Source organism: Lactuca serriola, chromosome 6, assembly GCF_051521515.1.
Source record: "Lactuca serriola cultivar US96UC23 chromosome 6, Lser_US96UC23_V15, whole genome shotgun sequence".
Lineage (NCBI taxonomy): Eukaryota > Viridiplantae > Streptophyta > Magnoliopsida > Asterales > Asteraceae > Lactuca > Lactuca serriola.
Window position 1 is genome coordinate 136,075,190 of NC_136413.1, and position 72,089 is coordinate 136,147,278.

Here is a 72,089-nt window from a genome sequence, read left to right on the forward strand (position 1 = left end):
TGAAACACAAACATGAAGCATTCGATGTCTTTAAAGTATTCCACAATGAAGTACAAAATCATTTTGGTAAAAAGATTAAAAGCATATGATCAGATTGTAGGGGTGAATATCTAAGTTATGAGTTTGATGAACATCTTAAGAATTGTGGCATAGTGTCACAAATCGCTCCTTCGGGAACACCACAATATAATGGTGTTTCGGAAAGGAGAAATCCTACTCTACTTGAGATGGTATGATCGATGATGATCCATACTTCCCTTTCTCATTTGTTCGGGGTTATGACCTTGATACTGCAACTCGAATTATAAATGTGACATCCCCATTTTCACGGCCATAAAAGACCAATTTGTTGATGCTTTATTTTCAAATCAGAGTATCTTTTTAAAAGAAAAGTGTTGCGGAATTTGTCCCTAGAAAAACATGATAAATATGTTATCAAGGCATTTTCCGAAGAAAGGTATTTTATTCATTTTAAAACTTTGGGATGTCATCGTTAATAAAGAAACATAAGCATAAACAGAACTTATATCGACACCTGTGATACAAATAAACTGAGTGGGTCAGGTTGGGAAACCTGGTCAGTGCATAGGATTTTCAACCCAGAAAAATAAAGTTATTATGTTTTATCATCAAACAATTAACCCAATTACCCATCCACATTATCTTCTTTATTTCTTAAGGATCTACCCTAAGAATAATCTATCACTCATTCCTAAGGATTCTTCCTAAGGAATAGGCACAAAGTCCATCGTCGCCAGGGTTTATACAACAGGCTCTAAATCTATAGTTTCCAGGGTTCATCCAACGGGTGCTAAGTCCATAGCTCTCATTTATCAACGGTATTATTTGCGGGAGTCCACCTGCAATACATGTCAATGGGTTTTTAGAGTACACCAGGTGAACATATCGTCCACAACATTTACAGGTTGCGATCCTGCTAGTATTCCACGGACCGTCTAGAATAGTCCATGGTTGTCATCCATATTCTGCTAGATGACGGGGCCAATGCTTGGGTAAGGGCTTCTCTCATTTTCACCCCTCACCCTCATCTCATGTTCTATATCACCTTTCATCTCATCCTCCAACTCATCTTTCTTCACACACCAGCTATTTCATCTACCCAACATATTTGTAGATATAAAATACATATACAATTCAGATCTGAAGAAAAAGTTTAGATCTAAAAAGAAAATACATATACGGTTTAGATCTGAAGAAAAAAGGTCTAGATCTGAAGAACAAAGTTTAAATCTTTCATCCAGTATAGATCTCAAGTTATAAAATATATATACAATTTTAGATCTGAAAAGCAAAGTTTAAATCTTTCATCCAACACATATCTCAATTAAGCAGATAGTATGCACACATAGGACGTAAATTATATAAAATACTTCATATATATATATATATATATATATATATATATATATATATATATATATATATGTGTGTGTGTGTGTGTGTGTGTAAGATGAAAGTAACTATGCACTCACATGATAAGGTGGTGATTCAGACATCACGTCACTTCTTAAAATAATCTTCTTTGATGAAACCGGGAGGTTTGCTTGAAAACCGGGTTCTGTGCGGGCAGAGTTCCGAACTGAAAAACTCTTTTTCTTGGAGCCTTCGGGCGCTCTGGGGCTTTCTTCTAGTGCTAGGGAGGTTCCCTAGGCTTCGGGGTGGTTTACGGTGACTAGAGGGAGAGTAAAGAGAGAAAGAAAGATGTAAGGAATGAAATGATCGAATTTGCTATTTATAGGCTGATTTTGGCTCTCTCACGTCGTGAGCCTCACATGCTCACGTTGTGAGCTTCCATGAGTCATCTCGTCGCCTTCCCAGGTGTTTTCTAGCCTCGATTAGTGTCCCTTTGACTCCTCACGTCGTGAGAAATCATGCTCACGTCGTGAGCCTTAAACGTAGACTTTCCATCTGAATTCTAGCCTTGAAAAGTGGCATTTTGAATCCTCACGTCATGAGAAATCATGCTCACTTCATGATTCCAGTCAGATTAGGGTTTCTGACACGTGTCATGCTCTCAGACAGCTACATCTTCGGAAGGCCATGATTTTTGCATACGAGCTCCGTTTCTAACGTTCTTTATATCCACGCGTAGGTGGGGACATAATATACAACTTTCATTTAGACCCCTAAGGCTAAAAAGTACTGTATCATAAACTCACTTTTTACGATTCCCGGTGTCGTGTCGGTTTTGCCGCGAAACTTCGACATGTCATAACTTCTTCGTTATAACTCGGATTTCGGCGTTCTTTATATGTACGAAAACCTTATCACATATACTAAAACTTAGTTAAGATTATTTATTCTAAATAATCATCTATAAAAGAAGTAATTTTCGACGCTTATCGTCTCTAAATTGACTAGCCCGAATCTGCAGGCGTTACAGTAAACATGGTCCTAACTAAACAGGTTAGTAAGACTCCCTACGAGGTTTGGCCTGGAAAATTTCCATCAATGTCTTACATAAAGATATGTGGTTGTGAAGCATATGTTAAAAGAGAGACTTCTAACAAGCTTGGCCCTAGATCTCAAAAGTGATTCTTTATGGGACACCCAAAAGAAACCATGGGTTACTACTTCTTCCAAAAAGAAGAGAAGCAAGTGTTCATAGCCCTAAAAGTAGTGTTTCCTGAAAATGACTCTATCTTGTATAAAGCAAGTGGGAGCCCCATTGATCTTGAAGAAATTCGAGAAACACAACCTTTAGTTAAGAATGATAATTAACAAAGCATTGTTGAACTTGAGATTATCTTTCAGATGTCGGAAACCAACCAATTTTACGACACTCCAGTAGACCTCGTTAGGAACCTAACATATTTGGATTTTTCAATCCTGAAGAGGAAGTCTTCTTGATGGATCAATGTGAGCCCATCAATTTCAAGGTAGCTACTGCACATCCAAAATCTGAAAAATGGCTTGACGCCATGAGAGCTGAAATTCAGTCCATGAATAAAAATCAAGTATGGGACGTGGTTGATTTCCCTCCTAATAGCAGGGCTATTGGAAGCAAGTGGATCTTCAAGAATAAGATCAACATGGATAGAAATGTATGAACATTCAAAGTATAAATTGTCGCCAAAGGGTATACTCAAATTCAAGGTGTTGACTATGAAGATACTTTCTCAATAGTCGTTAAGATTAAATCTATTAGGATTATCATGGATATAACTGCATATTACGACCATGAGATATGAAAAATGGATGTCAAAACTTCTTTTCTTAATAAATATCTTGAGGAAGATGTCTATATAGAAAAAAACTTAAGGTTTTGTCAACCCAGATAACATAAAGAAGGTGTGTAAACTGAAGAAGTCCATTTATGGATTAAAACAAGCATCTAGGGATTGGCATCATCGTTTTGGTGAGAATATAAAAAAGTTTGGTTTTTTCAGAAATTCTCGATGAACCATGTGTATACATCAAAGCAAGTTGGAGCCAAATGATTTTTCTAATTCTATATGTTGATGACATATTACTGATTGGGAAAGATATCCCAACATTGAAAGAGACTAAGGCTTACCTTAGTAATTCCTTTCAAATGAAAGATCTAGGGGATGTTCCATACATACTTGGTATTAGGACCTATAGATATAGTTCCCAATGAGTTATCGGATTGAGTCATAGCACACACATTGACAAAGTCTTACAATGCTTTTCAATGGATAACTCAAAATGAGGAATTGTACCATACTACCTGACACCATTCTTTCTAAGGCTGACGACCCAAGTACTGAAGATAAGATCAAAAGAATGAGTTGTATAATGTATGCTTCATCAATAGGATCAATTATGTATGTTGTGACTTGTACATAGCTGGAAGTAGCTTATGTTATTAGTGTAACTAGTAGGTATCCTAATCCTAGCGAAAAACATTGGATGTCGATAAAGAACATACTTAAGTACTTAAGAAGGACTAAAGACATGCTCCTAGTTTTTGGAGGAGTTAAGGAGGAGCTTACTCTAAGATGTTACATTGATGCTAGCTTAAAAACTAATCGAGATAAATCATAGTTACAGTTGGAATACGTGTTCACACTTAATGCAGGAGCCATTTCCTAGAAAAGTTTAAAGCAAGAAGTGGTTGCATTTTCTGCAACAAAATCTGAGTGTATAGCAATGTCTGAGGCATCTCAAGAAGTTGATTGGATGAAGAAATTCATTATTGATCTAAATTTGTTCCAAAAATACTAGATACATTCAATGGAAATTCATTTTCATTCATCAAGAATTAGAATTAGAAAATATATGCATTGAGAACGTTCATACAAATAGTTAAATGTGACTCGAGCATATGGATCATGCTCATGGAGAATTTGGGGCACTTAGATCGCATTAGAGGACTTTGAGCTCATGAGCATGTAACAAAGGAACAGATCCTCCGAGAAAGGAATGGATCAAGTAAAAAAGGAACGAATCTTACAAAAGGTGATTTGGAGCAACTTGCAGTGGCTTGGAGCAACTTAGAGTGGTTTGGAGCAACTTGGACGAACTTGGAGTACTTGGACCAACTTGGAGCAACATGTTGTGCCATGATGACTGATGTTTCACCATCCTTTGGGATGTTGCACCAAATAGAAGCATCTTACGCCATCTATGAAGATGTTGGGCCAAAGGCGAAGATGTGAAACCAAAGGAATGGATGTTAAGCAACACAAAATAGATGTTGCACCACAAGGAAGACAATAAGGAGATGTTGCTCTATGAACGTATGAATTTGCGCTAAAGGAAAGAAGTTGTGCCATCTTTAGGAGATCTTGCACCATGGAGAAGATGTTGCGCCATCATGGACTATCTTGGTACATGATGTGCCATATCGATTCCTTTGTTGTTCAATGTTGATCCACGTTTTCCTAGAAGATGATCATGATTAAGAAATACACCATGTTGTGCCACCATGATGAATGTTGGGCCATTAATGTTCATGATGCGCCACTATGGTTAAGGTGGTCCATCATGTGTGTTGCTAATACTCATTAGTTTTATGGCATGGAAGAATATTCTAGAAGATGTTCCATGGTGGATTGTGGTTGGTTGATACCTTTCATGTGTATCCAAATCAAGTCCTTGTCACCAAAGGGAGTGGTGATAATGTTGCTCCTGAAATGAATAAGTTGGTGAACTAAGACAATGAAAGTGTGACGAATGAATGATTTTATTTAAATCAAAACACAGTCGAAAATGGTTCGAACGAAAATTCGAAAGTTTTACAACGTCAAAATAAAACAAAACATGTTTGGGCGGTGAAAACATAAAAATCTTTTGTGAAAATAAAAATAAAGAAAAATGTGTTGATTCTTTGCCTAATGATCCAAAACATCAAAAAGCAAAAACAAAAATTTTCAAAAAAGAAGTAGAAAATTTGGCTTCTGAAAAGGGAATTTCAAATACAAAAGCACAAAATAAAGCATATTGGAAAAATGAAAAAGCTTTTCACAAACAAAAGCTTTTCAAACAATAATCTCCTGAAACTGAAAAGAAGTTTCACAAATTGTAAAGAATTTTCAAAATAAATCTTTCGAAAAGCAAAATGATTTTCAACAAGGTCAAAACCATGTCCATAATAACTTTCGGCAAGGTCACAAAAATTTTCAGCAATAAAATGGTTTTCAAGGAAATTTCCAAAATCGTAGACAAAGGAGTTTTAATCAAAACTAAAAAAAATCAACAAAATTCACGTGTTGGGTATCAAAACCGTATTCAATATCATTTACAAAAGTCATCTCCAAAAAGACATTTTGAGAAATTGGAAATTGAAGGAAGGAAGAGTGTGCCTTTTAAACCTAAAAATCCAAATTTTGCAAATCCTGATTCGAAACAAAAGATGAAAGCTTCATTCACCAAAGGCAGAAATGATATCAAGAATATCAATCACTCACTTGAAGGAAAGGGAAAATAATACCAATCGTGAAAGTAGTCTCAAGAGAAAATTCAAAATGCTTACGAGAAGTACTTAAATGGGTCAATGAGTGGAAGTACTTCATCAAGGAAGTCTACACCAACAGTGCAAAAATGGAAAGAAATTCAAAAGAAGAAAATTGATGTTTCTAAGAAACAGGTTGAAAAAGAGAAAATCAAAGTTGAACCTTCGCCATTGCATGATTATATTTCGATGCCTAAAGTTGATGAAGTTGACTCAACTGACAATCTAAAATTGAAAGTTCATAATTGGGTTTTAGGTTCCTCATTGCACAATATGTTTCAAACTAATGTCCAAGGACCCAAATGGTCTTGGGAACCTATATTTTTCTAACTAATTACAGGTACTATGTGACGAGAAATATGATAAAAATTGGTATATCGATAGTGGATGATCACGTCACATGACTAAGAGGAAAGAAAATATGAGAGAGTAACAAAAGTTGGAAAATGCAGGTGTGGTCAAGTTTGGAAATAACCAAAAATGTAAAATCAAAAGATATGGAAAAGTGATGAATATGAAATTCACGGTGAATCGCGTTGCTTACGTTGAAGGATTGAAGCATAATTTGATTAGTCTTTCGCAACTAGTTGCTGGAAAAGGAAATCAGGTTCTTTTTTATGAGGAAGGTAGCACAATCTCCAACAAGGAAACAAAAGAGGTTCTACTAAATTCAAAACAAAAGGGAGACATGTTCACTCTCAACATGAAACCAATTGTGGGCATTCCCTTTGTGTGTTTGCTATTGAAAACATCTTCGGATCTTAGTTGGTTATGGCATAGACGTCTTTCTCATCTCAATTTCAAAAACTTAAAAAACTTGTTCTTAATGATCTTGTTTATGGTTTACTTGTTTTGAAATTTGAAAATGATCATTATGTATAGCATGTGAACAAGGAAAACAACATCGTTAGGTTCATCCGATTGTAATTGATTCAAAAATCATTGATAGTTTGGAACATCTTCACACTGAATTGTATGGACCTTCGACTGTTGAGTCACTCAATGAGAAGAAGTACATACTAGTTGTTGTTGATGATTTGTCATGGTTTACTTAGGTTTTCTTTCTTCAATAGAAGTCTGAAACTGCTTAAGTGATGATTGATTTTCTCAAGAATATTGAAGTAAGATTGAAAAGAAAAGTTTGAAAGATAAATAGTGATAATGGAACAGAGTTCAAAAATCAAGTTTTAGATTCATTTTTGACTGAACTAGGAATATCACACAACTTTTTGTCTCCATACACACCGCAACAAAGTGGTGTTGTTGAAAGGATAAATCGTTCCTTTTGCGAAGCGGCGATAATGATGCTCACATATGCAAACTTGCCACAATATTTCTGGGCAGAAGCGGTTTCGACAGCTTGCTTTACGCATAATCGTTCTTTCATTCATCCTCATTTCAATATTACACCTTATGAGATAATAAACAAAAGGAAACATAATGTTAAATTTTTCCATGTTTTTGGGTGCGTATGTTTCATAATGAATCTCAAGGATAATCTCTCCAAATTTTGGACGAAAGCTTATGAGGGAATTTTCTTGGGTTATTTTCACAATTTTGTTGCCTATAGGGTGTTGAACAAGCAAACAATGAAGCTCGAAAAAACTTTAATCTCACATTTAACGATCATTATGTCAGGAGAGTTGAACAAACATTTATCCAGGAACCAATTATTGCTTAATCAAATGTTGAATCTAAGCAAATGCTTACCTTTAACGTTGATCTTCATTTGATTTTTGGTATTCCTGACAGGGCAATCAACGCTGAGGTCAATGTTGAAGATTTTCTAGAAGCATCGAAACATTATGCAGATTCAAAAAATCAAAAATTAAGAAAATGAAGCATGTTCTTCATAAACCTCAAGAGTCAATGTCGAACGAATGCAAGCTTCAACTGATAATCAAGTGAAAGGGGTGCACTTGGTTGCTTCGTCTCAAAACAAAATACATGATTCGCATGTTGAAGATGAGCATATTCCTAACCAAGCTAATGTCGAGGGGGAGCATCACACCACAAATCCTTTGTTGAAGGGGAGCCAAGTAGATCAAATCATGATGAGGGTAATGATAGAGACAATGATTTTCATGATGTTACTGATAATATCTCAATTACAGGAGAAGTATCGGATGCTAAAAAAATCTATGAAGACGCACATTTGGAATTTGATCCTATATATCCACCAACGGACAAATGGACAAGAGACCATCCAAAGGAATAGATTCTTGGTGATCCAAATTTTGGTGTCTTGACACGAGCCCATATTCGATCCTAAAATAAGGTGTTGAATGTTCATCAAGAATTTTTTATGTTCAATGTTTTCATTTCAAAAATAGAACCAAAAATAGTCAAGACTGCAGAACATCCCGATTGGGTTGTTGCAATGCAATCTAAGCTGGCTAAATTTGAACGAAACAAGGTTTGGAGATTAGTTCCTAAACCTGATGTCATTTTGCTAATAGGTATAAAATGGGTTTTTAAGAATAAAAATGACAAAGAAGGAAATATTGTTAGAGACAAAGATAGGCTAGTCATAAAGGGTTATTCTCAAAAAGAGTGTATTGATTATGAGGAAACCTTTTCCACTGTTGCAAGACTCGAGGAAGTATAGATTTTTCTAGCCTATATAGCTCACAAGGATTTTGACATCTACCAGATGGATGTAAAGTGTGCATTCCTCAATGGTGTTATGGAAGAAAGGGTATATGTCGAATTGTAACAACCCTAAAATAAGGACATAAAAAATTTTGTTTTTAGATTAATAAATCGTTAATACATATCTTTCCCATAAAGCCAGAGTAACTAAATTTTAGAAAAACATCAACAAATCAGTGTAATTCACAGAAGGCGGAAACATGCGGTGTGTGCTCTACAATCATCTCGAGCCCTTCCGATTGAAAACCGAAGTACCTGAAACGTAAACTGAAAACCGTAAGCACAAAGCTTAGTGAGTTCCCTAAAATACGATACAACATACAACCTCAGATTTTCATGCACATACATATATTAGCCATGGGCTCCCTCCATGTTCTTTATCTAGTATGATATGAGCTCCCCATGGTCTTTACCTGGAATGCCACGGGCTTCCCCAATGGTCTGACATGCAACTGCCACGGGCTCCCCCCGGGGGGTCTTCCATGGAAGTATCACAGAGACAACTGGCATACCACATAACACGTAATGGGCTGGCATTGGTGCCTTTGACCCATGGATATAATGAGAAGACTCACCTCGCACTACTGAATCATACAGAAACACCCTTGGCTGCTGGCTGGCAGATCCCTTACTACCAATAACAAAACAACACCCAATTCAATTGAGTTCCAATCCATAACCACAACTCCATACCTGGGGAAAAAAGACCATTTTACCCCTAACCTAGCCTTGTCCAAACCAATGACCCAAACTACAATTTGAAAGGCCCAAAGGCCAAATAATCAACCAATGGCCCAATTTTCCAAATTGGGTCCAAACCCCTTACATGGTCTTTACCTTAAGGCCCAATCATTCTTTCTAGTCCAAAACACTTATATTCCGATGGCCCATTAATAACTCAAACACTCAAGCCCAAAATACCAAAAATACTCGCGGCCCAAACCATGGTCCAATTTTCCAAATTGGGCCCAAAACCCTTCGTGGGCCTTCTCAAAATCTATAACATCCCCAATTTCACGGCCAGTAAGACCGATTTTTTAATGCTTTGTTTTATAAAATCAGAGTAAATCCTTTTGATTAAAAGAGTTGCAGAATTTGTTCCCAAAACAAAATATGATAAAATTTATCAAAACGTTTCTCAAAGAGAATGTATTTTCATTAAATAATAAAACCTCGGGATGTCATGTTCTGATACAGACCAAAAGCATAAACAATATAAAATAGACCTTACAACAGTTATTTGTAACTATTAATCTATAATCCAAAATCTATCATCAAGTCCACCAATTTATACTCTTGTGCCATTACCTGTAATGCAAAGAAAACTGAGCGGGTCAGGCTTGGGAGCCTGGTGAGCATATAGGGTTTTCAACCCACAATAATACATTTATTATATTTAATTATCAAACAATCAACCCAAATACTCATTCCCATTATCTCCTTTATTTCTTAAGGATTTACCCTAAGAATCAACTATCATTTATCCATTTATTCCTAAGGATTGACCTAAGGAATTGACACAAAGTCCACCACTGCCAAGGTCCACAAATTATGACTGGTAAACACTTAGTTCAACATACTTAACAAACACCTAGTTCTAACACTCCTAGTGAACAATTAATTCAAAACATCTGGTGAATACTTAGTTCTAAAACACTTAGTGAACACACTCAGTTCAACAATGCCAAGTGAACACATCTAGTTCAAAAATACTTAATGAACACATTGAGTCCAAAAATACCAAGTGAACACATAGAGTTCAGAAATACCTAATGAACACATTGAGTTCAAACACCAAGTGAACACCTAGAGTTCTAAAATACCTAATGAACACATTGAGTTCAAAAATACTTATTATTTCGTCTCACATCTAACTATTTCATCTACCAATGTTCTACCAAACATATTTGTAGATGCAAACACATATACAGTTTAAATCTTTTAAAACATGTATAAAACATTATTTCAACATCTATCTCAAGTAAACAAACAATGTATAAACACCTAGCACGTACTTCATAGCAAATACTTCATATCTATGTGGTAGAAGAAAGTGAATATACATTCACACATATAACAACAAAATATACACATAACACGTATTTCATATAAAATACTTTGTATTTATGCGTTAGAAGAAAGTAACCACACACTCACTTGGTTAGACGATGCTCGGACTACACTACAGCTCTAAGAGTAGTATTCTTCGGTGAAACCGAGATCACTTCGCACACCGGGCTTCTCTCGGGCAAAGCTTCGGCTTGGAAACTCTTTTCTTCTCGGGATCTTCGAGCTTCGGGACTTGCTTCGGGTCTCGGGGTTGATACCGGGGCTTCGGGGGTACTTCTTTGCACGTAAATCGATGCAATACATGTGAGAGATGAGAGAATGAGCAACCAAACTCGGCTGACCCTTCAAATCTATTTATAGGGCAAAATCTGCCATTGCCACGTCGTGGCATCTTTTTCCACGTCGTGGGCTTGGTTGTCACTGCATGCATCATTGCAAGTTGCATCTGGGGGACTCCCGGAGGTGTCAGAAGACTGGCCACGTCGTGGCACTGCTTTCCACGTCATGGTATCTGACAGTTTTGGGGTTTCGCGCCCCAAACTTCAGAAATTCATAACTTTTGCATACGAACTCCGTTTTCGACGTTCTTTAAATCGACGCGAAGGTGAGATTATGCTCTACAACTCTCGTTTAGACTCCATTGGCTAATTTTGAGTTTATTTTTAATATATTATAATTATATTACTTATATATTATTTTTAGTAGGTCGGGACAGGAAAACTCCATTATAAACTCATAACTCTTTCGTCTGACGTCTGTTTTTCCGTCGTTTCACTACTATCGATGAGATCTTCAATTCTCATTTAGATTGTTTTGGATAAATATCGCTCTAACGTAAATTCACTATATACGTCGCGTTGTGTCGTGCCATTTCTGTCGCGAAACTTCGACAGGTCATAACTTCTTCGTTATAACTCGGATTTCGATGTTCTTTATATATTCAGAAACCTCATAATATAAACTACATCATAGTTAAGATTACTCCTTCTAAATAATCTTTCCCAAAAAAGTCATTTTTGATGCTTATCGACTCTAAATTGACTAGCCCTGATCTACGAGCGTTACAAAATCACAATCAGACCAAAACTTGATGGGCCAACATGGCCCAAGATAATTAACCCCAACAGATGGCCCACACCGAAGCCCAATTAGCAAAACTTCCCTTGACTAAGTACGCGGGGTGTACTCAACTGTGCGCTAAGCGAACAAGTTGTTTGGCTTCTACGCCCAACGTACTCCTTCATTGAGTCAAAACCTTCATTAAGCTCTTAATGCTTGATCCCATAAGTCCAAACCACAGATCCACTTCTAAATAAACATCTAGAACCATAAAGTCACTAACTTGGTGACTTTGCATGCCCTAAGAAGACCCAATCTCAAAGAGTAGCATTCTACTTTCATGAAAAGGACCTAAACACATACATTGATGGTTTTAAACTCTAAAGGTGCCAAATTTATGGACCTTGAACCTCAAAAACACTAAGAGGGGCAACTCAAAGCTCCTGGAGTGGAATCAGGACCACTAGATCTCATTCTTGGGACCAAAATGAACCAAGACTCATAAATGATAGATCTAAGACATCAATGATCAAGTTCAAAGATTTTTACGTCCAACAAGCTGGAAATGAGACACATGAGCAAGATCCATAAGCTCTTCCTTGATTCCCATCCTTGCACTAAACTTTATCTTCTTGCAAATGGACCAAACACACAACATATGGACACTATAAGATCAAAATGCCACCAAGAAGGCTTAAGGACAGCTTCTAGGGTTTTAGAGGGTGGGGATGGCTTAGAAAATGAAGAAAGAGGCTAATATTATGCTTATATAGGTTCCAACCCTAAAATTAGGGTTTTCAACCTGACCCTCGTACGCCCAACGTACGAGGTCTCGCACCCCGACCCAACCTCGCACCTATGTTATGTGTTCCTCCAGCTATGCCTCGTGTAACTCCCTTTGCCTTGGTACGCCCTGCGTACCACCTTTGTACGCCCAGTGTACTAGGGTTTTCCTCCAAATCCTAATTCATGCGAAGACCATAACTTTCTTGATACAACTTCGATTTCAACCATCCTTATATCCATTAAAAGGTATTGAGACGCTCTACACTATCATCAACTCATACTTTCCCTAAGATTTCTGAACGAACATCTATTTTCGATAAAGGTCTGAGATGACAAATTACCGAACTACCATTTGATTCCAAAACACAAACCGAATACCCGAACCATCCAAATTACCTTATCCAACTCCAACTAAGTCTGAATCTCAATTACCCAAGGTTCTGAAGCTTGCTAATATCCAATCCTTGATCTCCATCCCAAAATGGGAACGATTCGAAACAAGATGTTACACGAAAACCACTAGGTTTCATTAACTATAAGTATCTTAATCATTGTTATATTGAAGACAAGGCAGTCTATGGGTTGAAAGAAGCACCTTGTAACTGGTATGCAACTCTAACAAATTTTTTGAAAATCACTAAATTTAAACAAGGATCAGTTGATCCTACTTTATTTCAAAAGAAAGTAGGGGATCATCTGATGCTCGTTTAAATTTATGTCGACGACATTATCTTTGGTTCGAATGATCCTTCATTGTCTAAGGAATTTGAGGAATTAATGAAAATCAAATTCGAAATAAGCATAATGGATAAGATAAATCACTTTTTGGGTTTAAATATTAATCAAAGTAGGGAAGGAATCTTTATCAATCGAGAGAATTACACTCGAAACCTGCTTGAACAGTTTGGAATGACAATTACATGAAAGTCAAAGTACCCTTGACTAATGGCACACACTTAAGTTCTTCATTGGATAATCCTGTTTTGGATCTCAAGATGTATAGCAACATGATCAGTTTGCTTTTGTATTTTACTACAAGTCGACCTGATATTATGCTCTCTGTATGTAACTCTGCTAGGTACCAATCGAACCCAAGAGAACCCCATCTTACTGCAGTGAAGAATATTTTTTTGATACCTCTAGGGTACAAAGTTGTTAGGCTTGTGGTATCCATCGAAGACATAGTTCTTTATCCAAGAATATTCTAATGCGGATCTGGGGGTTGTCAACCGGATCAAAAGAGCACAACTAGAGGATGTATACTATAGGATCGGAAACTTGTGAGTTGGAAATCGAAAAAGTAGACATGTGTTTCTATTTCGATAGATGAGACTGAATATATTGTTGCTATTGCGTGCACATCACAAGTGATCTGGATTCAAAGCCAATTACATAACTATGCCATCAGCATGAAGAAAATACCTTTATATTGTGATTCACAAAGTGCAATTTGCATTTGTCATAATCCAATCCAACATTCTAAAACAAAGCATATTACTCTTCTTTATCACTTTATCAAACATGACATTGAAGATAGGAACATTGAAGTCTACTTTGTCAAAACAACATATCAGCTCGTTGATATTTTCACAAAACCTTTAGATAAAAAATCATTTTTAAGGATTTTGAATGGTCTAGGAATGATGGAAGCAATTTCTGTTCCACATTCTACATAAATGATGGAAGCAAATTTTGTTCCATTAATGAAAGCCGTTTTGACATCCATCTACCAAATTTCATAGTCATGAAATGCAGCTGAGGTGTGCATTATCCTAATAGATTTGATCTTAGCTACTAGTGAGAAAGTCTCATCATAGTCCACCCCTGGGGTTTGAATGAAATCCTTCGCAACCAGTCGAGCCTTGAAAGTGTGTACCTTTCCATCCATGTCGGTCTTCTTCTTGAAGATCCATTTGCACCCAATTGTCTTACGACCTGGTACATTGTCAATCAGATTCCAAACCTGGTTGTTATACATGGACTTGATCTCGTTGTGCATTGTCTCTTGCCATTTGGCTAACTCAGGGCTTGCCATTGCTTCCTTATAGTTAGCATGTTCATCCAAATTTACCAGTGTATTATCACTGATAAACGTATCACCATCTATAGTAATATTGAAACCATAGAAGTCAAGTGGCATTCTAACTCTATTGGAACGCCTAAAAGGTAATGATTCATCAATCGGTTCAACTGGAATTTCTTCCTCGGATTGAGCCCTAGCGACTTTAGAGGCTCCTTCATCATTTAACTGTTGAATATATTCAATATCAATTGTACTCCCATTGTCCTCTTTGCATATGAGTTCTCTCTCTCTTTCTCTTTCTCTCTCTCTCTCTCACGCGCGAAAGATTCCCCTTCGTGCTACAAAGACCACGTTCTCAGTAGGTTTGTAGAACAAATATCCAAAGGACTTCTGTGTATAGCCGATGAAAATACATCTTTCACTTCAAGGTTCAAGCTTGTCGTGAGTCTCTAGTCTAACGAAAGCTTCACAACCCTAAACCTTGATATGTGCTAATGAGGGAACCTTCCATGTCCACATCTAATGAGGTGCTTTGGCAACCTTCTTAGTTGGGACAAGATTAAGAATGTGGGCAGTAGTACTTAAGGCATACCCCCAGAATGATTTTGGAAGACAAGCTAGACTCATCATGGAACGAACCATGCCCAACAAGGTTCAATTACGCCTCACAGCCACACCATTAAGTTGTGGTGTCCTAGGAGGTGTCATTTGTGAAACTATCACACATTCCTTGAGGTAGTCGTGGAACTCGATACTAAGATACTCTGCGCCTCTATCGGATCTAAGCATCTTTATCTTCCTACCCAATTGATTCTCGACTTCATGTTTAAAATCTTTGAACTTTTCAAAGGTTTTTTACTTATGTTTGATTAAGTAGATATAGTCGTATCTACTATAATCATTAGTAAAAGTCACATAGAATCGATTAGCATCCCTTGTAGTATATTTGAAGGACCCACACACATCTGTGTGTATGATATCCAACAATCCTTCACCTCTTTCACAAGACCCAGTGAAAGGTGATTTTTTCATCTTACCCAAAAGACAAGATTTGCATTTATCATCTAACCTTAAGTCAAACAATTCCAACACTCCATCCTTTTGGAGTTGGGTGATGTGTTTCTTGTTAATGTGTTCAAGACGACAATGCCACAAGCACACTTTGTCTATACCATTAGACGAATCAATATGAAATACATTATTACCTAAATTGTCTACACACATCACGGTTTCATACACACCATCACAAGGTAAAGCTTCAAAATAAAAAACACCATTTTTATAAGTAGAAATAGAACCATTATCATCATTAAAAGAATATCTAAAACCTTGTTTAAACAATGCATGAAAGGAAATAATGTTTCAAGTCATTCATGACGAGTAGCAACAATTCAATAAATCTAAACTAGCTCCATCACTAAGCACAAGACTATAAACTCCAATTTTGGTGACATGTGAAGATCGTCTATTCCCCATGATCAAGTTTATTCTTCCATGCTCCAAATCCCCACTTCTTTTTAGCCCCTGCAATTTAGAACAAATGTGAAATCCACATCTTGTATCAACGAAACCAAGAACGAGAATATGATGAGTTTTTAGATAAGATAGTGTATATACTTGCAGAATTCGGCTTCACCTTGTCGTCTTTCATGTATTGCAGATACTTTGGGCAGCTTCGTTTCCAATGCCTTTTGTCGTTACGGTAGAAACAAATGGCCTATTTGGGATCAGAGATAGGTGGAGCATCAAAACTAGATTTTCCTTTGGGCCCATTGCTTGACGACTTAGCTTGGGACTTTCCTTTCCAATGTTGCTTGGGAGGACCTTTCCTCTTTTTCCCTTTCTCTTGACCAATGTCCAGAACGGGAGCACCAGCAGGAGTGTAGGCAATACTTTTCCCTTCATCCCTGCTTCATCAGTTCGCATGAGTTTGTGCAATTGAAACAACGTAGTTTCATTGTTGTTCAAATGATAGGTCGCTATGAACTGATCATAACAACTTGGCAAAGAGTTCAACACTATGTCGATTACCAACTCTTCATCAAAATTCACATTCAGCTTGACAAGCCTGTCCACGTATCTTTGTATTCTCTGGACGTGGTTGCTAACAGATTCCCTTTCTTTCATCTTGCTAGCTATGAGGATTTTACCATCTCATACTTTTCCTAACGAGCTCGCGTATGTTACTTCTCTATAAGGTCCTTGTTCATCTCATACAGCTAGTAATCCTCATAGTATCTCTGTAATTTAGGAGTCATTGTGGCCATCATGATGCAAGCAACTTTTGTTGCATCATTGTAGTGCTTTTTGTAGGTTACCATTTCTTCAGGAGTGGCCTTTTTTTTCATGGATCTCATCCAATGGTCTTTCAAGGACATACTCCTTGTCCTCGAAATGAAGGGCCATTGTTATGTTGCACCTCCAATCATTGTAGTTCGTTCCATCCAATTGCACCTTGGAGCATATTTTCAACAAGGAGAAGTTGTTGGATGAGGAGGAGGAGGAACCAGAAGCATCGGTTGGAGTAGACATCTATAAAAGAAAGATAGTTTTTAGTTAGATAAGAATAATCCTAAATATAACACCCAAAATAAAATATCAAGGCTAGGATCCAACTAAATAATTCACAACTTAGAAAATGGATGTCATAATCTAATTGTAAATTATATAAAGGTAGGTAAATGACGATTTACCAATTTCACCACAAGAAAACAAAATTTGAGTGAATTACGTTTTTAATGAAATTCCGAGATCTTTTAAGATTCATTGAAACTCTTCAATGACATGTTTAATCTTAATTATGCTCTTCCATCTGTGACTGGGATACCGAGGATCACAAACCAGATGTTAATAACCATGCAAATTAGTTTGGTACTCTCGATGTCATTTATCATCTTATTTTAATGTGCCAATTAACCACATGCGCTCTGTTAATCAATGATAATTTTTGAGACACCTATTGCCACTTTTTAATAGTCCATATTAGTGTGTCGGTTAACCATACACGCTCCATTAACGACGTATAAAGTGCAATGTGCAATTTCATGGGTTACCATACAAATTCACATTTTTCCGAAAGTAATTAAGATTGAGAATTTTAATAAAAGATTTTTTAATTCATTATATTTATTAATGAGAATTAATATGTCCTAGCAAACCTATTCGAATAATGACCTTCCACCAATTAAGGAAGCGGTGGGTGAGATTGGACACCCATTCAACTACCATTTTATAGGCAGTTTCCTTATAAACCCCCCTCCCTCTTATAGATCGACTTCATTAATGAGGCGTACTAACGGTTTAACTGACTTAGTCTTATAAGTATAGTAATAACTAAACATTTAATTCTACATATAGTATAAGGTGTATTTTTGAAAGTTTTTAAAAATACTAGTTTATATTTTAAATTTTTTGAAAATTAAACAATTAATTTAAATTTAAAATTAAACCAAATAATATTTGACATTAATTAATAAGTTCAATTAGTATCCAAATTAATTATTTAAACACTTAAGAAATCAATCATATTAATCAACAAATAATTAATCAAGTCAAATACTTATCTCCTAACTTCTAGGATTTTATTTTATCATGATATATTCAATAAAATCGGATTTGGCAAGTAAATATAGCAGATAATTATCACATGTAAGTAGATTATGCAGATAAGCATCGAAAATTTGGATATGACTTAGCTCACGTTGTGAGCAACGATTTTTCGAAAAATTTAGTTTCCTTTTGTTTGATCAATTCACCAATGTGCAAATACATGAAAGATAGCCATAAGGCTCTGATACCACTGATGGAAAATGTAGGTTACAAAATTTCTATGCACTAAGCGGAAAAACATTTAAACAATTTAAATGATTAGGGCACATGTAACCTTATAAGGATCTATGTCTTTCACATATAGGCAACATACTATGAACTATCATCCTACAAAACTTTTCTTATGAAAAATCAAATTCAATAGAATAAGAAAGTTACCTTGAAGATTGTTATTGCAAACGATCTTGAATCTGTTTTCAAATCTTTTGCCAGCTAGCACCACAAGCGGCGTGCCTCTGATGGTTCGCACCCAAGACTATCAACTAAGGATTATGGAGAGGCAAGAGGCGATTTTCGGCCAGATCTCTTCTAGGGTTAGGAGTCCCGAAATTCATAGCCCTAGGTGCCTTTTTATTGTGAAATCAGGAAACCCTAGATAGGCCCAAACCCAATATAATAATATTATCTTGAACCGGGTAATTATCTAGCTTCCTAATTATCCACCAAGGATAATTCTAGAAACCCTAAGGCTTCTTAAAACCGTCCATAGCCTCATGGAGGGTTCGAGAATACCTCTTTGCTCAACTATTGAACAATTTCACTTCAGTCCCTACACTTTCAGCTAATTCTTTTAATCACCTAACTAATTCCAATTAATTTCTGATTAAATATTACTTAAATATTACTATTTCTAATTAATATATTATTTGCATAATATATTAACAAATTATTTATTTCAAGTTATTAATCAAATAATAAAACATCTTCTCTCTACAAATAACCATGTCCAATTTCTAGGTTTAAACACTACAAACTAAATGTCATTTAGTGACATACATTTTTAATGGCATATGAGTGATGTGCCACTATAGCATGTTTATAGTGGCATATTTTATGTGCCACTAAAAGCTTTCTTTTATTAAAATTATTATTATTATTATTATTATTATTATTATTATTGCAAAAAGATAAGTTTGGTTACCTTCAAATTTAATAAATTGAAAAAAGAATATTAGACATACATAAACAATAGGCTACTTCGTTTTCTAAGTTATTTATAAAAAAACTAATATCTTTAATAGAGTTCGATTTATAAATTATTCAAAGAAACGTGAATGGAATAAGATTTAGATAAAAAAATATTTTAATTGTATATTTTATTGAAGGGAAATTATTTTATGTAACATCGATATGCCCCAAATAGTTCAGACCTAAATCCATTCCAGCTAATAACGAGTATTTGAGTGTACGATCACCACCCTCCCGTCGCCATCGTTACACCATCACGATACTAGTTCGTTGCCACCGTCTTCCAGTTCGTCGGCACCGCACAATCACGCCGCTGCACAATCACACTCCCGCACTACAGGTCGTCATCTCCCTACGCCATCATCTGTGCTGTATTTTTGAACTATTATCAACATCTCTTCCCCAAACATGTATTTCATGTGTATTTTAGCTTCAATCCTCTTAGTCCAACTCTTATACACTGAGTTAAGTTTTCAATTTCTGTTGCTAGCTTTCTATTCCTACTCTTAATGTATTCTATTAGAACGATTTATTCTTAATTATGTCATGGATTAATATTGTGAAAAATTCGATACCGATTAATGCACTTTGAAAAGCTTAGTTGCTGAATCAATCGTTATCTTGTTGTAATAGTTATTAGATTTATGTGTAATGTGAAGAATTGAAACAGATGAAATTAATCAATCCTGTTTTGCCATAAGATTTACGTTCTATCTTAAGATTAAATAACTACCTTAAGCATACAAAGATTATAACATGAATTAATCCGAAAAATATGTAGAAAAATAGAACATCCTCACATGGAGAACTGAAATCTATAAGGAGCTATATATACCATGTCTGATTTCTTGAATTACACTCCATTTGCAACTTTTATATATCTGTAAGGAGCTATATAGCATGTTTTCTTCAGTTGTGTTGGTGGCCTCATTATCTATTTCCTTGAATTTGCTACAACTTTTATATCTGATATAGCATGTACTTATATGTTGTGGTTTTATAGCAGGATGGGTAGGCATAAGAGGTTATTCATCATCTCAACTGATATCCCTATTGATAGTGAGATTAATGATCAAAGTTATGAGCTTTCTGCAACTGAAGGAGATCAATCAGGTACACAACTTTACTAAAAGAGATCAATCAAGTCAATCACCTACATTTTTACGTCTGTGTAGTTTGACCTTATTAGCCTGATGTTCAAACTGCAATTAGACATAAATTATGATTTATATCATATATAACTTAAAGTATTCTCTTAGGTTGATCCCCGGTCCTTTGGCTTTAGTGCTGTTGTTCCTTTAAGGATTGGAGAAAAAAAAGGTATATAGATTGTTATAGCTTTATGTGCAAATTGAATCTTGCAGCTGGAACAAATTAAGGTGAAATAAGTGTTTGGGATGTCGGAACTCGAGAAAGGATGGTGTATAAACCCTTCAAAGTTTGGGATTTATCTTCTAGCTCAATGTCTTTTTGGGTAATGCACCTTTATCATTGGCTTCTTTCCATATTCATACACTTGTAGGGTGTTTAGTTTGTGCTCATAGATTCATATCTATTATATATTGTATCATTTTTAATATTTTGAATATTTATCTGATATGAATCATGATTAACTTTGTGTCTAGACAATCTTGGAAGATAATGCATCAGGTTGTGTTAATCGGTGCACATGGGACCAGATGGATCAATACTTGGCATAACTAAAAGTCATATTTTTTTGCATCTGTAAGTAGATTCTTTTTCCAATATGGACCTCAACATTGGTTTTATGTTTCTCTAGTATATTTGATGGAGTTATCCTTTTCCAGCTTATCTCTATGTTGCATTCGTCTTCAGTTTGTTCTTATCGACATAGTTAATTTGTGCTTAATTATTATTTATTTTATAAATTATGCCTTATTTAACTGTATTTTGAATCATAATTGTTTGTTTTTGGACAGGAAATTACTAGTATTAATTCAAGAGTACAAGATAACAAGATTTATTCAACTTAGCATGAAGTTTGGGAAAGAAGTTCATCTGCAGTTAAGTTTCAAGGTTTTTTTTTTTTTTTTTTTTTTTTTTTTTTTTTTTTTTTTTTTTAACTTTTGTTTGTTACTCTATGTTAGCATGTACTTGGTTCCACATTTAGACATATTTGATTTGAAAAGTTTAAAAATATTGATAAAAAATAATGGAATTTTAATTGTTTTCTATGTATTATAATTTTTGTTTTTATAGATAAAAATTATGTTGATATAAGTAAGCCTAAATTATAAAATTGAATTAGTATTTACTTGCGTATATGTGCCAAAAATATTTTTTGTATTATGAGAAATAAACAAGTGCCACTAAAGTGGCAAATAAATTTTTGAATAGAACGAGGAATTTAATGGCACAAAATATGTGCCGTAATTTTTTTTTTTCTATTGTGTCAAACAAAAAAGTGTCACTAAAAGCTTAAAAAATTGCAGCGGCAAAACTAAAAGTGTCGCTAAAGGGTTTTAGTGGGAGCATTTCTAGTGACATTTATTATATGTGTCGCAGATTCTATGAGAAACCTTTAGTGACACTTTTTTATGTTTTTAGTGGCACTTTTTGCGTGCCACTAAATGACATATTTTTTGTAGTGAAAGGCAACCCAAAAGGACCATGTTACTATCAATTCAAGTTTATACCAATTATAATTATGGGCTTAGACACCTAATCTAACAATATATATATATATATATATATATATATATATATATATATATATATATATATATATTAGAAAATATATATGTAATTATTAATAGTAGAAAATATATATGTAATTATTAATTATATACAAAATTAATGACATAAGTCACGACTTAACAAATGTTGTGGCTTACTAGCTCCGACTATGAGGTTTGACATTACCACCACACTAAGTCTAACATTATTAAGAACCTTGATTATCGGTCATCAATTAATAGTTGTTTCCTAAAAAAATAAATGCTACTTTGGCAATAATAATTCCAATATGTGAAGCAAATTTGGAAATATCAGTATTAGCATAATATTCCTCCATTATTTTAGCACAATGATGTTGTCATATCACATATGTGCTTTTCATATTCAGCATGAATATTAGATTGAAAAGTACAAATTCCTTCATCATGTTTGACGAGAGATTTAAAACAATAGCAAAAATTATGGTCTTTTCATCATATAGCTTGGATGGTTTATGTGTAAAGCTAGTAGTACTACATGCGTTCGAGCTGCTTCCGATAATCAGCTAGCGCCCATAGTGGGAATACATTCCTGTATAGTGCATAGTGCAACATGCAGTTCTTATTGAAGACTCCACTTATTTCCTGACAAATAAAAATGGATGAATAATTAAAAAAATTAGGTGATGGAGCAACTATATTTTCCTTCTTTATTAAAATCGAACAACTATAGAATTCATTTACTGGTTTATTCTAACATGTTTTTTAGAGTAAATTGTATGAAGTCCCTGTGGTTTGGGATATTATGTGTGTAGTCCATAACTCCTTTCTTTTTCACTCGGATAGCCCCTATGGTTGGTTCTATATCAGTTTTGGTCCTTAAATAATATAAAATCCCCTATGGTTGTTTCTATATCAGTTTTGGTCCTTAAATAATATAAAATGACTAATTTACCTTAACCTACTTTTAAAACCACATTATTATTATTATTATTATTATTATGTTAAAGAAGTTTATAAATAAGTATTTAGGTTGTATAACCCCACCACCAGCAAACCTATCACTTTATGGGACTCTTTTCTGTCGTATCAAACCTGAAGAATACCCGCCCCTCTTCTTCCTTATTTTCTCGCTTCATTTGTAACCACGGACCAATGGCAGCCATCGTTTTCTTCTCTGTCCCAAGCAACGTACCGATAACCCTCTTTAATGTGTGTATATATATATATATATATATATATATATATATATATATATATATATATATATATATATATATATATATCAAGTGTGTAAAACGTTTGATGTTAGGTAATCGGTGAACTGGGGTTGAAGGATTACTCTAATAGGGGGATTAATCGGAGGATTAAACTAGGACCCTAAATTCCTAATTTATTGAATTTTTTAAAAAATTAAATATGACTAATATCATAACAAATTTCGTAAATACCATTAATGATTGATACAACAGTAATCATTCCCCAATTAGTTTTATTGAAATTAAACTTCTTCAAAGAGTTAAAATTTACTCATTACCTACTGTTTTGCTCATCTTTGTAAAAAAAAAAGATTAACCATTAGGCGTCTTTTAGTCAGTTGGGTAGCGGCTAGTGACTGATCAAATATTAATCGGGACCTAGTATGGACTTTTACGACACTGATATATATATATATATATATATATATATATATATATATATATATATATATATATATATATATATATATATATATATATATATATATATATATGAACTTTTAAAAACTCATACACTCCTAAGAACCCGGAAACCTTTTTGGTTGTAGATTTAATAAAAAAAGAAAATTATGCATATCTAAAAAAACAAATTTCAAAAAAAAACATATACATATGAAATGTGCATATATGCATATCATGTAATTAATATATATATATATATATATATATATATATATATATATATATATATATATATATATATATATATATATATATATATATATATATATATATATACACACGACGCAAATATGGATACATGCACTTTTTGTATATACACTTTCTTTTTGAAATTTCTTTAAATGAAAGTTCTTATATATGCATGTTTTAGAGGTGTATAAACCTTTTTTTTAATCTACAACAAAAAATGATTCCGGGTTCTCACGAATTTTTGGTTTTTCCAAAGATCAATGTTTTAAAAACCGGTTTTTTAGTTGAACCGGTATGATGATCGGTTCCCGATTTAACCGACCGTCGGGTGAACCGGTTTCTATATTTTTCATGTTTTTTTTTTCTATTTTTCTACACATACATACATATATAAATTATAAATTTGATTTTACAAGTTCAAACATTAAAAATAAATTGTAGATAAATCCAAATACATTAAAATAACACATAGTCATAAGGTTTAGTGTTTTACATCAATCCATATACGTCAAAAAGAAAATAAAGTATAACACCGAAACAAAATATAGTTTTAGATGAATACAAACATATCAAAAAAATTTATAAAATTTACCATATGTTTTTATTTAAAAAAAAACTAAATAGATTTGAAAAAAAATCACCAAAGTTTATTATGTAATGGTTCTTTTTCATGTGATTTTATTAGGTTTAACCGGTTCAACCGGTTTATTTTGACCGGTTCAACCGGGTTTTTCTAAAAACCGGCCGGTTCAATCCGGTTCAGAAATCAATGTAAAACCGTTGATAATTGAACCGCTCCCTCTCCCGATTCACGGTCTAACCGGTTCAACCGGCCGGTTAAAACCGGGTTTTAAAACATTGCCAAAGATCCCCAATCCATTGAAAAATCAAAGATTCATAAAAAGCTTAGAACATTTTCCATAATCATATTCTAAACATTTTTTTACCAATCATTACACATTGTGGAAAGTACAGTGTGTTGTCATATCTTTGGTAAGGGGATATAATAAAAAATAAACAATAAATAAATAATTATCATAAAAATAGAAAAACATTCATACGTTTAATGTGGTTTTTTATTCAAATATGGAGCATTGAGTAAAAATGAATAGGTGAAAAGAATAGATTATGTTGTAGAAAAAAGTGAGAATTTTATTATTTTTCTCAATGTACCACTTATATTTTTAGGTTACGTGTGTATTCTATTTGTGTGATTTTATGAGTGTCTAAGTTTCTTGAATACAATTTTTATTATACATATATGCTATATTGTTTTTATTTTAATAAAACTTATAGTACTTTCATCATATTCGTTACTTGTTATATATATATATATATATATATATATATATATATATATATATATATATATATATATATATATATATAACAATATTATATTAACTTGATATGTGGCCATTTGCCTTATATATATTTCGTTATTTTAACAATATTATATGAACTAGGGTAGCTAGGGGATAATGTCTTTTATTTGTATTTATGTTTCTTTCATTTTATTTTGGTTAATGGAACTTCTTTTGTTTTGTTATATACAAATATTACCTGTTGAGGAAAATCACCATTTTCCAGTTGAGAATTGATCAACAACTTAGCTGCTCTTTGTAAGGGTTTTGGGTCTCTTTCCATCTAAATGTTTGGAAAGAAATTGAATTAAAAATTATAGATTTCAAAAGAGACTGAACTTTATAATTACAATCAGAATTAGAATTTTATTTCACCTGCCGAGACTTAATCAGTCCCATCATAGCCCATGCGGTGTGTACCAAGTTCGACCTGCCTCCTTCCAATGGTATGTATTTCTGTTTATAGAGTAAAACGTATTACTTATTTTCTCATCATTATTCTTAAAACAACTTGTTATGTATTATGTTATGTGATTATGTCATAGTGTTACCTTTTCTGTGCAGGATTTGTAGCTTTCTCCCCAACCACCATCATCCAATTGCTTTTCTAGAAGAAATCTAACAGCTTTTCGAATCGCATAACAATTTTCAAATGTTTTACCGACAGCTGTCAGTCCTCCAAGTGCAAACCAAGTACCATATGTAAAACATACACCCCAGTTTCCATACCTAATACCCATTATGTTAACAAAATGACAAGAAAATTAGTTCTTGATTGTTTTGAAGCCTTGTTTTAGTATAAAAAGCAGAAACATAAATTAAAACAAACCATGACCCATCTTGCATTTGCATTTTCTCCAAGTATTCACTTGCACGTGTAAGGAAACCTTCTATCTCTTTTCTTCTATGTTGAGGGTGTAACTTCTTAAACAAAACAAGTGCTTGAATCGTTGATGATGTGCACTCAATATACCTAGTCAACATATATTGTAAGGGGTTGTTTGGATTGCTTTATTAAGCTATTTATTATAGCTTATTGTAGTTTGACACTGCCAATAAGCAAATTATAGGTGTTTGGACAGAGCAAAAATAAAAGTCTTTATTTACTTAAATAAGGAGTATTTCATAAGTCAATATCTTCTAACTTATCTAAAACAACTTTCAACTTATTTAAACCAAATTATCTACTAACCTTCTGATAACCATACATTTTTATATACATACATCTAAGATGGATGTTTGGTCATTTTACATGAATAAGAAAATTTTGCTAAACACCAAAATAATAAGTTATCAACTTATTATGTTTTAATACCGGATAAAGTTAATCCAAACTTATTTTTAAAACTCTATTTTGACACCAGATAAGTTAAGAAATACTTTTACAGATAAGCATATTAAGCACTTTTACTTTGCTTAATTACTACATTTCAAAAAATAAAATAGTCTTTACTCATTGAAGTTTGAAAGATTAGTTTTCGTATATGTAATCCTTGTTGGTAGCATTGATTCTCCTCTTTTATAGGATAGATAGCTATCCATTCATAGAAGAATCCTTGTATATATACAAACAAACATACCATCTTGTCTTTTGGGTCAAAAGAGAGTCCAATATTAAATATTCAATATTCAATATTCTAAAGTATCATATATCTCATGTATATTTATCCAAACGGTTCCTATATAATGGAAATGAAAGAGAACATAAATATAATTTTATATACAATTGGAAGGAGATATGGAAAGTGTAACTTATGTAGGAGTCCTACTCATGCTCAATAACGATGTCAGCAAACATCTCTGTAGGATTGAAAATCTACAATGAAACAAAATGAATATATGATAGTAAAAGATTCACATGTTAATAAAATTTTCCCTATGACTTAGATATATATATACCTCCAACCACTCGGATGATCCTGCTGGTTCCCATGCCGCTACCCCACCATTCTTGCTCTATATTATTTTCACAATCAAATTAAACTATGCATAATGCATATTAATAATTTCTTTAAATTAATTATAAAATGGATATATAGTGTCTTGAACATTACAAGTGTTTCCAAGAAATGGAAGCTGAAGCAAGTATACACCAACCTGTAGTGAAAGTATTATGTTGACAGCATCATACAGTTGCTCAGGTTTCATCATTTCACCAACAATTTCTGATGGCATTGTTGAGAGTAATAGACAACACTGGGGACAAAACAGTAATTAGACCATTATAAGGATTACATATATAAGGAAATTAACCACATTTAACCTAGTCATACCTTTAGCCCATCAGCAGTACAATCTGAAACTTGCCATCCATGGTCTTGATCTGAAAAGGTCCATGCACCTTTAGAGATATGTCTGTGCATGCTTTTAAAGTCACCAAGAGGATTCCCTTTAACCTAAATATGAGGTAAAGAATAAAATAAGGATTAATGAATTGATGATGACTCAAGAAATACACAAGAGCTTTTAAACCTGTGAAGCTTTTATAAATTCGTGTCCTTTCTTCAAGGTATGCCCAATTTCTTCTGTAAGATCGGTAGCTAGTAAAGCTTGGATGGAAAGAGCAGCATCCCATTCTTGGCTTCCAAAACTCTGTTTTGATAGCATAACCATTAACTCTTGTTAGTAGAACATTTAAAATACTAATATTTGGAAATATCATGAAAATTATGTTTTTTTTTTTTTTGTCTCACCTGCATTTTCATTCCATCTTCAGCAACCCAGATAAAATCTGGGATTCGAGAAAGATGCTTTTTGAAATAAATGCCATTTGGATCTTCAACCCAGCATGCTAGCATGCATAGTGACTATACAAAGGTAAAATATTGCAAGAAACAGCAATTTACTTTCAGTTGTTTATATATTATAATATCTTACTTTCATTTATTTGTATTTCAACCTTATACTTGCAATTTGTATCTAGGGGTATTTAGGATTGCTTATTTAAAATAGTTTATACAGACTGAGAATTTAAACAAAAACGTGTTTAATCTTAGCTTAATAGGTACCAAAATGTAATAAGCTGATTAGATATTTTTCAGTTATGTGTGTGACAACATTAACACATACATGTCATTAAATTTGTCGAATTGCATGCAGTTTCAGTTATTATACTTTAAACTAAATTTACTTTTTTTCCTTTATAAGCAATTTCCTATAAGTGAGGATGCGTTAACTTATTGAAAAAATTTTATTTAGTTCATTATGTGCTTTTTAAATGCTTCAATCCAAACACTTAAAATAGTTTATTACCAGTTTAAACCATAATTATAATAAGTAAATAATTACTTAAAATAAACAATCCCAAATGCCCCTTAAAACATTGTAGTTTGAAAAATCTATGTAGTAATAGGATTGTACTTTTAGTTTTTTATTTGATTAAAACATTGCATTCTGAAAAATCTACCCAAATATCATAGCATTGCTTTATGTTTGTATGACATAGCTATATATGGGTAGATTTTTAAATTAAATTGTTGTAATGGGAGCAAATGCAAGTATGTTGTGATATAAACAAATAAACAGTTGCTATTTCTTGCACTTAACCCATGTACTTATTATCCTTATTGTGTATGTATGTTGTATACCTTTTCCACAGCACCAATTGTGATATATCGACTATTCTCATCTTCATAATGAATATGTTTCATTGTTGTCTCCAATGCTTTCTTTCTTAATTTATTAAATGGCCAACGATTTTGCAGAGGCTCCGTACAAATATATAAACTATCCCACATTATATCTTGTAGCAAAGGATGATGAACATATATATCTTCCTGAAATTATATAAGTTGGATTGGCATATAATTAGAAATCCAAGTAAGCATTATGCAAAACAAAATGTTATAATGAGTGAAAAAGGTCAAACACAAGAAAAAGCAATGCACTTTCATTGATTTGTTTATAGCTTCCTACTTTCATTTCTTCCATATATAGCAAAAGCAATTTGCACTGTTATAAGACTTTTTTTTTGAAAGTACACAATGCTATAATTTGATTGATTTTTCAAAGAAAATGTTGTAATAGAAAAAAAAATGAAAATAGAATGTTATAATACACAAATGAATGAAAGTATATATATTGCAATTTCTTGCATTTAGCCTTAATAAAACTTCACCTTTGCACACAAATGCCGTATGCTTTTCCACTTGATCTCATTGTAAGGTTGTGCATAAAGTTCATCTCTAAGTTGTAGAATCAAAGGAGTGATAGGACCCACAAATCTTTTTCCATATAGGTACGACATTGGCATGTATATCAGCCGACAATAGCACCACATTTTTGCTGAATTTAATAAAGGAAAGATATTTCAGATTTATGTAAATACACAAATCCTGCTTAGGATTCATGAATACGAGTAGATTAATTAACCTGGATACATAGGAAGGAAAGAAGGGAGGATCCAAAATTCTGGAGGCATGGGGTTGGTTCCTGTCCACTCACATACACCAAGTATCTGAAATAAAATAATGTCTTATAAGTTTACTCGTATATAGAAAGTAAAGAATATATGATATTATATATATATATATATATATATATATATATATATATATATATATATATATATATATATATATATATATACAAAAAAAGAAAAAGAAAAAAGAAAAAACAAACAGTTGATGTATTACAGAAAGCCATATTTTGCCCCATGATGGGATGGTGGTGACACTGCCATGATCCAAGATCCATTTTCGGGCTTTGGTGCATGCACCATTCAAACCACCATCCGGACCTTCTCCCAAAAGCCGCATGCAAATGTAACTTAAAGCAGTCCCAAACATCGTGCTATGTCCCTCTATGTGAAACCCCCATCCACCATCTTCATTCTGTCAATTCCAGATAAGTTTTTAGAATTTTCCATCGCAAAGAAAGCCCATTGGAACAACAAGATTATGATTAGATTCGTTACCTGATGACAATATAAATAGCGAAGAATTTCTTTTCTATATTCAGTTGGGAAAACAGTGTCAAGGTGGCCAGTGATATACAAACACATGACCAACGGCTGCATGAAATACATGGGCCCAGCGTTTTCAGCAGGCCAATGTCCATCACTCGCCTGCAACGCTGCAAAGAAATTGACAGACCTCCGCAAGGCGGTTGTAGCCTTTTCATATGAGATTTCTTCAGAATCCTCAATTTTGACTTGGGGTATCGTTTGTTTGAATTGCTTCTCTTTTAGAAACTGCATATTAATTATAAGCATATTTAGTAAATTAATAGTTTAATACTATCAATATTACTATTGACGATCTGAATTTTGGTAATTCATAAACCTGCATGCGCCAAAGGAGATCACTGTTGGGCTTAACTTGGTGCCGGTGGTTCCAGTAATGGGTCCGAGCTTGTTCAACCTCGGCTAGCTCTTCTGGGTTTCCATGATTTGAATCGAACTCCCATATTTGCCTTCCGACAAAGTTGTTTGTGGAGTAGAGGTACGGATCATTGCCCCCTTCAGCTATCTTCAGTCTCCACATATTTTTTTTCCTTATTAAACTTCAAGTAAATGCAAAAGTAGAATATATGGTGAAAAGTGTTATAGGGTGTACGTCCTTTTATACTAAGTGATTAGAATTGAAGAACAGAATGCTATGATACTAGATTATAGATTTTACTTTTTAGGATGACTACGATACACATTGTTCCACCAACATTATTAACTTAAAATCAAAAACATGTTTTACTTGTTATATATATGAAAATATAGAGAACTAGAACAGGTAGAATTAATGAAGACAATTTTCTATAATAACACTACAAAAATAAGTGCAATAGGGGCAGGCGGTCACACCGCCATTGCATTTGTCACCATTAAAGACGTCGCCAATATTAAATAGCATCCCGATCCGTGTGCTTCGGTTCAAATTAATCCAACCAATCGATCTTTTAGATCGATCCAACAACGTTGGTTGGTTTTTCCAATGTTGACGCTAAACACGGCAGGTCCAAGTCGATTTTAGGCCCGGGGCGAAACCGAAAATGAGGCCCCTTTTTGACCTTTAAAATGGATAGCATACATAAGGGCAGTTTAAAACAATTAGAAAATAATCCTATTTTTTCTTTCATCAAAGCACATAGTATAAGCTTACACACCAGTTTAAAAAGAATTATATTTACTTTCCTTACTAAATCGTAAGTTCAGTAGTTCAAAACTCATCCTTCTTCCCATCTTTTTATTTACTTTTTCTCTTTCAATTTACCTACAATAAAATGAGAAAAAAAATAAAACACGTAAATCAGAAAAAAAAAAATTACAAAACAACAAATATAAAAAGGGTTGATGCACTTAAGAGAAACAAAATATTACATAGCAGATATTATATAAACAACAGTCGGAAGCTAGAAATAATCAAAGCAGCTTACAACAAAGGAAACGGAAAACTAAAAGCTAAAAACCATAGTTAAAAACAACAAACAATAAGCCAAAAGAGAACTGTAACGCCCCGTTCTAAAAGTAATTATTTATGGATTACCGAGATCAAGGGTAAGGGCGTTTCGTTCTTTATGGGAATTCGGTTCATTCGAGAAGGTTTCGGGTCGGGGTGTATTGCTAGAAGCGTAGGGCTTCTCGCCACCTTTTCGTGGATATAAAGTCCGTCGGAAACGGACTTAGAATAAAGGAGTTATGACACTTTGAAGATAGTGTCAATAATGGTCCCTAAAGGAAATATTTGGCAAAGGGGTCCTAGGCATGCATGGAGTGCATGCGTGTAATTGGCTGGGTACGCCCAGCGTAAGCTAGGTTACGCCCAGCGTAGAGTGGTTAAATGGATGCGGGTGTTGGGGGCGTACACCCAACGTACAAGATGTACGCCCAGCGTACGTCTAGTGTCCAGAAACCCTAATTTTAGGGCCAGCCACTATATAAGGAACATTATGGTTCCAACCCTAGCCTCCATGTCTGCCCTCTTACTCTCAGAAACCCTAAGTAGTCGTTTTCTTCCATTGTTGTGGATATTTGACCTTGGGGAGATTGGTTTGGCAAAGGAGAGCCTAGAAGAAGAAAGAAGAAGTTATCAAGGAAGGAGTTGGTGGCTGGAGCTCGTAGATCTGGGAAGGCATCATTTTCTGGAGCCCTTTTGAGGTATAAAGTCTCTTGCTTGACATCTATTTTGTGTAGATCTAGGTGTTATGAAGTTTTGACACCATTTCTTGTCCCGAAAACCCCAAAGTAATGCATGATGCGAGTTGGCTGATTAGCTTTCCTTTCAGACCTTAGGAGAGGTCTTGAGTGAGAAAAATGAGATCCCAATGGCTTTGGTTGTCTTATGAGTGATGTAGGTAGGTCTTAATGGATTAAGACCTTGAGTTAAGAGCTTTATGGACATCCCAAGTAATAACGTTTGAGACTTTATGAATCCTAGGCATGTTTGGTCGATGGATCTGAAGTTTGGCCTTAAGAGCTTAAGCCATTAAGAACTTATAAGGAGTTTTAGATCAGCGCGCGTACGCCCCGCGTAAGTTGATGGATGCCCAGCGTAGTGGGTCAGTGTCCCGTTTCCAATCCGCGAGAATTGAAGTACGCCCAGCGTAATCCCTCTGTTGGGTTTTCGTTTTTTGTCTTAAGTGATTGGGCTGTTTATGGGCTAGTGGGGCTTGGGCCGTGACTGAATATTATGGATGGAGTATTTTGGACCCAATAATTATATTAGACCTTGGATCTATGCTTGTTTAGTGAGATGGGCCCAATTTAGTAAATTGGGCTAATATTGGGCTTTGCATGTGGATTTGGTTTTGGGTCTTGGCCCAATAAGAGGATGATGGGCTTAATGAGTGTTGTGGGCCCTTGGCCTAGAAAGTCATGATGGATTCTAATGTGATAATTTTTGCATGTGATAGTTGGGATTTCCAGTGAGTCAACAGTCAGAGATTTGCAGGATTTCGGCAGTTGCAAGGTGAGTTATCCTCACTGTACTCAAGGGTCTAAGGCACCAAGGCCGGCCCTTTGAATTGTTGTTTAGAGCTTGTTATGTTGTGTGATGTTATGCTTGCTAGTATCCTGGTATATAGGATGATGATATGAGGATATGCCTTGTTAGCTTAGTATCCTAGAGGAATGGATAGTTAATAGATGGCTAGTTCTGTTGGATCAGCACCCTGGTAGTTGGGTAGCAGTTATGAGAATAGACCTGTAGTTGGTCTTGCCTTATGTACGCTGGTAGGAGGTTACCTGCGGGTTATGTATGTTGAGCAGTAGCAGAGGGTATTCCATCCCGGTAGGATGATAGGGCCCTAGTGTGTTGGTTTTGTAGAGTGTTATGTGGTTGCCTGTTATGTGTACATGTATGCTAGTGTAGATTGGCATTCCAACCCGATGGTTGTGGGCCAGGAGTATTCCATCCAAGTAGGATGATTGGACTCATAGTAATTGGCATTCCAACCCGATGGTTGAGGGGCCTGGGGTATTCCATCCCGAGGGATGATTGGACCCATAGTAGTAGTAGTAGTAGTAGTTATTGTATGTATAGGAAGTGGGGCATTCCAACCCGATGGTTGTGGGCCAGGAGTATTCCATCACGGTAGGATGTTTGGACTCATAGTATGTTGGCATTCCAACCCGATGGTTGAGGGGCTTGGGGTATTCCATCCTAAGGGATGATTGGACCCATAGTAGCTATTATTGTAAGTATAGGTGTTTGGGCATTCCAACCTGATGGTTGTGGGCCGAGAGTATTCCATCCTGGTAGGATGATTGGGCTCGTGTTATGTAGGCATTCCAACCCCATGGTTGAGAGCCGGGGGTATTCCAACCGGAAGGTTGATTGGACCCGCAGTATGTTGTTCTTTGCTGTATGCGTATGTTTTTGTGTGTATGGGTGCTTTGGGGGAACTCACTAAGCTTTGGGGCTTACAGTTGTGGTTTATTGTTTCAGGTGCTTCAGGAGATCGTGGCAAGGCGAAGGCGTGATCGTACCGCTCCTCATGTTTTATGCTTTATGTGATATGGTTATGGGGAAATACTCTGATGTTTAAAATATTTTGAAAACAAGATGTATGAATGTAATGGTTTTTGAATGAAATAAAATGTTTTAAATTTGTTGAAATTTTTGGTCCTTACAAGAACAAAAAAAAAACATTTACATGACTTTCTTTGTAAGCATCGTCAAAACAGCAACCAATCAAAAAACAATGAGCAAGGCTGACAATAGGGAAAAAACCAAAGCAGGAGCAAAATTGGAGCAAGGGGCAAAATTGTCCATAATGGCAAAAATAATCTAATAGCCAGGGTATAGATCAACCCAAAATAAAGATCAAAATCATATAAACCCTTCCACAATAAGGAACAAAACATTGGAGAGACACAAACCACATCTGGAGCCAAATGGTGGTAGGGGCAAACCGTCCACGTGTGTAAAAAAATCCATCAACAGGATAAAGAGCAACCAAATTTTAAGAACATGAAAATATAATCACCGAACCACCCTCTAAACAAATAGAGAAACAATATGGCAGCTTTTCGGTCTCTTTCTCACACATTTAAGTTTTTTCCTTCTTGAAAATTGTTGTGTGAAGCTGTGTATTTCGAGGAGACATTGATTGCTACTTTGAAAACTGAAGCGTCGTCTCTTGGAATACGTTGTTGGGCCTTTAGCCTTTAATAGATTAATAAGTAAAATAAGTAAAAGTTAAAAAAAAATTACCAAAACAAGGATCGAACACGAGACTTCACAAACCCAAACTTATGCATGTCAACCACCTTAACCAATATTGTTTTTGGTTCTTCGTTGCATATTATATCTTATATAATCTATATGTATATATAAACAAATCGAAATTTCTGGGGGCCCCAAGACTTGGCGAGGCCCGGGGCGGTCGCCCAGCTTGCCCGTGCTCTAGGGCCGACCCTGACGCTAAAATGACTTAAATTGTCACCACTAATGCTCTGAATCAGAATAACCCTCTTCTCTTTTCTCTTGCTATCAGAGAGATGTTGGCCACCACCATCGGTTTTTACGGATTTTGTGACATTATGTTTGTTTTCTTAGAGCATCCACACCAAGGTCTTTCAAAGCTATTTGCAATGCCACCTTGTCCAAATTGTATGCCACATAGGTGAGGTGAAGCTCTTTCAATATTTGAAAGGCTTGCGAATGTATTGTCATAATATTTTATTAATAATTTATTATTTTTTTATTACCTAGTTACGTCTATATATATATATATATATATATATATATATATATATATATATATATATATATATATATATATATATATATATATATATATATATATATAGAGAGAGAGAGAGAGAGAGAGAGAGAGAGAGAGATATAGATATAGATGTATGTAAATTATAAATAATAAGATGTGACTGTGGGAATCATTTTTAAAAGAGTGTTGGACTGATGGGGTTGCAGTGAGCTGAATGATTTTATTTGTGCTTGCTTTTCTATTTATGCTTGGTTTCCAACCGTCGGTCAATGTGATGTTGATTTTTTTATCTATGTTATGATGTTTGATGACATGTTTTGTTTGGGTTGTTATTTGATATTATGTTATGATGTATCAGGGATTGTAATGACTTCATTAGATGATTGTAATTAGTTAATTAGATAAGCCGTCAAATGTGGGTTTGTTGTGACTATTCATCAATAGCGATGGCGGTGGTAATTGTCGCGACAATATTGGAAATGATAAATGTAATAGTGGTAACAATATTAGCAGCGACATATGATCATTAGCAATAAGACATTAGAGGCGATGTATTACTATGGCATGTCGTCTCTAAAGGCAATAGAGATGACATTTAACTTGTTTAATTAGCGGCAACATATGTCGCCCGTATTACCTTGATTTCTTGTAATGAAACAAAAGGGAAAATACAAACAAAACATCTAGAAAATGAGAAGCTTGTGATTTAAATGCTAAAGATTGAAAGTAGGTTTTTTTTTCTTTTTCTTTTTCTTATTTATAAGTCTTGCATAGTCATTTAAAGATTAAAGCTATGTTTTTATTTTTCTTTTTCGTTTCCTATTTATAGGTCACTTAAAATGATAGTACTAGTTAATGTGTTAAAGCTTATATTTATACTTATTCTATTATGTGGGGTGTATACCCGAGAGTTGTGTGGACTGTATACCCGAGAGTCTAAATATGGAAAACAAAAAACAAGTGAGAGGAAAGTCATACATAAAAACTAGGGTTGTCAAATCAGGCAGTCGTGTCGTGTTTTTGTCTAACACGACACGACACGACAAGGTTTTGGATGACACAAACACGACACGACACGATGTCGTGTTTTTTTTCATTAACACGAAAACGAACCAATTAAAACACGACACGACACGACAAAGATAATATTACATAACTATTAGTGTATTTCATTCATACTTAAAGATATATAACACGACAAAAACGACAAACACGAAAAACACGACAACCATATGCTTAATCGTGTCAATTTCATGTCGATTTAATAACACGAACACGACACGACACAACATCGTGTTTTTTAATCTTGGCACGAACACGAATTCGAATTTTGATCTCGTCCCGATTTCGTTTCGTTTCGTGTATTTTTATCGTGTTGTATCATAAATTGACACCCCTAATAAAAATGAGGAGTAGACTCCATAATGACAATGGATATTGAAAATCACACTATCTACAAGTTGTCAACACCATATCCTTATTTTCCTCGTCATCCCCATGCTTCATGTTTCACAATTGATGGTAGTTAAACTTTGTCGATTGTTGAGATATGATTATATTTCTCGTAGATTTTTATGCTAATCAACAATAACCATTTTTTTAAACGACAAATATATTAAATAAAACAATTACTCGCAAGCAATCTAAAACGAGGAACAGTGGTCGTTGTCAATGAATATTATTCCAGTTTTTTGTGACATTTCTTGCTCGGTCATTAACTATCTTTCTTAATAAATGAAAGTTTTTTGTCACGTGTCAATCTCTCATGAGTTTTGACATTTGTCATTTTGTGATATTTTTGAAATAAATATTATCCACTTGTCAATTTTTGGTTTTGTTTCAATTTTAAAATTAAAATCATATATTTATATATGTAAAGTAGTATGTATATATATATATATATATATATATATATATATATATATATATATATATATATATATATATATATTAAATTGCAATAAATACGTTTATTCTTTTCTTATTTTAAAGTTGTACATTAAAAAATATTTTCTTCTTACATTTTAATGTTTAATCTTTTTTTAAATCAACCTGTATAATACACAGGTCTAACACCTAATTCAATATCGAACAAGAAAAACATCTTAGTGATCAAGGCATTTGAGTCTTTACTTTTTATCATTCTCATATAAATTTATATGGTCATCGCTTTAGTGGTTGATTGATTGTGATGATTTTTTATTGTGTATTTTATGATTTGTATAATTAGTGTTTTTAGCGTTTGTGTTATTTTGTAATGCTCATTACATGTATATATTATGTTTCATAATATTTTTCAAAATTACATATCAGATCCTCTAGACTTAAATATTTATAATATGATAGATATAACAATTGTCTATAACTTGAAAAAACTATATTTGTGTGGTTCTTTTTTTTCCATAAGGTGGAATTGATGAACTTAATTCTTAGGTATGTTGGTGATTAGTTATCATCAATGTTATTTAAGTGTAACGAGATTACTTTGGTGACCAAAAGTGATCTTGATAAATATTAAACAAGTAAGGAAGGTGTGAGGTACACATTTGTCTAAAGTTTCAAAGTACACTGTCATTTAGGGGCGAAGCCCCTGAACGAACGTGGGTCTGGGGGCAGCAACCCTGGGAGCGAGGTCCAAGGGGCAGCCCCTAGCTGGGGTCGAGTTGACCAAATAGGGTATGTTACTATATTAAAAATGCATCAGAAAATCGGTTTTTCAGAGAATTGCCCATTGGTTTGACCCTTATCCAAATATCCATTTTTATGTAAGTTTTTATGGTTTTATGACAGTTTGAAACTATCATACAACCGTTTTCAGCCAGAGATCTTCAAGTCATTTTTGGTCTCATTTCTGGTATATACGAAAATATCATCAAAACACTCTCTGTTTTTGTCTCTCTGAGTCTTATCCGATTAAGGAATATTGGGAGTACCACCCAAATACTTTAATCTAAAAGCGTTTAACACAATTCTTAGAATTCCCTATCCTTTTTATACCCTAAATTTCTAATAAGGTATATGAACAAGAAATTAAAGAGCTCTTCAGTTGTGCTCTAACTCCTTAAAAACATCATGATCATGTATATAATTAACATCGTGTCTCTATCAGAAAATCAACAAGGCACTATTACAAGAAGATAAGGAATCAAGAGCATTACATTATTTTCTTCAAAACTAACATTTCCATGTACGTATCATTAATTCTTGTAAACAAATCTTGATTATGCCTATAAAATAAAACATGTAGTATCCAAGATTATGTTTGATTTTCACGAGTCAATGTTGTAACGTTCGCAATTTAGGCAAGACGTTTACAATATAATAATAATAACTAGATTATAGCCCGCGTTAAACGCGGGAAACGCATAAAAAAACATATAATCGTTTATAGATATTTTATAATGATTATAAAAAAATATATGGTTATTGGTATTATTGAAATGTGTAGAAAATACATTGAACACGATAAATATATATATATATATATATATATATATATATATATATATATATATATATATATATATATATATATATATATAATCATTGAAAGATCTCTTTGTAGACATCATTTTTTGTTTTATTAGTTGAACGACTTTCCTCGTCTCATATAGTTATGATATTTATATATTTATAAGCGTTTTAATTAGACGTTCATTGCATAATAATGTTACCTAATTTAAACATATATTGACAACCAATATACTGTTTTTTCTATTGCATTAAATATTGACATGTATTTCATTTATTCAAATAAAGTTATGCAATATAATTTATAAAATGTTAAATGTTATATAGATTTAATTTTAGTATATCATTAATGAAGATTCTTTTCTAAATCATGATTGGTTTATTTTAAATTGATTATAAATATAAATGTTAGCTTTTATGTTTGTTCTTATTTATTTGGTGTTCGCAAAAATTTTGCATTAGTTTTTGCGCAACTTTGAATAATTTTAGTATATCATCAATGTAATTTGATATATCTTTCAATTATATGAAATATCAAATAATGACATTTCATTACTATTGTGATAACTTAGTTTATATATTGTATTTTCAATAATCTTAACGGTCTTATTTTTTCTAATAACCGTAACGTTTTTAGTAAATGTACTTTTTACAAATCTCCTAATATCTTATAATTTTTATCTTACTTTATAATTTTTCATAACTATGTTATTTTCAAGATTGACTGCTTTAATAGTGTTTTTTTTTTCAGTCTATTCAATTTTATATTTCATTGTACAACATCATCGTTTGTATTTATTCTGAAATTTCACTTTAAAAATGTGTAATGTTTACACCTTGATATTAATTTTTTTAATAAACTCATGTAATAATTATGAAATATATATCTCATTTTAATTAACATTCACTTCCTTTATTATATCAAATTCCTCATTAAACGGATATACTTTTGGAAAAAAATAATTATAACAGGGAAGCATTATTTAAGTCGTAAATGTTTGATATACTTTTGGAGAAAAAAAAATCAGGATCATTAAAAAAAATTTATATAAAGAAAATACAAATTTAAATTTGTTGAAATTATGGATGAAATTACTGACGAAAATTTATTTTGGAGGGAGTTGTATTTTGTAAGGTATAATAATATTACAAAATTTGAAATATCTATATTTGTTGTGTAAATTAATAAATTTCATTGTTACTATACAAAGATAAAAAAAGTAGGTTGATATGATATATACAAAAACATAATAATTTCAATGATATTTTAAAATCATGCCAAAATTAACCGGATTCTTATGACATAAAAATTAAAAAAAAAAAATCATAATCATCTCTAATATATAAAAGTAACATTTTCGTAATTAATGTCAGTTCCCAAGATAGTTAATTTTTGTTTTGTTAAAGATACATAATATCTTTTCATGTTTATTTGAAAAGTTTCAAAAAAGTAGTTAACTGATTTCATGTAATTTGTGACAAAGAAAATCGAAATATATGAATACATACATTTGATATAGGAACAAAAAATAATCGAAAAAAATATAAAAAGCGAAAGAATGTACCGACCTTCTAGCGCACAAGAGCGAATGTTTATAGCAGAGAATGATGATGGAAGTTATAAGCAATATTAACGATGTTGTAGGAGAAGGTTTGAAGAAAAGAAACGATTGAAAATAAATGTAAGTCGCGGATTCAATGATGAATCGTATATGTATGTAATAATTTGAATATGAATTTTCGGTATTAATGATTTCCTAATAAAAAAAGATTTTATATTAATGGTTTACTAATATAAACGGATTTATATTAATGGTTGATATTAAGGCCTTGATTGAAATGATTTGTTAGTAATATGTTTTTAAAATTGATCATATTAAAATCTTCATAACTGAAAATTCAAGATGTAAAATATGGAAAACTTTTATTGGAATTAAATACATTCCATTTCAACGAATGTAAGTTATTGATTCATGATTGGAAAGCATTTATTGGAATTAAATACATTCCATATGGGGAAGATGATGTCAGCAATTTGATCTAATGGTGAAAAAATAAGATTAAAATACAATCAATGATCCAGATTATTTAAGATGATGTCATAAGGTTTCTCTTTTAGTAATATTTAAGATTATGCATTTTATCAAACAATTAAAAATCGTTAATTCGAGTAATCATTCTTCGTATGTTTCGAGATAATATAAAATTATCATATACACATTAAGTGGGAAAATATTTGGAGTATAGAATGTTTTTTGAAAATCTTAATATAAAAATTATCGTTGAGTGATAAATTAACATTAAAAATAAAAGATTATTTATGATAAATAAACTTAACTAAAGTTGTAGTAGTCATGATCATGATCTCGTGGATATAACGAATGCCGAAATCTGACTTCATATGAGGAAGTTATAATTTATCTAAGTTTCGCATTCAAACCGATACGGCAAGATGTGTCATAAAAAGTGAACAAAAGATGGGTTGCCTTTTAGCCAAAGTGATTTAAACGAAATTTGAAGTTCTCGTCAATAAGAACGCGTCGGTATAATGAACGCCAAAATCTGACTTCGTATGAGGAACTTATGATTTTTAAAGTTTCGAGTGTGACACAATACATCAATGTGCGACACAGAAATCGAACTCAAAATCAGTAGATTTTTTGCCAAAACAATCTAAATGAAATTTGTAGTACTCTTCAATATGAAGTCAACAATATAAAGGACAAGACAACACATATGTGAAGAAGTTATGAATTTCACAGCGTTATTTATAGTCTAAGTCTTCTCGGACCATAAAACGAAAAATAGAGTGAAAATTAGTTGACGGAGTCTAAACAAAAGTTCTAGTGCACATCGATAGCTACGCATGATATAAAAACCATTGAAAATGGAGTCCGTATGTGAAAGTTATAATTTTTTGAAAATTAATTAATTCCGACCAACGAGAGCACAACGCATGGCACCACCTGGAGTGCGACACGTGTCGCCATCAGATTGTAGCCTTCCTCCCCACGATATACGTTATATTGTCGACACATGTCATAGGACGTGGCATTCCCATTGATTTTTCCTACACATTGAAACGAGGTCTTGCATATTTTCTTGCCAAACTCTTTCCAAACAATCTCAAACTTTCCCGAGGCCCGACTCTAGTAGTTCTTAGGTGTTAGTAGCGAAGCTCTAGAATACCAGAGAGCCCCGAGAAATGGATCTTTCGATTTCGAATTTCGGCATGTGTAATGTTCAGTTTTTCTTCAAACAACATGTAATTTGAGTTATGTTTATCGTGCTTTAAGTATAACTTATATTTATGTTTATAGTCGTTATTATGAACTTATAGATAACATCTATCAGTAATACTAGTCGTTATACAGACCAATCTACTTACGGAAATGATGACAAGGCTAGATTAGTGAGGTGGTTCAAGTGGATTTTTTCAAACAATATATTTTTATAAACTAAATCAATCCGACCTCCGATACGATCTTACATGGCTTTTGTCACACCCCCAAACCAGAACGGCAGAAACGTTCGGGGGCGGAGGATGTCATATTCAGTATCATAACAGTTCATAGTAAGGAAAGCACACACCACTATACATATAAAGGTCTCAAAATGGTTACATAATTGTATTTGTTACATGTTCAAAAGATACATACATAAACATCTTTCAAAAGAAGTAATTAACGTCAGAGCGTTAATCCCCAAAAGTTGGTTTCCAAATCTGTTTAGCGGTTCCCTGAGAATACAAGTTATTTCAAATAAAAAGTGTCAATAATTAAGTTGGTGAGTTCATAAGCGGTTTTGAGAAAAATGTAAGCCATTCCAAAGTTCGTACGTTTTCCAAGAATATCCCTTATTAAGGTGATAGTTTTGTATACAATGTTTATTCTCTTTAACAATGTTTGACTAAGCATAAATCTTAAGTTCTTTGAATGCATAAAATGGTTTAACAAGGATGGCTACCCTGAATACTATGCATTTTGTATAAACCTAGTGCATGCAAGATATAACAAGAGTTTTCACGTTTTCATTCGGGATTACCCGGGTGTTTACTTGTATTCTCCCCTGAAATGTATTAAAAGTACATTATAAAGTATTTGAAGGTGTATAAAAGGGGTATGAACTCACTTGATTGAAGTGGTTGTTTTGAAGTAGTCGAGAGAAGAATCGAGCAGAACTTTGACTAGAGAGAGTTGAAATCTCGGGATTCTCGGGGATCTCGGGAGTGTAGAACTTCCTTCGGGACTCAAGTAAGAACAACCGGGGCTTCGGGAAGGCTTATCGAGGTAATCACGTAGAGTAACAGCACTTAGAAGGAAAGAAATGAGCACCAAACCCGACACCCTTAAGCTTCTATTTATAGGGGCTGATTTGGAGTCTCACGTCGTGAGTTTTGGATCCTCACGTCGTGAGGCTTAGTCAGCATGATCCTCTTCGACGATTTGACGTGGCTGACACTCTGGAACCCATCAATCACGAGCTCACGTCGTGAGCATGGTCCCCTCACGTCGTGAGGCTGAGTTAGCCTCGGATTTTGTGTCCCGAACTTGTAAAATCCTTAACTTTTGCATACGAGCTCCGATTTCAACGTTCTTTATATGCACGCGTAGGTGTGAAAAGGCTCTATAACTCTCGTTTAGACCTAGTCGGCTAATTTTGATTTTATTTTATTATATTAGTTTTAACAGGCCGGACCTGGAAAAGTCCGTTTAAATTCCATAACTCCTTCATCCGATGTCCATTTTCGTCAGACTTTTGACTGTTGTACTCCTATTGTCTGGGTCTTCAACTTTCGTTTAGGTTGTGTCAGCTAAAGACCGCTCGATCTCTATTTAGAGTTTTTAGCTGTCTACTACTAGGTCAGAAACTTCGAAAAATCATAACTTCCTCATACGAAGTCAGATTGGGGCGTTCTTTTTTATGTATGTTCGCGGTTTAAAGATATTTACAAATTTCATTTAGATGCCTAAGGCTAAAAAGTATTTTATTGAGATTTCTCGTTTTATGCTTAACAGCGCTTTACCGGTAGCGTTACGAATCTTTGATTGGTCATAACTCCTTCGTTATAACTCAGATTTTAGCGTTCTTTATATTTTTGTAAACCCTATCACGATATCTACCACATAGTGTACCCAAACATAGCTTTTTGAACATTTCATTTTCGATGATATTCTTATTACTATACAAAGAGGTTACAAGACTCAACTTTGAGTCATTACATTGACCTGAAATAACGGGTTGTTACAACTTTTTCTTATTAGCTATGCGTCACTATTTCTTTTGGGATTATTGATAAATCTAAGAAAACATTATAACGATTAAACATTGAAAATATGAACGAAAACTAAGATTTAGTAATAATCGGATTTAGGTCGTTTTAAAGGGGAATCTGAAGTATCAGTCAAATAGTTGGTTTTCCCACGAGTCTTCCACCTATATCATATCAGGTGAGTGCATAGTTACTTTCATAAATATAATTTAATAACATTAATTATTAAAAAGTATTAAATATTTGTTGAAGGTTTATATGTGAAATTAGATGTTTATTATTTGGAATATTTGTTAAATGTGTATTTAATAGCATGCAATGTGTGAACTAGTTATGGTTAATTATTTGTTAAAATGTTTATATGATATTATTACGTAATAATCCTAAAAATAAGTATTATTACTTACAAGATTACTACATGGTAATATATTTGATACTCAATGTTAAGAATATACACTAAGTTACGACAAGTGTCGTTTAAACAAGAGTTAATATTGAAAGTTGATTACAAGGATTGTAGTCTCTTCTAAGTTCTACACTAATACATATAAATAATATTTAGATCAAGTGAGTTGGATAAAAAAAAATATTCCTATATTGTATTGCAATAGTATTGGTATAGACAGGAAAATGGTCCCTATGGTTGACAAAAGTATGTGATTTTTGTCCAAAAAGTTTTGGTGGTGCACCCATGGTCCAAAATTGAATCTTTTTATTGATTTTGGTCCCAATACACTTAAAATGACGATTATGCCCTTTAATTTATGTTTTCCATTTTCTTTAATAGCTGAAATACATAAACTAATTTAATTTATATTTTTTAACTTAAAATAAATAAAAAATAAAGAATGGTAAATCCCCTCCCACCCATTTGTTCGTTTCGTACTTTCAACATCACCTCCACCTTCGTCCTCAACTTCTTGATCTCCTCCATCAACATCTTATCACCATTACCCGAAACATGGCTTCCGAGGCCGAAAATGTAATCCCCCCACTGTAGCTTCTTATAAAGTCCACCTGAGCTCTGTTTTTTTAAATTAGGGCTTGTGTATAATTGAACTTCTCTTCTGCCATGGGCGGCTCCGTTTCCTCCATCATCTCAAGTTAATTTCTGGTGCTCGATGGTGTTTGATTGAACTTATGTTTTAGTGTTATGCTCATATACATCAGGTTTTCATAATTGGAATAAAACCACAAGAAATAACAATCATAAGGACCAAAAGCACACCAGGTTTTCAAAATTGGAGCACGTATACACCATCAAATGTTTTTGGACCAAAACCACACAATTTTGACAAGAAGGGGGACCACTTTTGCAATTTTGTGCCTAGTAATAAAATAATATTTATAAAGGATGATTAGTTCGATTTAATTTAAAAAAGTGTTTAGTTACACCCTGCATTGTTAAAATATTACGTAGACAGGAAATTGTGTTGATTTCAGGCTTTCTAATCTTGTTTAGTTATTCACTAGGACTATAAGGGAATGCTTAGTTCAATTAAGTTTGCATATTGGGTATCATCATATTTAGGATGTGTACGATAGGAACAAAAAGTAGAACTAAGTTTAATGACATGTGTCGATGTATGGATTACGTACCAGAGTACGAATAGTATTCCTTTGGATAGCCAGATATGGTGGGTCCGATCAGGAAACCGAATGATATACCTGGTCATCTAACAAGGTAGGATGATAACACTTGACATTCTAGATAATCTTGTGAATTATGTTGCTAGTGTGGATTTATAACCCACAGACATAGATGAATTGGTGATGCATTAATCAATAACTAGTCTAATGGCATGAGTTCCTCTATGACTTATAACAATCAAGGAAGTGTGACATCCCCAAATTTACAGTTATTTTAAAATTTTCATTTATGCTTATTTTAAAACATATTATTTCTTTTGTTGTGGAATTAGCCCCAAAAAAATACTATTTCAATATGAGATAATATTAACATTAAACATTCCCGAAGAAACTTTCGATATTGATATCTTTTCAAAACTTGGGATGTCATAACTGATACAAAACATAAGCATAAACAGGTCTTAGATCAATATTCTAGCAGCCTGTGAACTCCTTTAATATCTCGGTAGATAATTATATTATCTCTCAGTATCTTCTTATTGCTACCTGTTATACAAGAGAATGAATAGGTCAGGTTAGGAAACCTGGTGACTACTTTGGGTTTTCAACCTATAATATTATAATCTTTAATTGTCATTCAATTTACCCAATTACTCCTTTCCCGTTATTTTCACTCACTAATCTTAATATGATGATCTCAAGGGATCTTTCTTAAAGGACTTTATCAGCAAACCTCTATAATTCCTAGGTGATTAGGCACGACAGTATGATAATACTTTGGATAAACACAACAACAGGACAGTAGTACATTATTACTTTGGATTGTCACATCATTACAAAAGTACTTGGGTTAAGCACGACAGTACAAAAGTACTTGGGATGGGCACAACAGAACAAAAGGACTTGGGTTAAGCATGGAAGTACAAAAATAATTGGGAAAGGCATATTAGTACAAAAGTACTTGGGATAAATAGGGCAAACATAGCTTACAATTTCGCACGACTGTTACTAACATATCATAACCACAATCTCACACAGCCCTATCACAACCTCTCACTTGTTATTTCACACAGCCCTCCATACCTAATCATATTATTAAGTTTGATAAATATATAATTAAATCAAGTAACAATCATATTGTACAATTACATTAAACACGGCAAAGGCAGCACACATAGCAAATAAGCATTTAGAATACTTGTATTTATGTGTAAGCAGAAAGTAACTATGTACTCACTTGCTAAAGAGGATGATTGGAAAGTTGGGCAGCGCTTCGCTTTTACACTTGGTTTTTCCCTTAATATGACCTAGGTTTAATTATCACTTAGTCTTATTTTATTATTTCATATGACTAATTAATAGTCAAGATTCCTCAATAATTTCAATGTGTACTTATCGATTGTTGATAAGAGACAACCAAGTAGGATTGTATTTGAGTTAGGTCCTTTTGGTATACACTGAGTATATTGTTTGGAAATCTCACTTTAAACACCTCATTAAATGCAACCTAGAAATCATCCCCGTAAGTAGATCCATCGGTATAATGACTTGAAATCGCTGATAAATCTTAATTATAAGTTCATATAACGATTGTGACTATAACTAAAATTTACAATTAAATAAAATAAGTGTAGCTTAACATATAGAATAATCTAGTGAAAATCGGGAAATTACGCGGACAGAATCTTGATCCGGGGGCTTCTATTCTCTGGCTATCTAACACCACAGCGCCCCGCTAAAGTGACCGGGAACTGGGGACCAATAAGAGTAAGAAATACAAATGATCTCTAGAGGATTCTAGGGAAGGATGTGAGAAAATGAGCTAAAATCGGAAGTTTATATAGGCTAATTCGGGGTGCACGTCGTGCACCATGTCCCCTGCGCGCCGCACATCTGATCGGCTAGGGTGACGTGTCACTTGATGGGTGGTGTCATGTGTCGCAATCTCGTGGGTTGTCGATGTGTGCCACGCATCTTGTCTGTATGCGCGACTGCGTGCGAATTTTTATAAAATCCTAGAAAGCTCATAACTTCTTTATACGATATCTGTTTTCGATGGGTTTCATATTCACACGTAGCTATCGATGAGATTAACAACTTTCGTTTAGACTCCGTTGTGTAATTTTGACTTTATTTTTAAAATTATATTTTAACAGGCTTAGACTGTTAAAGTCCGTTAAAAATTCATAACTCTCTCGTCGATGTTCGTTATCGATTGTCTTTATATTGTCGGGTTTCAATTAACAAGATATTCAATTCCCGTTTAGATTGTTTTGGGTAAATATCAACTGATCTAAAATTTGATTTCTGGGGTGTACATTGTTATGTTGAATTTTAGAAAAATCAGAACTTCCTCTAATGAAGTAAGATTTAGATGTTCTCTATATGCACGCTCTCAGTTTAACAACTACTACGACTTTCGTTTATATCACTTAGGCTAAAATATAATTATCAAAAATTTACTTTTGACAATATGCAGAGTCGTGCTGATTTAATCGTAAAACATCGGAGAAACATAAATTATTCATACGATCAGATTTCAACGTTCTTTATATGTGTGACATCTTTGTCACACATACTATAACTTGGTTAAGATTATTCATCCTAAATAATCTTCTGTTTAAAAGTTATTATTATGGCATATAATAACTTATTTGTCTAGTCTGAATTTGCGGGTGTTACAATTATCTCCCCCTAAGGATAATTACGTCCCAAAATTGTCAACAAAATATGGCTAGTATAATGACTCTGCATGTTACCTTTCCATCCTAGGTAGTAACCGTAACTATTATGTCTTTTGAGTTTCTAATTCTTAGACTTTTTTATACTATTGACGGTGTTGCACCTACTCTTTCTTCTAAATTTGGATGTTCCTGCTCCTTCTAGCATAGACTTTACCTAAAATTAAGATCCTTACTCCGACTACTGTAACAGACCGATGGGTCATGCTCTAATGACCTCTCATCGTATGATGCAACGGTTTGACTCAGGTCTCCTTGAGTTAGAATTTAACACAAAGGATACATTCCTTCATGTTTTAATGTGATATAATAACATTCTAGCATGTAGTACTTCTAGCTACATGCTACTTGATGTTAGCGGTGATCGTGATACTTCTACTGATCGCTTCAATTTATGTTTTCCTAAAGTCTGACGCTACGTCAAATTTACTTTGTAGATTAGCCATACTCGATTCGATATGACCACTAAGGTCAGAATATATATATATTCACTTACCGAAACAAAGGTAATAATGGAAATGAACAAAATAGCTCAACTACTTCGAGATTTAGTAATCGTATGACTTTTCCTGATCCAAGTGCGAGTCTTGTGTTTCTGGTGGTATAAGCCTCTACTACCTTTCACACCTGCTAATACTCATCCCAAGTATTGTCTCGCGGTCCACTAAGTTATCACAAAAGAGAATTTGCATTGAAAGCACATAACATAGTTTAGGAAATCTCATTATCTTCGAAAACGGTTAAAAGATTTATTTATGATGTATGCTTATTAAATCATGTCACACAACCTAATACTAAGCCGTTGTCTCCTCTCATGTACTCCAGACTGGCAGCTCCAAATTTCCACCCTCTTGTTTCCTCATCAAGCCCCATAAAATACACCCTCGCTTTTGGCTTTGGCGGAATATTTGGCCTGTCAGCTTTTTTCTTCTTTGGGCAGTCATTCATGACATGCCCTTCCTCCTTACATTCAAAACACACCCTTCCGTCGTACCGACACTATCATAATAGCAGGTTACTTCTCTTTTGCATTGCCCAACATGCTTCTTCTTGCATTTATTACACCATTCTGCTTCATTACTACCCCAAACCTCTTGTCGTTGGGGCCAGACATTGAGATTTTACTTTTCTTGTCGTACTTTGAGAGTCCTTCACCTCTCCTTTTCTCGCCAACTTCATCCTTATTGGCGATTCTTGGTTTGATCATATCTTCCACAGACTTTGTAGCCCAGACGGTTGCTTTAAAGGTAGGTGTCTGCTTAACCGGCACAGTGTACTCCCACAGTATCCCCTTAGCGTACCTATCAATCTTGGCTAGTTCGTATGGCATAATGCGCAGGGTGAACTCCATCTTATCGGTGAAGGCATTGGTGTACTCCTCCACAGTCGAACTCCCCTTCTTCAAATTCAGGAATTGGTTCTCTAGTTCAAGTATGCTCCAGTTCAAGAATTATCACACCGAGTGTGCACCCCCCGCACCTTCAAGCTCGGTTAGTAAATGAAGCTCCGCACATCTCATTATTAATAATAATTGCACCAAAACATGTTGATAACACTAAAATCACTAAGTCGTCGGACCATCAAAGCCACCAAGGTGTTGTTGCCCCGCCAGACCACTAAAGCTACCAATTCGTCGTCGTCGGACCACTCTAACTAAGGACTCGCCACCTTTGTCTTCCTCTTTCTCTCTCCATTTCACAATCAAAAAGCATGTCTCTATCTCTCTTTCTCTTTCTCTCTCTCTATCTCTCTCTCTCTTTTTCTCTCGATAGAAATGATGCCAAGTCGCCCGACAACCGAAGCCACCAAGGCGCTGCCACCTCGCCGGACCACCCTAACTACCGACTCGCCACCTCTCCATTTTTTCCAGCAACCTCTAGAGGAGTGAACAATGTGATTTTTTGGGTTGTGTGTGTATGGATTTGATTTCAGATTGGTGTGGGTGTGATGTGTGCTTTTTCATAGAACCAATTTTTTCCGGCATGGTGCGTGTATGTGTGTTTGGTGTGAGTGTGTGTATTTGGTGTGAGTGTGTATTTTTGTTTGGAAATTTAAAATTGACAGTTTTTAAAAGATTTTTGAAAAGTAATATAAAAAGATGATTTTAAGAACAAACATCTATTGAAAAAAACTTATGAAAAATGATGAAAATATGCTACCATTGGAAATGGGGTCTGCAAGATCAATATAAAGGATTTAGATTTTAGACTGGTGTGCGGAATATGTTGGTGTAGGAAAAGTCCTTGTTTATTTTCTAGTGATGAACCTTGACAGTGGCACAAATTTCTTTACCTGGTAGAATTTTAGTAAAAAAAAGTATCACTCTGCCACCCAAATAACCATGTTTCTAGATTTTAAAGGGAGAAAATTCATGAAATAACCAAAATTGAGGGGGTGTATTAAGCATTTAACCAAGAAAATTTGAGTTTTGGAAAATGACCACGAGATCCGCAGAGAGGGCTATGCAGATCGCTTTAAAATTCTGAGAAACAATGAATAATACCGAGGAATTGACATGGTATCACTAAAAGACAAAAAAAAATATGGTGGGATCCGCAGAGAAATCAACAATTCCGCAGAGGTGTTGTAGGGATCCGCAGAGACGGCTCTATGGATCTGTAGGAGAGGAGCAACTACCATTGCCTCAGAGAATTTAAACTTCAGCATAAGGTTAAATGGATCCACAGAACCATCTCTGCGGAACCATGATATCCACCATATTTTTTTGTCTTTTAGTTATGTCACGTCAATTCTTCGTTATTATTCATCGTTTCTCAGGGATTTAAAGGGATATACAGAGCCTCTTTGCGGATCTAGTGGTTGTTTTCCAAAACTCAAATTTTTCTTAAAACACTCCCTAAATTTTGGTTATTGAATGAACTTGCTCTTTTTTAAGGGCGATACCATCCATCGTTAAAGCATCATATATTCACTCTGAGCTCCTTGGAGCCCACATCTAGGCCCAAACACACCATCAAGTATCTAGCCTCCATGAGTAGTCTGGAAGAAACCCATCATTGCCCTTTAACTATTTCTTATTTCATGCATGTTAGTTATTCCACCTCTAGCCTAGCTCCACTTTCTCCATGTTTTTTTTCTAGATATTAGCCTCTTATTTAAATGCATTGTAACGTTGCTTTTGGGAATATGATTAGAAAATTGCTCCAAATGTCCTTCTCTTTCTCTATACTTCTTGGGAGACTATTCATCTCAATCCGGTTACTATTAGTTCTCCTTTAAAAGCGTTGCTTTTATAGGTCAAATATGAACTATTAATTGTAGCATATAATATATTCCTCTCTAAATACTTCTCTTTGGTGCACAAACCGGCTTTTCCAAATGAGATGAGTTTCGGTCAACAAAAGTCAAAACCAAATCGGTTTCAATCCTGTTTCTAACCAAAAATATCAATACTTGTAGGCATCAGTTAGGGTCGCTTTGAAACCGGTTTGAAAAAATCATATTTTTCGTATTTTACATGTGTCGGAATTTAATTAATTAAACTTTAATGGTTTATCAGAAACCGACAAATACATAAAACTTATCAGATGACACGAGCGAATGTATTTTCCAAGCATTCGGAACCATTTACAGGGTTTAAAATTGCATTTTTCAACTTTTAATTCATAGAAAAGTATTTGTCCGGAATAATACAACTGATGAAAACCGGACATGGGAAACCTCTAAAACCTTGTATACATAACAAATTGAATAAATGATAGATGAAAACAATTTTTTTACTATATGAAAACTCAGTTTTTTATAGGTTTGGAAACCGGTTTTTTTTCACCCAAACCAGTTTCATGTGTTAAATCCTCAAACCGGTCTAAATAGGCATATAGGTTTCAAACCGAACGAATTTTATCCAAACTGGTTTCATTTCCGGATCGGTTTTGGTTTTCAAACCAGTATCCCATATGTTTAGCCTTTTTTACCTTTTAAAATTGAGTTTCTTGATTCCCTCGCTATTACACTTATGACACTCGAGGAGTATCTAAGAGGCATAATATTTGCACTTGGCTTTTACTTGTTTATTCTGAATACTTGACTTGATATAACTAGTGTTTTACACTTCCTCCTACATACTATGTCTTTGGTTGCATTTCATGCTCTATGAAATCCTCTTCCAAAACTCAACAAAGTAAGCATAATGTACAAAAGAATATCAAGGCTGGTGTGCATTAATGAATATTAAAGTGCATTATTTATAACGATTAAAACTTATACCGCACAAAAACATTGAAATTTGCCAAACTATATTCTAAATCAAATTCCAAAGAAGTTAACCTCCCTTTTGAGTAATTTTGTTTGCGAAACATGTGGGAAAATGGTATTATTTGGATCAACTCTAGCTTGATTACAATTATTTTGCAAAAGTATTATTATTTGGATCATTTTCTTTATACTTTTTTAACTTGTGAACATTCATCAAATAATAGTGTATGTAACATTTTTTGTCCTTGTAGTTGGTTAACTTTTACGTATAACTTTTCTTTCATCTATAACTTTTTTCCTCCATAAAAGATATTTTTGTTAACAGCTCAAGACTCAAATCTATTCAACTATTCAAGTGACCATTTTCCCCCTACCTTCATCTTCATCCTCAATCTCAAGAACTTCTAAACTAAAAATTAAATAATTCATGTTTTACATCATCGCATAATTTCAGCAAATAAACAAAGAATTCAGAACCTTTAAAGCCTACAAACTACATGAACATATAGCAAGATTACCGAAAATAATCCACCTCTTAAAAGTGTTTTGACATATTACAACTTTGCTAAATAAGTAAATAACCCTTTTCCTGAATCATAAACCTCAAGAAAACCATAGTTATCACCTATAGTCCCACCACTTTCAGATACTTGTTAAACAAACCCCCAAATCTATACAAACACTTAAATTACATTTAAACCCCTTTCCTTCATCCAAACGTATACCCCAAAACAATATCAAATATCACCAACAACAATTTACGCACTTGCATTTGCATGAACAACACATGAAGCATCCGCATGGACCACAACCACATCTCAAACAATCGGGGCATTTTGGTAATTTCACATCCGGGCATTTCGGCTTCTTCCACCCACAGCTCGGTTTGCAACATTTCGGGCATTCGGGCTGCCCGATTTTTATGCAACAGAAAGTACATTTGTTAGGGTTTGACTTTGACTTTTTTGGAAAGTTGAGATTGGATTTGATCTTTTTGAGTCGAGTTTTGGTCGTGATTGTTTCCATTTCATGTATAAATCGACAAAGATGGCGGATGTAATCAGGGTAAAGCTCTAAGTTACAATGACCACCCCCTTTTATCCATAATGGTTCATACGGGTCCTTCGCCATTTTCCATAATCCATTTCCATGTAGCCAATTCACTACATCATCTTCTGTTCCCTATTTCATTAAGAATGTGTTAAAAAGACAAGTATGACCTCAAAAATAAGATCATTGATCACAAGAATATATTCAAAACATCAACACAAATAAGAAAACACATTAATAAATCTTTGAAGAAGTCGAGGGAGAAACTTACATGTATCACAAGCGTAGGGCACTTCACCTTCTTGATTTTATTAACATTCTGCAATTATCAAAAAAAACGTAAGTACTCTAAATTAAAAGAAAGAACCATATAAAGTAAACCCCTACTTTTTGTCACATCAAGTGTCGTTTGGACATTGGATAAATGATATTAAAAAATATCTGAGAAAACGAATGTATAATTCGGGAAACAGAAGAAAAAGATAAACGAGGGCAAATTGGTAAAAAGTTGGAACTTAATTGTGAGATGATGAATTTTTGACCTTGTATATATCGAAGCAAAGTGTGCATTTCATATGACACACAACACGAAGGCCAGAAAGAATTGCACTATGAAGAACAACGCCTCTTAACCTCGGTAACCGGGCAGCTAAGTGAAGTGTGGGCCCACTTCCGACCGACTGCCCGTAAAGAATTATGTCTTCTTGGCTAACTCCATATTCGGTTTCAAGACACTCGTATACTGCCTCTATATCGGCATATGTATTCAGTTCACTTGGCTGAAAAATTAAAATAAATATTTTAAGATGTAATGATGATTAAATATTAATATCTCACAATTCATTTGAATTACTAGTATACTTAATGTTTTAGAACACAAATAAAACGCTTTAATACTCAAATAAATGAAAGTAGAATATTATAATAAACTAATCAATGGAATCATGTTGTTATTTTTTCGGTTTTTATGCAGAAAAGTCTCATTATTTCTGGGAAATTTTTTCATAAAGTGTTAAATCTTTTTTTGAACAGTAAAATGGACTATTTAATATTTTTCACAAATTAACACAAAAGTCTTTTTTTATTATTTTAAAAAGAAATGACATAATATGTGGTTTTCCCAAAATAAAAGGACTTTTCTGTTAAAAAAAAGATTTAGGGTTTTATAAAATATAACGTGATAAAAAAATCTAGAATCATTATTGCCACGTGATCTTACTCTTTTTATCTCATACAACCTGTTTTTTAGTTAACACATAAAGTGCCCAAAAATAACAAGTCATCATTCAATAATTTCATACTCCATGAGATACTAATCGATATGCAATTCCCTAGAAGTTGATCCAAAGACATTTACTTTTCATGGGATCTAAATTTTCTTGCAATTAAGTTATTTCGTTTCGAGTATAAATCGATATTTTATGAAAACAATTCGAAAGAAAACGTTAATTGTAGCAAAAAGTTGAAAGAAATTAAAGAAAAATTCATACTTTTCCAGTAGATGCCCCGTAGCCCGAGTAATCATACCTGTTTAAGAAAATTAAAATATATACAAACATCAATCATTATATATGACACCATTGAATGTGTAAAAGATGTTAAGAAGCAGCCAAATTTGAAATTTCATACCCAAAATTTGATTCTTATTAGGCTAACTTTTTATAATTAAGGTGTACTTTATTAATCGATAATTTAAATTAAGCCGAAAACTTTTTGAAAAGCCAGATTTTTAGGAAGTGAACTTCTACTGTATATGAAATGACGCTAAGGAAAATCTACAGAACATAATAAATGGGAAAAAGTAAATGTGAAAGTAAATAAACACAACTATGAATGCAATAAAAATGTACAACGAATTTTAATTTTACCGTGTATGTTAATAATCAATTTTCCTTTCAACTCCATATTTAATTGTCAAGATCTAATCTTTTTGACTTTAAAAAATAGGATAACTTATATCTAATCAATTTAAGAGTTTTCTTTTTTTTTTTTTTTTAAGAAATACTCGAGATTTTACTATTTTGTATGAACTAAATATCAAAGGGTAAAACCAGAAAGTTACGAAATTTTGTGACCCCATTTGGCAGAATAACACACTGCACAAAGACCACTATCTCTATCAAGATTCATCAGCTATTTCTTGGTTTTTTGTTCCTTCTTTATTCAGGTAAATGATCAGTAAAAACTGTTCATACTTTACAGATATAAAAAATTAAAGTGAAATTTATGAAAAACTTTAAACGCAATCGGAATACTATGACTATTTTAAAACGATACAAATCTTGTAACAATAATTTTAAATTTTAGAAAAAAGAAACCTTAAATTCTTACATAAAGTTAAAAACTTTGGCAGAAAAGGGGGAAGTGTGCAATTCACCAACCCTCGTGGGATAAGGACATTTCACATCGACAAATAGTTAATGCATTCATATCAATGCAAATCTTGAAAAAATAAAAGAGAAAAAGAAAATATAAAACCCATTAACATCACATCAAACAACATTACAAGCTAAACATAATCAACATTAAAAAGGTACAAATTTAAAGAAACGTATAGAGTTTAGACACAAAGAGAAGCAAAACCGAGTATGATTCAAGAATTTGGGAAACATAGAACAAAAAGAAATTAAAACCCCATAAAAATAGAGACACAAAAGGGAAGATTGAGTAAATAATTTCTATAAAAAAAACAAAAATGAAGTATAAAGTACACAACTACACATATTCATGGATAAAGATTAATAAGAAAAAGAAAGAACAAAGAGATATACGGACCCCATGAGATTGACTCGAAGATTAGCTTTGAGTTGAACAAAAAGGTCAAATAGTTGACCTAAATCAGCAGCATTGCCATGAGAATAGAGGAGAGTGAGTCTTGCATATGGGTTTTTCAGGTAAAAAGCTACGATCTTGTTGCCTCTTTTAGTGTCTAGTGACAATACATCAAGCGAGCAGCCGCCGCCACCGGCGTCATCGACGCCGGCGGTGAGGGGAATGGAGGAGGAGGTGTAGACGGCAATTTGTTTTCCGTCATCACATTTCTTGATCTGGTAGGTTGGGGGAGATGGAGGAAAGAAGGCGAATTTCGCAGCCAGATGAGAGATAAGACAACCCATTCGCCACCCCCGATAAGATACTCGGTCCAAACGCAACTCATGAATGCATGTGTGACGTTTTTATCTATACATACATGTATTTTGAAGCGATTTGAAATGGGTTTTCTGGATTTCTTTATGAAATTGATATATCTAAACGGGGTTTCAAGTGTTTTTGAAATGAAGAGAGATGGAGAGAGAAGGAGATGTGAGGTGGATACCCTCTTTTCGCTTTCAGAACATAGAAGTAGAAAGGAGGAGGAGGTTTTCCGGCAAACGGGGTGGCGGAGACCGAGGAGATATAGGGACAGAGATGGTGGGGACAGAATATTAGTTTGAAAGAACTGAGCTTTGATGATTCATTGCTTGACTATGGGGGACTCTCTCTCTCTCTCTCTCATATGAAGTCCAACCAAACGACATCGTTCTCTCCTCTCTCATATGAAGTCCTACCTCTCTCAAATGAAGTCCTACCAAACGACATCGTTTGAGCTGTACGATAATGGCGTGCACCAATGAACAATACTTGCCATGATTTTTATGCAGTATCAACTTGTAATATATGACTATATGTGGGACATTAATTTAGAGAAATTGAAGTTTTTTAGAAATTATTTAATATTTTTTAAGTATGCGATTTGTAATTTTATATATTTAATATTTATTATTTATTATAGTATTTGTATTTTATTTTCTCTATTTGATAATATATTTACTTTATCCTTTTACTCATATTTTGCATTGAACTTTCATTTTTTGGAGTAATGAGTCAATACTTTTAAAAATATATCAAATGATAATAAATAATTTATTGTTGTAAAAGACGTTTAAAAAGAATGACCCATTAGATGAAAATATCTGATAAACAAGCTCTAATGTAAGTTAAACAAGTTAAATAGTTATAGATGCTTTAATGAGAAATAAAATCTAAAATGTTTAATTATGTATGGTTATTAACTTTTTAATTATGTAACGTCTTTAAAATTATCTAAACATAATTATAATGTCACTATTCAATATTTGATACTTAATAACTAGGGATGAGCGTGAAATTTATGAATAAATCTATTCAGGACTGACAATCATACACCTAAACTGCTAGCTACAGTTAGGCAGACATGTCTGGGGTGATAAATATCATATCGTCCAACGTCTGAAGAACTTCGTAGAGGTCATCAGTCATATCAAGCATGGTTATACGACTCACAATAGTATAAACTAACCATTTGTTTACGGAAATTCATTTCTTCATTAGTTTTATTTTCATTAATAGAACTACTTCATACTACAACCGGAGGAATCTATGGATTTCAACTCATGGTTTTATTTTAATTAATAAACCTACTATACTTACTGATGTTATCCAGGATTTTCAAACAAAACGTTCTATACATACTGGTGATAGCCAGGGTTCTCATACAAAAGGGTTTTCATTCAAAATAACAATATACGATACATCTGGTGATAACCAGGCATATGAACTAATACATTATGGAATACTGTAACAAACATATATGTTAGAAAATATTGAATTTTCTTGTGAAGCATACAAACATTTTTACAAATTCAATGACAGGTTTTCATTACAAAAACATGTTTATGAACTCACCAGCTTTAATGCTGATACTTTTTTCAAAACCGTTTGTATTCTCAGGAAATCAGTAGACAGGTACTCCAGCAGACTTTTGAGAAGGCGGAGCGTATAGAGTCACGTCTTTATATTTAGCTACTTTTGATGTATATAAATATGAATCAAACAGATGTAAATACCTTTTATATATTCAATGTAATTGTTGTATTTTCTTTGATTACTATGATGTAATTGTTGTGATACTATGTATGACGTCATCCACCCTCGAATGTTTCCGCCGTTTCGGTTTGGGGGCGTGAAAGATTGGTATCAGAGCTATTGTTTATAGTGAACTAAGTATATCGAACCTTACACGGTATACAACTAAAAACACTAAAGGGGCCGAAGCACTCTGAAACTAAAAAGTATACTTTAAAATAAAAGTATTTTACAAGAAGTATACAAGTATACATACATACTAGAAACAGTATCACAAGTAGAACAAAACAAAAGTATTTGGATATTGGACATTGCGGTTAAACCTGAATAGTTATGTAGTCATATGTGGGGCCAATATAACCCGATCAACTATATTTGTCCGAGATATGACTAACATGTGTTTGGGAGTGATTGTGGTGTTGCGACAAGTCTAAAACTCACCAAATTTTAGAGAAAGATACCTCCCAGGAAGAGACCCAACAGAAAGAGCAACAATCCCCCAATAGATCCGCCGCCACCACCTCCTCAGTTCGATCATGCCATGTTCCAGGCAGTAGTTATAGTCGTTGTGGCTACTGCGATGTCGCAAATCAATCCTGGTGGCTCTAGCAGATCGGGAAGTGGTACCCATCCCCATAATCTTGATGGTGTCCAGGGACACCAGAAAGAGTGTTCCTATAAAGACTTTATGAATGCGAAACCCAAATCCTTCGACGACAATGGAGGAGTCATTGCCCTAACCTGGTGGTTCGAGAATACCGAATCGATTTTCGAGATTTGTGCGTGCCCATAGGCAAGCAAGGTGAAGTTCGTCGTCTGCACCTTCACCGATAAAGCGTTGACTTGGTGGAAGAGCCGAGTAAAATCCTTAACTCTGCCAGTAACCAATGCCATGGGTTAGGAGAGTTTGAAAGAGTTGATGCTTGCGGAGTATTGCCCAAGAGGCGAGATGAAAAAGCCGGAGCACGAGCTCTGGAACCTGAAGATGAAGGGTTCTGACATTGTTGCGTACACTGCTAGGTTCTGCGACCTGACACTTTTGTGTCCCGGGATGGTCACCCCGGCAAGCAAGAAAATTGAGAGGTACCTTTGGGGATTGACACCCCCAACTCAAGGAAATGTTTTGGCTGCAAAACCTCTCACATTTGACAGCGCAAAGTGTCTAGCGCAGACCCTGATAGATCACGGGATTGATCATGGAGCTGTGATAGCCACTCCCGAACCACTAAAGGAGAGTGGTGGGAAGAAAAAGTTTTGGAACAAGCGTAAGGGCCAGTCATCGCAGGAGCCCTCCAAGAAACAACAAACAGTGGCAGTCCACGCTGCTACTATTCTTGCTGTTGTTCCAACCGCCCAAGCACCTGCCAGTAGATATGTTGGTACCCTCCCAAGGTGTGACAAGTGTAACTTCCACCATCACGGACCATGCAGTGAAATGTTGTGCAACAACTGTGGCAAGAAGGGGCACATAGCTCGTTTTTGCAAGACGCAAGTCCAACCAACTGTTGGATTAATGTCTAAGTCCATAACTATTTTGGTATGTACTTGACCCGATGGTGCATGGTCCTTTTGGGTTGCCTTCACCAAAGCAACTTGATAGGATGAATTATGGAGAGAAAGGATTAAATATGATTTATTAATATATTATGGGAATAATATATTAAAGGAGAAATCATATTTTTAATTAATATTAGTCAAGAATTAATTAGTAATTACTTTTGTGACTAAAAGAGATTAATTAAACTTAAGGGACTGGAATTGCAATTATAAGATAATTGCAATTTGGGCCATGGATTGCCTTGAATTAAGGAGTGGACGAATTCTATGGGGAAGCCCATAAGAAATCGTCCAAGGCCTTAAATAAAGGGGTCCATGGGTTGCTTAGGGCTTAAGCATCCAAATTAGGGTTTCCTTGTTAGATAACCCTAATAGCCTCACTATATATATGACCCTTATGACCCAAAAACGTGTAAGAAGCCTTCTTTTAGGGTTAGAACACGTTTTGGGCAGCCTCCATCCACTCTCATCTTCATCCTATTGCTTATGGTGTTTGTGAACCATTAGAGGTGTGACATTTGTGACTCTAAGCTTTCTAAAGTCAATTCAAGGAGATTTGGGATTGTTATTGCTACATAACAATCAAGGTAACATCTTAAACCTATTCTTATGTTAATATGATTACTTGTATGCTAGAATTAGGGTTTATAGTCTTGGATAACTTGCATGTACAATAGAGAAACATAGATCCAAGCATTAGGGTTTGTATAAGCACATAGGATGTTCTTAGGACTAAAACCCATCAGTGGTATCAGAGCCTTGATTGGTTTCTATTGTATTGATGCCTTGTGTGTTTATTCAAGTTGAAAAATCGATTTTTGGGCTCCCTGGCTGATGAACTCGGCGAGTACCACAGTGTACTCGGCGAGTAGGCCTCAACTCGGCGAGTACAGTGTGGTACTCGGCGAGTTCGAGCGTCAGATGGAGCTATTTTCAGGATTTCTTGTTGTTTATCTTTGAAATACTTGTCTTTATCATATTAGATCAATATAAATCCGATTTTATGATATATATATATATATATATATATATATATATATATATATATATATATATGACTATATTCTTGATCTAATTGAAGATATTTATCAATTAATAAAATATTTGTTTCCTTATGTGATAATTGACTAAGTATTTTGATTAAATTGGTAAATTGTTTTGCAAGAAATCATTAAATAAATCAAATATGGATAATTATGTGATTAAATGTTAATTAAGATTATTTGTTATTTGATCCTTGTGTTATGAAAAGTTTCATATTTTTCCCTTTAGGTTTTATAGTTTAAATTTGAACCCAAAAGCTTTGTTGTTTTGAAATTTAAATAGTTGAAACCCTAATGTTTTGAAAAAGGTTTCAAAACTTGCCCTCAAGTTTTGGAATTTAAATTTTGATTAATAGTTTAATTTTGATGTATATTTAAATTCTAAACCCTAATGTTTTGAAATGTTTCAAAACTTGCCCTCAAGTTTTGGAATTTAAAAGTTGATTAAAAGATTAATTAGGAATGTTAAATTCTAAAACCCTAGTATTGTTTGGAAAAAGTTCAAATCACACCTTATTGGTTTTATTAATTAATTAAGGTGTATAATTAAAAGAGGTTTAAAAAATCCATAAAGTTTTTGGTTTAAAATTTAATTGAATTAAAAGTATAATTGTTAAATTTGACCACCTAATATTTTAAAATTGTAAAATACACCCTATACTATATATAACATTAAAAGTCTAACATTATATATATGTATGAGTAAAAGTCAGTCTTACCGTTAGTAGGCCTCATTCACGAAGCTGGTCTATAAGGGGTGTTTAAGGAAATTGCCTATAAAATGGCGATTGAATGAGTATCCACTCTTACCCACTGCACTCTTGACTAGTGGATGGTCGTTAGCCGAACGGGTAGGATAGGACGAAACCTTCCATTATAAGTATAATGAAATACAAAAGTAACTAAATGTCTTTCAAATTCCCAATCTTAGTTACTTAGGTAAAAGTGAATTGATGCAATTCCATGAAATTACACTTTGTGCCCTTGCGAAGACGTTAGTGGAGCGTGTGTAGTTTACCGACACACTAAATGGTTCTAAGCAAAGGTAGCAAAGGGTGACTCAATGTTTGTCATAGTTCGGTGGAGCGTGTGTGGTTTACCGGCACATCGAATAGGTGACTGTAACATGTGAGGGCACCATGTAAGTTTGCATGGTTATTCACACCCGCTTTGTGATCCTCGGCATCCCAGTCACAAACAAGAGGGGCATATCGAGATTTAAACATGTCATTGAAATGATTCAATGAATCTCATAGGATCTAGGAGATTTCATAGATTTAAAACTTAAATTTCCTTTTCGTTTTTCATGGTGGAAATTAGTGAATCGTTATTCACTTACCTTAAAATGTTCTGCAATTTGGGTTACGGCATCCCTCTCCCGAGTTGTAGAATATTGTGTTGGGTCCTAGCCTTAGTATCTCATTTGGGTGATTTACTAAGGACTCAATCAATCAACTAACTTGAATTCGTCTTCTCCCGTTTTGTAGATGTCAAAGTTCGACAACTATGGTCTTCCCAAATCCTGTGGAACAAGCTTTCCACATGAAGATGATATTCCATGATTCGATCAAGGAACAAGAAATCATGCTTCACTTCCTCCACCTCCTCAAATTGTTCTCCCTAACCCACAAGTTCGAAGACTTGAAAAGTTCAAGATCACTCAAGCCCTTTTGGCAAGTAAACATAAAGAAGGAAAGTCGGTGTGTGCACACGTCCTAGGGATGAAGTCACACATTGATAGGTTAAGAATGTTGGGATCCGTTTTCTGTGAGGAAATGGCTGTTGATTGGGTTCTTCAGTCACTTCCTAACTCATTGTGAGTTCGTAAGAGAGTACTATATGATGAACCGCGACGTGACGCTTATAGATCTCACCTATATGCTTATTGCTGCTGAATCAGTAATGGTTTGGTGCAATAGAAAAGCAAAGTTGATTGGTGAATCTGCCTCCAAGACCTCTATGGATATAGACAATGGTAACGAAAGACATGCTATGATCGAAAAGTTTGATCATAAGAGAAAGGCAATGTCTGAAGTAGTTCCATGTCATGTTCCAAAAGAGTCAATTTGCTTTTATTGCCAAGAGAAAGAGCATTGGAGACGATGCTGCCCTATTTACCTAAGAGATCTAAGAGATGGGAGAGTCGAAACATATGGCTCTGCTTTAGGTAAAATCCATTGACTAACTCTTTTAAGCTTCTATTCTAGATTCTTAATACATAATGTGATAAGATTACAATTGATGTTTTGTAGGATCGAAGAAAAGAAAGGAAGCTTAAGGGAAGAAGTGAGCAAAATCTAACCGTGAAGAAATGGATTTTGATCGCATTACTTGAAGATTAGATTCTTGAGCTACTACTTAGAGTTAGAATTGAATTGCTAAGAAATATGTATTAGCATAGTTTTTCAATGAATTGCATTGTAAGGACATATTTTTTCCGCAATAAAATAAATTTTGATTTTATTTATTTATTTGTCCTTGCAATGGCGTGTATGAAAAATTGATGTTTGAATATTAGAAATAATGGATTTGATTCTTAATTATGTTGTTTGTGGAAATGTCGAGAATTTACCAAATAGGGAGAGTTTCTCATCGTTCAAGTTTCAATTGGACAGAAACTTGGAATCATGCAACTTGGTTGCACGATGAATGAGAAATTTCATATTTGGAAATTAGACTAATTCATTGACAAAGTGTCAAGTGAAGGACTAGGAGATCAAGCACACAAAGTTGCATGTTGATTAAGTCCACCACAAGAGTAACAAAGATATTCGTCATAATTTACTAAAGATTTAGTAAATATGATTATACTTACAAGATTAAGGGTAATTATGAATTGATTGAAAAAGTTTAAATCAATAGCAAAATGAGTAAGAAGAATCATGTAGGCAGAAAGATAAAAGTTTCTCCATTATAAGAAGAATGGAGAGTAGATTTTATGCTTTATGATAGGTCTTAATGATTAAGAACCATATCTCAATTAATCCTCTAAGTGAGTCGTAGTACAATTGTATGTCTAAGAAGAGGAATCAAGAATTGAAGAAATGGTTAAATCAAGAAATCAATCATACTTCGTTCCAAAACAAGTCTTAGAGTTAGGATTGTGACATTGAGTGGAAAAGTATTAAGAAGGTTTATAACATTCATCAAATGTGGAAAGTTGTGATGTCTTGGAAAAGACAAAGACCAACTAGGACCAATTTATGAAGAGTTTTGATAAAAGCTACACTAACTCTTGAATATTTGTTTGTCAAGAAATGTTTTGACAATAGAATCTTATATGTCAAGGATTCAGTGGGAGTCTTAAAGGTCTTGAAAGGTTTCAAGAACAAATCAAATAGACCTTATCGATCATCACTAGCACACGAGTTGAGGTTTACAACCTGTCGTGTTGACATTATTTTGTTTCTGTGCCGTTCCAATTAAGTTAATTATGCATGTGAATTCTATGAGTTCTCATTTGAATGCATAAAAGGCAAGGACCTTGATCAATGAAAAGTACATTGATAGGAAAAGGTGAACTGCTTAACTACTTGGAAGACATGGTGGGCAGCTGTGCTACCATAAGGCAAGAACTCGAGATTAAGAAAGTTCGATCCATATGAGTTTGAATTTGTCGTAAACTTTGGTTTTGACAAATTCACATGGATAGGAACAAATACACCGTTTAAATCTAAGTGTCATAAGATTTCCTCCTTCATGAAAATGATTGTGAGGAAATGCTTTCACTAAGAAAGATTTTAAGAAGATAGTGATTGTAAAATTGCATTCTCGAATTCAATTATGGTTACGGTATCCCTTTCCATAATTTGAATTGTGAGGTTTGGCAATTGTTTAGACACTCATATGAACTATCTAAGGCAAAGGTGTATAAGTTCAAGAAGCCTTGATAAAAGATTATCAAAGCACTAAGTATTAGAAACATGAACTTAAGAAATTCAATAAGCATTGTTTTTCTGAAAGTTAAGTTGTTTCTAAATACATGTCAAAGCTAGTGGGAGCATAAGTGTTATGTTTATAATAATCATCATGATAGTGTCAGCATAAAATTTATGATTGTATGATTATTAAGGAAAGTATTGCAAGTTGACAATATTAATTATAGAAAACAAGAGTCATTCTTTGCAAAGTCGTAAGGATGGAATAGTTGTTTTGCTATAATTAAGGGAGAGAATATTATGCTTCATTTCAAATCTAAAGGCTTAGGTTGTGAAATGTTAATAAATTTAGTCAAATGTATATAGTGTGTTCTCAAAATTTCGATTATGATTACGGCATTCCTCTTCACAATTCGAATTTTGAGAACATAGCAAATGAAATATTATGGCGGAAGATTAATAAAGTATCAAATCTTTATGTAAGACATTATGCATCGTGTCCAATGCGCTTCGGGTATAGGATCCATTGCAAATGCTATAATATTTGACCATTCTAAAATTTTCCAAATTTCTAGCGCATTTAGAGGGAAAATGGACAAGAATTGGTTTTGACTAAAATAATTAAACAACTATCAAAGGACAATCCAAAGTTCGCCGAGGATTGGTCGCTTGTGAGTAGTTGGAAGTATGGTATTGGAAAATATGGAAATGTTTCCATATTGGATGGATCATATCGACATTATTATGAATAGATAAGATTCTATTAAGAATGAGTTGTCATATGGAAAATATGGAAACGTGTCCATATTGGGAAATCAATATTGAAAATCTATGTCTAGATTAGAAACTTTTATGCAAAAGGATGTTCAAAGGAATATACTTTGAGTGAGAGACATCATATCTAAGGAATTGTCTTGTAACAATCTCCGATAGAGGACTTTGTAATATCATTGGCAATAGTCTTTGTGACTTTGGTGCAGTGAATTTACGAAAGGACAATTGCATAAAATGTTAGAATCTAGCATATTCTATAAGTAGCAAGAATTTGATATTCTTTCACTTATGAAAAAGGATTTGGAGTTGTGAAATGAGAATTATTGGAAATGTGCTCAATTTGGTCTATTTCATAAAGTAAGAACCATAGGTAAACATTGTGTGCATGCTAGGAGCATGGGACAAGTGTTGTAATTCAAGTAAGAAGTTGATTAACTGAAACGACAAATAATGAGTAATCGATATGGTGATAAATAAAAGGTGTTTTATTTATGCTCAAAGGGTTGAGGCCATATGGGATTAGTATTATTCTTGTGTTTCACTTTGCATGTTTTGACTTCCTGAATAATTTAATTGGTTAAGAATAGTCAAATTATTCGAACGGGCCACAGTCGTTCATATGTTGGAAGTAGGTATGAATGAAGACTGTCGTGAATTGGTGTGTGGATTGTCTAAAAGAGTATTAGACATAAGCAAATGTTTGCTGCAACGTTCATGAGTGCTTATGAATATGATTTGAGCATTGAATTAAACCCACGCTCACTTGGATCACTCCATGAATTGTATCACGAGTGATTGGTGAGACGATAACATCTTATATTCTTGAAACCGAGATGTATGAGTTGTATCTTGCAAATCGATTGCACATTGATAATATGTAAATGCACTAGTAACTTGGTGTTATAAAACATATTGTTGTGTGTGATTCGGTGAGTGAGTGCAAGCGAGCATTGAATCGAAGTTTATCCGTTCCTTTTATCCAAAGAAGGATAAAAGCGATATCTTTGGGCCCCTCAATGATTTAGTGATGACAAACGTAAATGCTCGGCCGGGCTAGGGCTAATTTGATTTGTTCAATTAGTCAGTCGTCATAAATTGGGAATCAAGAAATAGTACAAAGAGAATGATTTGAAATCATGTCTCATACGATATCTAGAATGGAGGAATATATGATCCCTTATCTAAGGACTCGCGTATCTGATAGGATCAGAGTTGACAACGGCTTTGGAAAGCTACGATTGCAGATCAGGATCTGAAGTCATACGCATAATAGTTATTAGACTTATCCAAGTGGGAGACTGTTGGATTAGTGTCTAAGTCCATAACTATTTTGGTATGTACTTGACCAGATGGTGCATGGTCTTTTGGGTTGCCTTCACCAAAGCAACTTGATAGGATGAATTATGGAGAAAAAGGATTAAATATGATTTATTAATATATTATGGGAATAATATATTAAAGGAGAAATCATATTGTTTAATTAATATTAGTCAAGAATTAATTAGTAATTACTTTTGTGACTAAAAGAGATTAATTAAACTTAAGGGACTGGAATTGCAATTATAAGATAATTGCAATTTGGGCCATGGATTGCCTTGAATTAAGGAGTGGACGAATTCTATGGGGAAGCCCATAATCGTCCAAGGCCTTAAAGAAAGGGGTACATGGGTTGCTTAGGGCTTAAGCATCCAAATTAGGGTTTCCTTGTTAGATAACCCTAATAGCCTCACTATATATATGACCCTTATGACCCAAAAACATGTAAGAAGCCTTCTTCTAGGGTTAGAACACGTTTTGGGCAGCCTCCATCCACTCTCCTCTTCATCCTCTTGCTTATGGTGTTTGTGAACCATTAGAGGAGTGACATTTGTGACTCTAAGCTTTCTAAAGTCAATTCAAGGAGATTTGGGATTGTTATTGCTACATAACAATCAAGGTAAGATCTTAAACCTATTCTTATGTTAATATGATTACTTGTATGCTAGAATTAGGGTTTATAGTCTTGGATAACTTGCATGTACAACAGAGAAACCTAGATCCAAGCATTAGGGTTTGTATGAGCACATAGGATGTTCTTAGGACTAAAACCCATCACCAACCAATCAGACTCCTGGAGCTGGAGTTAGTCAAGTCTGCTATGGTTGTGGAGAGACCACGCATTACAAGAGCAATTGCCTGAAGGCAACAGCTGGCAACACGGGGAAAATGCTAGCTATGGGCCAAGAGGAAGCAGTCGTTGATGCCACCGTTGCTACGGGTACGTTCCTCCTCGACAGCTCTTATGCAAGCATTCTTTTCGATAATGGTGCAGAGAAGAGTTTTGTTAGTCATGCATTTAAACATCTACTCAAGTATAAATCCCAACCTTTAACCAAAAAATTCACCTTCGAGATGGCTAACGGAAAGAAAGAGAGCACTAACAACGTATTCATAGGTTTTACCCTTACCTTAAACGATCATTCTTTTCCAATCGACCTTATACCAGTTTCCATAAAAAGCTTCGATGTCATCATCGACATGGATTGGTTGAGCCCCAATCGTGCTAATATCCTTTGTTATGAAAAATCCATTCACCTCAATTTGCCATCTAGCGAAGCCCTCATTATCTATGGTGATAAACTTAGCTCAAACCTTCGTATCATTTCATGCACCAAAGCCCAGAAATATCTGCGAAAGGAGTGTCATGCATTCCTATCCCATGTCATTAATGAGAAAATGGAAGTTAAAGACCTCGAGAGCATCCCCGAAGTCTGCAACTTTCCTGATGTCTTCCCCGAAGATCTTCCCGGAATCCATCCTGAGTGCCATGTCGAGTTCCGAATCGACTTAATCCCCAGAGCTACCCCCTAGCCAAATCCCCTTACCGTCTAGTACCGACAGAAATGCAAGAGTTATCCAGACTGCTCAATGAACTACTTGGCAAGGGATTCATCAGACCAAGTTCCTCGTCCTGGGGAGCCTCGGTCTTATTTGTGAAAAAGAAAGATGGGTCCTTTCGGATGTGCATAGATTACCGCGAACTGAACAAGCTTACCATAAAAAACTGTTACCCTCTTCCCAGAATCGACGACCTCTTCGATCAACTCCAAGGAGCTGGTTACTTCTCAAAAATAGACCTGAGATCAGGGTACCATCAGTTGCGAGTCCATGAAAGTGATGTCCGTAAGACAACATTTCGGACTCAGTATGGTCACTGTGAGTTTGTAGTGATGCCCTTTAGTGTGACCAACGCACCGGCGGTATTCATGGATCTGATGAATCGAGTGTGCCGCCCCTTCCTAGACAAGTTCGTGATAGTATTCATTGATGATATACTTGTATACTCTCGGAGTGAGAAAGAACATAGACAACACTTGAGGTTAGTGCTAGAAACTTTAAGGGAGGAGAAACTATATGCAAAATTCTCTAAGTGTGAATTCTGGATCAGAAAAGTAACTTTCCTTGGTCACGTGGTTAGCGAGGAAGACATATACGTGGACCTTTCTAAAATCAAGGCAATTGAGAATTGTTCAGCACCGAAGACGCCCACAGAAATATGTCAATTCTTGGCTCTTGTTGGCTACCATCACAGGTTTATCCACAATTTCTCTAGGATTGCTAAGCCTTTAACCACCCTGACTCAGAAAGGTGTAACCTTTAGTTGGGGAGAAATTCCAGACACTGCGTTCCAAACATTGAAGCAGGCCTTATGCAGCGCACCTATCCTGTCTCTGCCTGAACGGACGGAGGAATTTGTTGTCTACTGCGATGCGTCCAATCAGTGCTTAGGATGTGTGCTCATGCAGCGGGGGAGAGTCATTGTTTATGCCTCGGGACAACTGAAAGCACACGAAGTCAATTATACAACTCACGATCTAGAGTTGGGAGCAGTGGTCTTTGCATTAAAGATTTGGAGACATTATCTATACGGAACCAAGTGCACCATCTTCACCGACCATAAGAGCCTACAACACATTTTCGATTAGAAAGAGTTGAACATGAAGCAGCGGCGGTGGGTAGAGCTACTCAGTGATTATGAGTGCGAAATACGCTATCATCCCAACAAGGCCAATATGGTAGCAGGTACCCTCAGCCGGAAAGAGTATTCATATCATATAGTGAAGGCACTTACAATGACCATCCATTCCCATCTGGCCGCACAAATCAAAGAGGCTCAGCTAGAAGACTTAAAACCAGAGAACATGTCGGATGAAGCTTTGAGGGGAATGAAAAAGAACTTAGAGATCAAGGGAGACGAATTTTATTATTTCATGAACTGGATCTGGACCCCAAAGTTTGGTGGTTACAGGGAGGTTGTCATGAACGAAGCTCACAAGACTAGATACTCCGTTCACCCAGGTTCGGATAAGATGTACCTGGATCTCAAAAAGATTTATTGGTGGCCAAACATGAAAGCAGAGATCGCTACCTTTGTGGGCAAGTGTCTGACTTGCGCCAAGTTGAAGGTGGAATATCAAAAGCCCTCAGGTTTTCTTCAACAGCCAAAAATATCTGAGTGGAAGTGGGAAAGGATTGCGATGGATTTCATCACTAAGTTGCCCAAGTCTTCGAGTGGGTATGATACCATCTGGGTAATTGTCGATCGATTGACTAAATCCGCCCACTTCCTGCAAATCAAAGAAACCTTCAAGATGGAGAGACTGACATGAATCTACATTCAAGAGATAGCCCGTCTACATGGTGTGCCTGTGTCCATTATCTTCGATCGGGATAGCAGATTCACCTCGAGGTTTTGGCAGTCACTACAGAAGGCGCTTGGAACTAAGTTGGATATGAGCACAACTTACCATCCACAAACTATTGAGCAAAGTGACAGGACCAATTATACATTGGAAGACATGTTGAGAGCATGTGTCATAGACTTTGGCAAGTCGTGGGACACCCATTTGCCCTTGGTCGAGTTCTCCTACAACATCAGTTATCACACTAGCATCAAGGTTGCGCCTTTTGAAGCCTTCTATGGTCGTAAGTGCAAATCCCCTATGTGTTGGGATGAGGTGGGTGACACGCAGTTGGCTAGAAGTCAAGTCCCATATAGCTCTCTCACTAGCCGAGAAATCATCCGAGAAACGACAAAAAAGATCGTACGAATGTTATTATTGTTCATCGCGGGTGGTTACGGACTGTTAGGAGAGAAACTTTCGGATTCTTCAAACAGAGGTGAGTCTCCTCACAATACCAATGGGTCTAAGGCACCACGGATGGCCCATTTTATGATATTAGCATCCTAGTTGTAGTTGTATTATGTGGTATGATAGTTTGTTGAGCTAGGAATCATGCTAGTGTTATATGTGATTTGTATGTGTGGAAGACCATGGGAGATCCCATGGCACTTGGATGTAAGACCATGTGGGGAGCCCATGGCTTTCCTATCGAAGACCATGGGAGAGCCCATGGCACTTAGGTGTAAGACAATGTGGGGAGCTCATAGCATCATGGAGTAAGACCCTGGGGACGAGCCCAAGGCATCCTTAATTGTTGTATGCATGGCTTATGTAGTTTTTATAGCTAATATGTTATGTGTTATGTGGTTGTGTGCAGAGTATGCTCTGGGGAACTCACTAAGCATTAGCTTACAGTTTGCGGATTTGTTTCAGGTACATCTGATCCCAAGGGAAAGGGCAAGGCTTGATGGCGCGACGTGCACTCTCTCTCAGGCGTTTCATGGGATACTCTGATGTTTTGAAATAAAAATTGTAATTAATATGCTTTTTTGAAAACAATTATATTTGGATTTCGTGATTTATGGAAATGTGTTTGGTTAATCAAAAATGAAAAAAAAAAGATCTATTGAAAATCTGGTCGTTACATGTGTTTTGTGACACGCAAATTTGTTTGTCAAGAATTTGTCTTGTAATCTCTTATGTGAAATCTAGTTATAAATCTTTATATAAATAGTTAATAATAGTTATGTGTAGTAGTAAACATAACAATGTTTTTCTTGGGTTTTTAAACCATCCAAAAATAGTGATAACTAGTCTACGACTATTTTGCTAATAAAATTATTTGTAAAAGAAAACTATCAAACTTTGTAGTTTTGTTTAACAACTTTTACTGGTTTGCAAACTTGCAACACGAAATACTTTTATTTGTGGGTGACTCTAGTAAATCACGATTTTTATGTAACAAAAAGATAACAAACACATGTGTCGAAGCTTTTATGTTGTTAACACATGATA

At 34.4% G+C, this 72,089-nt stretch overlaps 2 protein-coding genes and 1 long non-coding RNA gene across 5 annotated transcripts; 1 reads left to right on the top strand and 2 right to left on the bottom strand.

Moving 5' to 3' along the window:
* The first annotated feature begins 19,512 nt into the window (after positions 1-19,512).
* Positions 19,513-21,937, top strand: LOC145058591 (uncharacterized). Of its 3 annotated transcripts, XR_013686434.1 has the most exons (6): positions 19,513-19,665; positions 20,332-20,438; positions 20,585-20,799; positions 20,951-21,050; positions 21,266-21,349; positions 21,894-21,937. It is a non-coding gene; the product is annotated as an uncharacterized LOC145058591 (long non-coding RNA). The 3 variants fall into 3 exon arrangements; XR_013686432.1 differs by lacking the exon at positions 21,894-21,937 and having other exon boundaries at positions 21,266-21,375; XR_013686433.1 differs by lacking the exon at positions 21,894-21,937 and having other exon boundaries at positions 20,690-20,799; positions 21,266-21,375.
* Positions 21,938-22,307: 370 nt separating this feature from the next.
* Positions 22,308-30,807, bottom strand: LOC145056917 (beta-amyrin synthase 1-like). The gene is made up of 17 exons (XM_079004647.1): positions 30,557-30,807; positions 30,190-30,465; positions 29,909-30,106; positions 29,646-29,730; positions 29,392-29,558; positions 28,862-29,050; positions 27,968-28,081; positions 27,747-27,866; positions 27,548-27,670; positions 27,372-27,470; positions 27,174-27,230; positions 27,044-27,090; positions 26,104-26,247; positions 25,826-26,003; positions 25,650-25,730; positions 25,474-25,557; positions 22,308-22,645 (listed from the first exon to the last, which is right to left on the bottom strand). Exons 1-17 carry the CDS (start codon positions 30,755-30,757, stop codon positions 22,535-22,537), a joined length of 2,274 nt encoding a protein of 757 aa, XP_078860773.1. The 5' UTR covers positions 30,758-30,807; the 3' UTR covers positions 22,308-22,534.
* Positions 30,808-53,238: 22,431 nt separating this feature from the next.
* Positions 53,239-57,310, bottom strand: LOC145056918 (alpha/beta-Hydrolases superfamily protein). The gene is made up of 5 exons (XM_079004648.1): positions 56,550-57,310; positions 55,265-55,301; positions 54,317-54,553; positions 54,046-54,093; positions 53,239-53,906 (listed from the first exon to the last, which is right to left on the bottom strand). Exons 1-5 carry the CDS (start codon positions 56,888-56,890, stop codon positions 53,469-53,471), a joined length of 1,101 nt encoding a protein of 366 aa, XP_078860774.1. The 5' UTR covers positions 56,891-57,310; the 3' UTR covers positions 53,239-53,468.
* Positions 57,311-72,089: the final 14,779 nt, after the last annotated feature.

Coding starts and splice junctions, on each gene's coding strand:
- LOC145056918 (XM_079004648.1), bottom strand. CDS start 56,890: ATGGGTTGTCTTATCTCTCATCTGGCTGCGAAATTCGCCTTCTTTCCT. Junction 54,554..55,264: donor ACGGGGCATCTACTGGAAAA/GTATGAATTTTT, acceptor TTAATTTTTCAG/CCAAGTGAACTGAATACATA. Junction 53,907..54,045: donor GCCCTACGCTTGTGATACAT/GTAAGTTTCTCC, acceptor TTAATGAAATAG/GGAACAGAAGATGATGTAGT.
- LOC145056917 (XM_079004647.1), bottom strand. CDS start 30,757: ATGTGGAGACTGAAGATAGCTGAAGGGGGCAATGATCCGTACCTCTAC. Junction 28,082..28,861: donor CAATTGGTGCTGTGGAAAAG/GTATACAACATA, acceptor ACCTTTGTATAG/TCACTATGCATGCTAGCATG. Junction 25,558..25,649: donor GACTGATTAAGTCTCGGCAG/GTGAAATAAAAT, acceptor CCAAACATTTAG/ATGGAAAGAGACCCAAAACC.